This window comes from Neophocaena asiaeorientalis, unplaced genomic scaffold (genome assembly GCF_003031525.2).
Source record: "Neophocaena asiaeorientalis asiaeorientalis breed wild unplaced genomic scaffold, Neophocaena_asiaeorientalis_V1.1 scaffold226, whole genome shotgun sequence".
Lineage (NCBI taxonomy): Eukaryota > Metazoa > Chordata > Mammalia > Artiodactyla > Phocoenidae > Neophocaena > Neophocaena asiaeorientalis.
Genome location: NW_020173037.1, coordinates 3862936 through 3933805, shown reverse-complemented (window position 1 = coordinate 3933805; position 70870 = coordinate 3862936). Strand labels below are relative to the sequence as shown.

The following is a 70870-nucleotide window of genomic DNA, read 5'->3' as shown; positions in this document are numbered from 1 at the left end:
GCCGGGAGTGGCGGAGCCCGGAGCTGACGCCGCCTCCCGGGCTCCAGACGAGAACTACCTGCTCTTAAAGCTGTAGGAATTGCAGATTTGTGGAGTCCCTCAACTACAGAAAGGACTCGAATAAATTAAACCCGTGATCAGAGTGGTTCACCGAATCAGATATAAAGAGAATATGAAACATTTTGCGGATTGAAAAGGTTCTTGAAAACCCCATAGGTATTGGATCCTCTTTTTTTTTTTTTTTTTTTTTTGGATAAGAAAACTTTGATTTGTCTCACTTAACTTTCGCAAATGTAAGAGACAAGGAGTGTAATTCTTAAATTGTACTGTGACTCACATGTTTTAAGCCCAGAGAGAAGTGAGGCAACACGTGTTACACTGCCTCGAGGAGCACCAGTGTGGTCTTCTATATCTGGAGGCAAACCCTAACACCCTCCCGCTTACTTGTAGACAGCAGGCTCAGTTAGAACTAGTATGTGTGTCATTCTTAATTAGAAGCATTATGAAGTGGAAGTGCACACATTTCTCTGCATGTAGAAATAGCCGCCCCGGACGTCTTGCGCTACAGCTCACCCAGTGTTTCAGCACCAACCTAATCAAAGTGGAATTTGCCCACCCCTGTCCTTTATTCTTACAGACTGGTGCCCTGGACCCAGGCAGGCAGGAGGGGTGTTGGGCCACAGAGCCCATGACCATTACCTGGTATGTACAAACCCACGGACTTCTAGCGCAAGGCATGGCCAAGTGGTGAATGAGGGTCAGTGCAGGGCCTCGGGAGCCAGTTAGATTGCCAAGCAAAAGGTGTATTTTAAATCTAGCTTTAAAATTGGACCCTCTTACTCAATATTCTGTAGTGGCCTATATGGGAAAAGAATCTAAAAAAGAGTGGATATATGTATAACTGATTCACTTCTCCATACGCCTGAAACTGACACAACATTGTAAATCGACTCTACTCCAAAAAATATGTATATATATATTGGACCGTCTTGAAGTAGGACCATCCTTTTCTGGGAAAACACCCCAGTTCTTTTTCCCCAAAGTCCAAATCTAAGATTGCATCTCCAGGGCACTACAGCTGATCATACTTTGTGCCAAACCACTGGGGAGAGGAATGATCTCTTAGGTAACTGGGTCCTAAGAGATAAGGTGTATTCCAGGTCAAGAGCAATGCCTTACACTGACATGAAAAGGCTGCAGAGGATCTGAGTTTCTGGAGGCCTGGAGCTGCCTGAAGTTTCCCTTTGAGCAGGGTTGTTTCTTATTCAATTGTATCCTCTGCATCTAGCACAGTGCCTGCACAGACTATTTGCTCAATAGATATTAGTTGAATGGATGCATGGATGTATAGCGAGAACATTCCACAACAGAAAGAACGCTGCATTCTGTACTAATGTTCCCATGGAAACAGGAATTATGAGACTTACCCTGTTAGGTTCTAAAAAAGAAAAAACTAGTAATACTCTCCTTATTAGTATATTTATTCAAAACCGTTTAGACTTTTTTTTTTTTTAAGTTTCTGTCTGAACCATCTCCTGAAGGTGGTGGAAGTTAGTGGGAAGCGTACATGAGTAGGAGGTCAGAGGAGACGGATTCACATCCAGGCCTTGCTACTTATTGGTCCCATGATCTGGGCAAATTGCTTAATAAACAGGATTAATATGAGGATTGGATGAGATAATGCATATTACTGCACTTTGTCTACAATAGTGTTCTTAAAGAGTGTCTAATCCCCTAAGTCTGTTACTCACATCTCGGGATGCAGATTTTAAGATTACCTGCTCTGTCATGACCACTGCATCTGTCAAGGCAGACGGACGTATTGGCTAAAAGCTCAGAGTTTAGACTCAGACAGAGGTGTGCTTGGGCATAGTTTTCAACCCCCATGGCCCTCATGTTCATCATTTGGAAAAGAGGAATGATAACAGTCTCTAGCATCCAGTGTTCTTGCCCGGAATAAATAAAATGATGCGTGTAAACTTTTGGACACCGCGTCCTGCACACTCGATACACAACTTTCCGTTCATATTGTTCATGTTTCTTCCACCCCTTCATGTTTTCTGGGTTAACTTTAAAACTTTATGTTTAGCTAGTCAACTCTCCCTAAAATAAGATTTCCTCAGAGCACAGTTGTTGGACCCCCTGCCACAGAATCAGATGGTTTTTAATACAGATCCCTGGCCTGTCAGTACTGTGATGGCCTTTCCTTCAGTGATCTTGTCTTCCATCCTATCGAAGAGATCCTTTCCCACTGTCGTCACTTAAACCATGTCGTCACTCAACAGCTTCATAATCTCAAGTTCAAGCATCCCGCTCTCGGACTGATCTCTCATAAGTGATCAGCTCAGTCCCTCAAGTTCCCTTGGACTCGATTCTGCCAGGCTTTTACGTCCCTTAACCCCTTCACACCCTGACCTTTCTCCTGGCCCAGCTTAAATCCCGTGGTCAAGCCCCATCAGCACTCCCTGGAACACATCCTCATTTCTGTTGTCCCTTTTACTTGACCAAACACCAACGCTGCTTCATCCCTTCTCTCCACCGACTTCAGGCCTAAGCCTGTGCAACTGGCTGTGTCTGGAGAAAGGGCAGCCATGCTGACTGGCTCCCTTGGATGCGTGACCACAGACCCGAAGGGGAGCCTGGGCCTGCTCAGCGGTCCCACCACGTCCTCCCAGTCCAGTTGCTGTCCTACTCTTTTACATTATTATTTCTTTTCTTCTTTTCCCTTCTCAAACTTTTAACACCTCCTTCTGCTTCCTTGCTTTCAGCTGATGACTCGGCTTCCCATCTCACTGAGAAAAATGAAGCAACCACAAGAGAACAGAGCCCACACACGAAGCTCTCAGCACCTCCCCTGCCCACCGACCAGCATCTGTACACAGGTGCCCCTCTTCGACAAGGGGACCCCTCCACTTGATTACCGGCTCCCATCCCCTCACTGCTCAGGAGCACAATTCAACACCGATTTCCATGACCATCAATTTCCCCTCTCTGCTGGATTACCCTCAGCCCGTACAAATGAAAACACCAACCATGGGCTTCCCTGGTGGCGCAGTGGTTGAGAGTCCGCCTGCCGATGCAGGGGACACGGGTTCGTGCCCCGGTCCGGGAAGATCCCACGTGCCGCGGAGCGGCTGGGCCCGTGAGCCGTGGCCGCTGAGCCTGCGCGTCCGGAGCCTGTGCTCCGCAACGGGAGAGGCCACGACAGTGAGAGGCCCGCGTACCGCAAAAAAGAAAACAAAAAACTAAAACTGAACCAAAAAAACTTCCTTTTGATTCCAATTCCCTTTCTAGCTACCACTGCTTTTCTCTGAAACCTTTTACAACTAACTTCTAGAGTTGCCTAACCTGGCTTTCTTCAATTCCCGTTCACCTGTCCTCTTGAACACACTTGACTAAACCAACAAGCACTCCACTAAAACTGCTCTCACCAAGTCCGAGGCCATCTCTTTCCACTTTACTAAACATCTCCGCCCTCATCTTATGTGAACCCTTCAGCAGCATTTGGCCTAGTTGATCACTCCCTGCTCATTGAAATATGTCCTTCACTTGGCTTTCACTATACCACACACTCCTGTTTTTTTCCCTCTCTCAAAGCCTGCTTCTTGGCTAATTCTGGGCCTTTGCTAATTCTTTCTCATTTCCTCTGTCTTTAAATAGGCTCAGTTCTCAAATCTTCCTCTATGTACCCTTGCTCTCTTGATAATTTCATGAAATCTTATGTTTTAAAATGCCGCCCATATGCTGACGGCTCCCATATTTATTTCTCCAGCCTGGATATGTCCCCTTAACTTGTGGAATACACCCAACTGCTTTCTCAACATCTGTACTTGGATGCCTAAGAGACATCTCAAATTTAAGTAGTCTGAACCTGAACTTCAGCTCTTCCCCCCAAATCTGTTCCTCTTTTCTCTTTTCAGTTAATGACAGCTCTGTCCTTTTAGTTTCTCAAGACAAAATGACGGAGTCATCCTTGACCACGGCTTTCTCTTAGACTCCATATCTAATCTGCCAATGAATACTTTTGGCTCTACCTTCAGAATCTATTTCTATTTGATCAGTTCTTACCATCTTCTCTGATGCCACTCTGATTTGATTCCCAATTATCTGCCACCTGGAGTTTTTGCCTCCTTACTGGTCTTCCTGTTTTCACCCTTCCACTTCTACAGTCAACACAGCGGTCAGAAAGCTCCTTTCAAAAAGCAAGCCAGGGCTTCCCTGGTGGCGCAGTGGTTGAGAGTCCGCCTGCAGATGCAGGGGACACGGGTTCGTGCCCCAGTCCGGGAAGATCCCACATGCTGCGGAGCGGCTGGGCCCGTGAGCCATGGCCGCTGAGCCTGCGCGTCCGGAGCCTGTGCTCCGCAACGGGAGAGGCCACGGCAGTGAGAGGCCTGCGTACCGCAAAAAAAAAAAAAAAAGAAAGCCAGATTACACTGCTCATCTACTCACGTCAGAATTGGCTACGTATTTGGGGAGCCCAGTGCAAAATGATGTTGCAGGACCCCAGCTGCGGGCAGGGGAGTCAGTCTCCCTTCCCACGGGCTTCTGCCCCCGCCCAGAGCAGACAAGCAGTTCCCAAGAGATCGCAGCCCTCTTACTCCGTGGATCCTGGGGGTGGGGGGCCCCGATGAACGCACCTGGTGCTGCTGCCTAAGGATGGGGGGGCATGGCCTCGCCTCACCCTGAAATGCCACGGGGCACACCCCTGACCCCTACACTCCCCACTTCTAAGCCCGGGTGTCTGGGGATGGAGGACAACAGTGATAATGGGACAGGGGTGAGGGCACGGAGGGGAGGCCAGGCAGGGCTGGAGCACGAGGAGGTGTTGGGTGGAGAGTTGAGAAGCGTCCTAGGGAGGCGGGACCACTTGTGAGCTGAGGCTCCAAGGCCCTGGCACACCCGTCAGACTTCACTCATGAAACGCAGAGTTGGTCTGGTTTTTTTTTTAGATTAATTTTCACTGGAGTAGAGTTGATTTACAATGTTTTGTTAGTTTCTGTGTACCGCAAAGTGAATCAGTTATACATATACTGTATCCACTCCTTTTTAGATGCCTTTCCCATACGGGTCATTACAGAGTACTGAGTAGAGTTCCCTGTGCTCTACAGCAGGTCCTTATTAGTTCTCTAGTTTATAAAGAGTAGTGTGTTTTTTCTCCCAAACTGTAAAGACTCTTGAAGCATTTAAAATACAAGAGAAACACGACTCGTTTTCCATTTTAGAGTGACCACTCTGGTAGCAGAGTGGAGAAGTAAGAGACCTTGTGCAAGACCCTTGGTGGTCTGTGGTGGTCCACCAGCTCTCCGCGTCCACTCTGTGCCCGGATGCCATGCCTGACACATTAGCAGGCATTTGATAAATATTCTGGAACAGGTTTTCCAGACAAACAGTCTATGCCTCTTCTGATGACATTAGAACTACAACCGTGGCTCTCAAAAGGCCAGAGCTGCAAAACCATAGAGACTTCTGAAATGCTAAAAGAATCAACAAAAAAATGGGCTTTTAAACAAAATTTAGAGCAAAGCTAAGGAATGTAAATATTAGAAGGCAGTTGGAGAAAGAGCAGAGGAGTGCTGAGGGATACAATTACCAAAAATGGTGAGAGGGATTTAGAGGCATGGCAACCCGAGCTGCGTAAAGGGAGTAGAATGGGATGCAGTTTAGTCTGGAATGAAGTGTCTCCAAAGCTGGGAACACGAGCTTAGATTTGATGAAGAGAGAAAGAGGGGGCCCTGGGTTTCTTTCTGTATCTTATAATAGCCTCTGACTGGGACATGTGTTTTGTTTCTGAAGTATGTTAGTAGTCATTTAGGTCTTAAAATGCATTTTCCCATAAGCACAAAATGGTCAATGGTGATTAAGTCCCCAAGCCAATAAAAACCGATTTAACCCTGACAGAGCTGAAATGTACATTTGCAATAAAAAAGCAGAAAATACATCATTTCCATACTAGCACTTAGACAAAATTTTCAAAATACTATATATTGAATAAGAATGAGTTTTATTTGTCTTAGATGCTGGTGCTTGAGAGGAAAATAGGAGACTTTGAAAGTAGAGGAGCCCCTTCAGAGGAAGGAGCTAAACTCCTCCCCTCACCCTTCTCCCTGAATATAACTGGCACTTGGTGACTTGCTGTCACATAATAGAGAGCAGGAAGAGAAGGGGAGTAATTTCGTAGTGGAGAAGTCTGGCAACATCCTGTTGGCCAGGTGATCTCGGTCAATGTCAGCTGAGATAAGTCATGGCCACAGCAGAGACTCCCGAGAAATTGAGAGGACACTTCTCTGCCGTCTTCTTCCCCCAAACCTACAAGGTTTCCTATATGGAAAACATCAGGCAAACCCCAATTGAGAGGCATTCTACAAAATACCTGACCACTTCTCTCCTAAACCATCAAGGTCATCAAAAACGAGAAAAGTGAAAATCTGCACAGCCAAGAGGAGCCTAAGGAGACGTGATGACTAAATGTGACGTAGAAAACTATTACATATAGAATGGACAAACAGCAAGGTCCTGCTGCAGAGCACAGGGAGTTATATTCAATATCCTGTGATAAACCATAATGGGAGACAATATTGAAAAGAATACGTGTATAACTGAGTCACTTTGCTATACACCAGAAACTGATACAACATTGTAAATCAACTGTACTTCAATTAAAAAAATAAAATTATGTTTCCCATAAAAATAAATAATGTGATGTGGAATCCTGGATAGGATCCTGGAATAGACATTAGGGATATACCAGTGTAATTAGAATAAAATCCAGAGTTTGGTTAATAGTAATGAATCAATGATGGTTTTTTAGTTGCAACAAATGTAAACACACTAATGTAAGATGTTGATAAGAAGGAAAAACAGTGTCTCACCTCTGTACATATAGGAACTCTCAGTGCCATCTTTGTAAGTTTTCTGTAAATTTGAAACTATTCTAAAATTAAGTTTATTGAAAAAAATCGGTACTTTGAAAAGGTTACGAAAATGGGTAAAGTTAAAGGCAAGAATGGTCAATAAAAAGAGAAAACAAAAAAGTACCAATATCAGGTGTGAAAGAGGGAACATCACTTCAAATTCTAGACATTAAAAGGATAATAAGACATGTAACTACCATATGGCCTAGCAATTGTAGTCCTGGGCATTTATCCCAGAGAAGTGAAAATTTATGTTCACACAAAAAGGAATCTTCCTGGAAGCTTTATTCATAATAGCCCCAAAATGGAAACAATCCAGACATCTTTCAATGGGTAAATGGCTAAACAAATCAGGGCATATCCACATCATGGAATACCACTCAGCAGTTAAAAGACACAAACTGGTAATATGGGCAACAACTTGGGTAAATCTCCAGAGAATTACGTTGAGTGAAAAAAGCCAGTCCCAAGAGAATGCAGGCTGCGGGATTCCCTTTATATAACATTCTCAAATGACAAAATTTAGAAATGAAGGACAGAAGAGTGGTTGCCAGGGGTTAAGGATGGAGGCGATGGCTATAAAAAGAGCCTCTGGTGATGGAACTGTTCTGTATCTTGACCGAGGTGGTGGCTACATGAACCTACACAGGTGATAAACCACCCAGAACTGAACACATGCACACGGATAGTAAGGGGTGATACGAACAACTTTAGGCCAATACATTTAACAACTTAGAAGAACAAATGAGAGCTTTATAAAGATATTGAAGGAGGCCCTCCCACTTTCAAGCACATTAGAAGCTGATGGCAAGGGTTCTTTATGCTAAATTTATCTCAAGACTTAGTCTTCCTTCTCTTTGATGCAGATACGCCACTAGCATTTTTAACTTCAGGGTTTGGGGGTTGTAGAGGGTAATAAAGACAATTCGAGTGAGACAAGGGAGAGGAAATAAGGAAGAAGGGAGGCAGACGTTTTGTGAGAGATCAGTTGGAATTTGGAAGAGGATTGCAAGGAGAAATAGAAAGAACAAAAATGTCCTAATAACGAGATGAATTTGCAAGATTGCACAAAATGGGGGAGTTCCCCGGTGGCCTAGTGGTTAGGATTCCGGGCTTTCACTGCTGTGGCCTGGGTTCAATCCCTGGTCAGGGAACTGAGGTCCCACAAGCTGCACGGTGTGTCCCTTCCCCACCAAAAAAAAAAAAGATTGCACGAAATGAGGCAAAAAGGAGTGAGTCACTACACCATGGCACAGCCAGTCCAGGATGAGCTTGGGTGCAGAGGATGAGCCAGACACGACGTAACCTCAGGCAAACGCTTCACCTCTCTGCTCCTGGATGGATGCTCCTTTGCAAGATGAGAGAATGGTACCAGTCAGGAGTCCATTATTCCAGGTGTGCACATGTGCCCGGAGGGCAGACGAAGGATGGACCATGGCAGGAGACAATGGTGGGGAATAGAGCCAAGCACAGGTTGCCAGGTGACTGACCCCACCTGAGGAGGGGAAGCCCGATGGGAAGGCTGGGAGGCTGGGGCCGAAGGAGCAGTGGTGAGCACCACGCCACCTCTGTGGGCAGGATCCACCATAAGCCATGCCTTTAGAGACACTTTTTCCCCCCGTATTGTAGTGGCTTGAATAGTGTCCCCTTAAAATTCACACCCACTTGGAACCTCAGAATATGATCTTATTTGGAAATAGGGTCTTTGTAGATGCAGTTAAGATTGGGATTAAATCATCCTGGAGGAGGGTGGGCCCTCAATCCAATGCGAGTATCCCTATAAGAGACAGAAAAGGAGGCACAGAGACGCAGAGGAAAAGGTAATGTGAAGGCAAAAGCAGAGGTTCGAGTAACGTGCCCACAAGCCAACAATCACCAGGAGCCACCAGAAGCTGGAAGAGGCAAGAAAAGGAGCTCCACTAAGTCTTCTTGGGGGGCAGAGCCCTGCCAACACCTTGATTTCAGACTTCTGTCCTCCAGAACTATAAGAGAGTTAGTTTTCTATTATTTTAATCCACCCAGTTTGTGGTAAATTGTTACAGAAGCTCTAGAAAAGCAACACGTACATCTACCAAAAATACACAAGGAGGAGGTCATAACGATGTAATTATATGACTACCTGCCCATTTGAGCTCTTGTGGATTTGTTTCCATTCCACCATTTTGGTGATGTGTCAGAAACTGGAATCCTCTTTTTACCTCTTGTATTTATTGCCCCACACCATTGTCTCTCTGATGAACTTTTGACCAGACATGCTTTGACATGTTTGCAAAGGAAAGGGAAAGCCAAGCTGGAAAAAGAAGGAAGAAATACAGTAAAGATCAAAAGAAAACTATTACTTTAATAGAAGGAGGGAGTGGGTGTGTGTATGCATAGGTATGCTGCACTCTGATATCACTGTACCCAAATCGTAGGTCATACAAACAAATTGGAAATAAATTGACTTCCTGTTACACAGGTTTATAGATGAAAGATACACTTTCAGAGCCAACCATATTAGTAATATAGTATCTTTATTTTATCTAGTAATAAACCTTTCCAATCTGTTTTCCAGGTCTTTTAATGTTAGGAAAATTTTTATATGAAGTAATTCCTACTTATGTTTTATAGAAATGGTAAGAAGTCACATTCTGTTCTTTTAAAATTTATTTATTTAATTTATTTATTTTTGGCTGCACTGGGTCTTCGTCGCTGAACACACACAGGCTTTCTCTAGTTGCGGCGAGCAGAGGCTACTCTTCGTTGTGGTGCACGGGCTTCTCATTGTGGTGGCTTCTCTTGTTGCAGAGCACGGGCTCTAGGCACGCGGGCTCCAGTAGTTGTGGCACGTGGGCTCAGTAGTTGTGGCTCGCGGGCTCAGTAGTTGTGGCGCACTGGCTTAGTTGCTCCGCGGCACGTGGGATCTTCCCGGACCAGGGCTCGAACTCGTGTCTCCTGCGTCGGCAGGCAGTCTCTCAATCACTGCACCACCAGGGAAGCCCAATTTCGTTTCTTTTTATGGCTGAGTAATATTCCATTGTATATATGTGCCACATCTTCTTTATCCATTCATCTGTCGATGGACACTTAGGTTGCTTCCATGTCCTGGCTATTGTAAACAGTGCTGCAATGATCACTGTGGTACATGACTCCAAAAATGTAATTTTGATGAAGAAGTGACATCAATGGTTTTTTAAAAGGATACTGATTTTGAAATACGCCAGTAGGTTGACTCTAACTCTCATTTATGATTAAACAAAAACACAGATCAGCTGAATGCAAATTCAACAAGATAATCTCCTTAAAACTCTTTTTCCTGCTTTTTGAGTCTGTCACTGCCCTGCGTTGCTCTGAATATACAGAAGCTTAAGTTTCCTAATTAACAGGCAGGTGAGACTGGAGTCTCTGTATCAGGAGACAGGGAAGCTGGGTGTTTACATGCCGTATATGCCAGGATCCTCTTTTCTGTGGCATTTGAGGCTCCTGGTCAACAGAGAAAGAAACGGATACCGGTTTTGGGTCACGGAACCATAGGAGAATATTGCGATGTGATTCTTCTAGCCAGCATCACAGGGACGAGGTGTTGACAGTCTTCAACCTCACTCAAGTCAGTGGTTTGGCCAAAGCTTATATGCCAGAAAGACCTTCTCCCCTCACAGTATTTCCAAATCCTTTCCTCAGTTTCCTTTCTTTGCCCTCCCTGCAGTGGTCTCCCATCACCACACCCCAGAACCAGCAGCTAGGGCACTGTTAGGAGAAATCACAAGTGTAGCTTTTACTGCCGAGTCTGCTTTGGAGTTTCATCCCATATTCTCCTGAGTTTTTATCACCACATGCCCAGAGCACGGTGACGTTGCCAGTGGATCTGGGTTTATTTCACACTTTGGAACCAAGAGAAGTTCCCTTAGACGTCTCACCCCTCGGTCCCCATACTCAGCATCAAAAAGTCATACAAAACCCAAACGTGTAAAAGCAAAGGCTTGTGACTTACAACAAAGGGGGATACAGGTTATCAACCATTGGTCCTACTTCATAAAGAAGGAAATACAGGACAATGAAAGGCTAGCTGGTGCCCAGTGATAAAGAGCAGAGGGAATAAGTAGTAACCAAAGCATCTGTCAGCGCCACATCCCAAAGCCAAGCCAGATCGAAGCTCTCTCTTTACTAGTCCCCTCTCTGCCTCTTGTTAGCTGGTTAACTTGGACATGCCCTCTCGCCCTGTGGGTCTTCGTTTATGTGACCATAATGAAGGTGCACTCCATGTTCTGTGGACCCCATGCTTCCTATTCACGCGGCACCCACTCCAGGGGATTAGGTGCAGTAGCTCTGCCTTCTAGGGTCTATTATTTCCAGAGACGGGCATCTTTCTTTACTGACCAGATCACAAGGACCAAGGTTGGTGTGAATTCAAGAAACCTTGGTAGAACACTGTCTAAGTGTCTCAATTGGTGATCTGTGTATCGGTCTGCAGGAAGTGAGCACGGCGGTGCCTTAAGTGAGCCTCCACTTTGGGGTCCAATTGGCGGTGACTTCATATGCTGGCCTGGAGTTCATGGTGTTTACCCTTGGGAATGCTGCTTCTCTGAACAACATTCTCTGAGCTTCAGTTTCCTCACCTGAAAAGAAACTGGAGATATTGTATATTATTCGTGTGATGGCTGTGAAGCTGCTGTAAGAATTAGAGAAGATATCAACAATTTTGGACAGTACTTTGATACATATATTTCTAGACAATAAACCCAGCACCTCGTAGAGAAGATGTGAACCATACCTTCAAAAAGTCCAGTGTGGCAAACCGACACAAATACTAGTAATATTGTATGAAAAGCATTACAGCAACACGTACACAATAGAATAAGGATTCAACGTTGTGTATAATTAACCCTCTGGAGTCAGGATGGTTTTGCAGAGAAGATGATGTTTGATGAGGATCCTTAAAGAATTAGTAGGAATTCATCAGGCAAACAGAGCGGGGAATGTATTCCATGCAGAGTAAGAAGCACTTGAGAATAAAGAGGCATGTTTCCTGAACTATATGTGATAATATTTCACAAGGAGGCACATGGGTACCTAGGGACCGGAGAATTTTCAAAACGGTGAGTCCAAATGGAATATACCTAAGATGGCTGGTGAAAAATGGATCCACAGAAATCTGAATTGCTGCAGTATACATGTTTCTGGTATTATGAGTAGATTCTATCCCACAGCACTTGACCCCCGCTACCCTTAATCCTCCTCTGGATTGGATCCCTGGGCTTCCATCGTTCACAGTGGGCAGAGGCAGGAGATCCCACAGTGCCCAGAGACCCTGTGCTCACCTCCCCTCTCCTCCTCCTGAAGCCTTCTGCACTGGGAGCTCCCTTTGAAGTTTGAGAGAGGACTGGGTACTGTTCCAGCTGCTGCCCATCTCCTTTTTCCTAATTACGTTTCCAAGTTCCTTGAGGAAGAACATTACAGCAATCCGAGGTGAGTCACGCATGCCTCAGAAAATGCGAAGGTGGGAAGGCGGTGGAAACAGAAACTCCCCATTGTTTGTCTAATAAAACTGGAAGTAATTGAAAAACCCAGTGGCTTTACATTTCAGCTTAACTTCTTCATAAATTAGATGTAGATTTAAATTGTTTTTAATGATTCTGATAAAAAGGATATGACTAAACAGAAAAATTAAAATGGGCAATGCTGGAGTAATTCTCTTTTCTCTCACACTGTACTTTCCAAACAAAAACCAAATCAAACCAAATAAACAAAACCACCCAGCCACACTCAGCCAGGATTATAATAGGTATTTAATGTTTCTGCTGCTTCCAAAATGCTCTAGCGTATGTTACAGATGAATTGTGGAAATATAATAAACCACCTGTCAGGATGAATGAAGGCTGTGATAATCTTTTAATAAACAATCTCAGGAGAATTTGAATTCAGTTGAATTAAATTGAATCACGACACTTTTTAAAAGGTGATAATAAGCAGACATTTGTTAGTAAAACACCCACCGAAATATACAGGTATTATCTTGGACAATGGGAAAATGCCAAGGACTTACATAGATATATCAGAAATGTACAGAGGATTAATGTGAATAATTAAATTAAATAGCATAAAAAGCCCGGCAAAATAATTTCTCTACTCAAATGCAGTTTTTATTTTCTAAATTTACGAAGGTTAGATCTCATTCTCTGATTCATATGGAAACAAGAACAAAGAGAATTGTGGTCTCCCCTAAAATGACTCTCAGAAAGCAGATTCCAATGAGAAATGTGGTTCAGGTAAACTTGCTAGGGACACGTGATGGAGGCCGTGTGGAATGCCCAACCTTTACAACCTCCCAAGAACTTGAAAGCCTTGGGGATGATGACTGAACAAATGTCACATCATGTATTCAACTCAAGTATGTTTCTGAATAGCCAAGTTATAAACCACACCACGTGCTTCATTCACAGAGGGTCCGGTTCTTGTTGAGCCCTGGTGTCATTGAGTCCAAGGGCATGAAGGTCAGTCCGACTTTGTTCTTCAGATGGTAGGATTAGGTTTCCTGCTTTTCAGAACTTGGGGAAGTCAACTGACTTCTCTGAATCAAGAAAAGGGGGAGTCTACCACTTTTTCCTAGGTGACAAGTATAGGTACAAGAGATACTTTATGGTGAGGAAGAGAGTCTGGCCAGGATGGAGTTGAAAGAAGTTGAGACTTGTCACTGCTGTGGTATTAGGATCAAAGAAACAGAGATAAGCTCTAGACTCCTCAATCTTGTGTTGCACTTGAACCCTGAAAATAACCCTGTTGATAAAATTAGCTGAAGCCCTAGAGCTACCTGGTTGTACCAAAGTGTTCTTGCCAAGTCATCCTTGGGGATAGTTATAGCTCCAGGTGTGTTGAAAAATAGGTATAAAGACCTGTAAGAGATGAGGGATGTGGAAAAAAGGACCATGATCTTAACTCAGGAACAATGGATCAATGACCGCGGCAGCTGGCTGCTAATCAGGGTCCCCTGGGGTACCAGAGAGAATTTCTCACTCTTGGCCACCAATGAGAGGGCATGTCGGCTCTTAAAATAGGATTTAGCTACGGTCACGCTTTTCAAATAAGTAAATTATTCAGGTGAAACCAACGAGTGAAATGAACTTGTAAGGATTTAAAAACAAAAAACGTAGATGCACGGCTTAGCTTGTACTGAAAGCCCACTAAGGAATAACTAAATGTGCCCACACCATACAACCAATTATTGACATAATTTTACCTTCAGAAACCTTGAGTAGTGTTCATTTTTTATCATATCAGTAACAACTGTAAGACATCCAAAGTGGATGTATTCAAGTGTGTATTGTTGGAGAAAACTCAACTGAACAAAACTCCCTGTTTTACGGCATCCTACCCATCACCTAAATGTTATAGACAGTAGTGGCACTAACTTTCTTACAGAGAAATGATGGCCAAAGGAGACAAGGTCAAAGTTACCAGAATTAACTCAGTAAATACTTGTTGGTATAAAAATACTTTTTAATTCTTCTATAGATCTGTTTACCCTAAGGAATTTTAAATTATCCTACTTGTTTCCTGACTTAGATGAACTTTTTGGACTGATTTATTTCCTAATAATGTTTTGTCGTTAAACATATACACACGTATGTGAGTACCTATCTACCTACCTACCTACCCATGTTAAATATCTATATGAAGCGTTAGAAAGTTGAGAAAACAAAAAGAGAAATATCCCTTTTCTTTGTTAAAATACCTCATTCTTCAGTTTGTGGTTTCTGTTCTCTTTTCAAATACGTCCTTTCTAGTTATTTGCTCAGTTGATTTCCCCAACACTTCACTCATATAAGCAACTTGGAAGTTACCCTCCATTTTGAAAGGCTGGAACTATAATCCCCAAGGACGATCTCTAAAATTAGAGAGTAAAGTTGCTCCCCTCACTACTGGATCGTACTTGAGTGAGCTTTAAGGTGAAAACACATTTCCCACGTTGTCGATCCATAATGGATGGCACCCTGATCAAATAGACAGGTGTGTAAAAGAAGCAACACAGCCACTAAGGGAAAGTATTCTTTATTAGTAACAGAAAACAAATAGATTAGGCAGGTCTTATTTACACATGAAAATCAAGTATGACATGGAAGAGAATTAATATGACCCACAATTAATGAAAGGTACGGTAATTACGCAGAGCACATAGCGGGTGACAACAGAGAGGTTTAATATAATGAATACCGATACTAAGTAACCAGATTATACTCTGGGGATTGGAGTTAAAATCCATTCCCGGCCCTACTGCAGCAGTACAAAAGGAGATTCTATTTCTGAAGAACTATTACTATGTCATTATTTGTCTGCTCGGCTCCTCTCAGGAATCACTTGAATTATTACTTATTAGGACACAGGGAAACAAAGATCAACTTTCAGGAAGACCCTGTGGTTTTTCTGTTAAGAGGAAGCTTTCAGCCTATGGGAGGTGGTCAGTCAATAATCACTCCTGGATCTGATGTTTCAGAACAAAATGTTTTCATCTCAAATTTGAAATTAGTGTTATCACAACATATAGACTTTATATTAAGCAAATGACTGCTGTGAAAACAGGACAGGTCAGGACAAGCATTTGGTCTACAGGGAAAAATCCAGAGAGCTTAGGCAGTAGCAGAGTCTGCGTCTGATATTTGGAAGTTCAGGTATATTTTTCTAGTTAATTTTCTCCAACCCCTACACTTTTTATTTCTGATCATAGCAAGAGGCAGATGCCAAATCTTATGAGAAAGGCTGTTCACAGGGTATTTCTAGCCTGTCTGAAAATAGGAAGTGCTAGAAATTTCATAGGAAAGTCACTTCTTGTTAGCTTTCTGATTCAATTTTTACAGACCAAACTGACTTGGATAATTAAAGCCTGGAAAAAACAATAAAATCATAATTATTACCAAAGGTAGTGACAATCTACATGAGGAGGCAATGGAGTGTAATGAAGGAGCACTGCACCCTGCATCAGGAAACCAGGAATTCTTTTTCTAACTCTGAAATTGACCATGAGACCTTGGACAAATCACCTAACTTCCTTTAGGCTCAATTTTGTAATCTTTAAGATGAGGAGGTCAGACTCTGTCAGTAGCTCCTGTATTTAACTGTGTAATAGTTTCTTCAAAATAAATATATTGTGGACATCAAATAATAAAAACAGATAAAAATGGAGGTGCTCTTTTAGAAGAGAGGGCAGTGGTCACATAGTATGTGTTCAATAAACACTTGTTGACTGATTCTCAGACCCCTTCAAGAGGCAGATGAACTCCACAAAGCACTTGGCTCAATTACTTCTGAAATTTCGAATAAAGAGTTAAGGCCTTTCTGACATAAAAAGTTCCAAAGAGAAAGAGTGAGGGCCCTAGGAAGACTGCCACCAATAGGAATGGTCGTGTGGCTCTTTCTTAGATTATCTGGAAGGTTGCGTTCATTAGCGTGCTTTGGTTGCAGGAAAAAGAAGGCATGATGCAAACTAGTTTGAGCGAAAGTGGTAATATACTGATTCGTGTAAATACCGATAGTAGATCTAGCTTCAGGAGAGGCTCAGTCCAGGGGTTTCCAGGTCGTTCAGCTGTGGCTTCCTCTGTGTGTGGTCATCATCTCTAGGCCTACTTACTCCCCTCCCGGAGGCATCCTGTGACTACAGCAGTTCAGACCTCCAATCTGTAATACACTATTCAGGGAAAGAAACGATCTGCCTTCTGGTAGCACCGAAAGAAAAGAGAGGCGACTTCTTCCCCAGAGGCCCCTCAGTAAGCGTCTCAGTCTCACTGGCCCAAATTGCAACAGGTGTTCATTAATAACAAATCCCAGAGGGATGGGACTCAGAGACCCAGAGTCTGAGCTAAGTCAGAGCTCACTTTTCAGTGGGGCACGAGGGCAATCCCACTCAAAGCACACAACTGGGAATTTATGGAAAGGGAAGGAGGAAAGGCTTTCCAATAAATGTCCATGCCGGCTCTTACTGTTATTAATTTAATGCATTGCTACAATTCTCCAATAAACTTAGTAAAATATTCTTCAGAGAAAAAAACTGTGTCCACATGTGATCTTTACTCTCTCGTGTCATCTCGTGAAAAGCCATGTGGGCAATCAGCCACCATGTGGAAGGATAGGTCTTAGTTCAAAGGGCGACACATGAGCTAGCTGGAGCATATCGAAAATACACAGAGATTACATGATCGCCACTCAAGTCACTGGTTCTTTACCAACACATGGTTCTAGCAAAGTACTTAGTATCACTGTGAATGGATTATGCATGAAAGAGTTTTAAACTCTACAAAGTCATTAATGTATTGTTTTGACATTCTTCATAAATAATTGTGGCACCCTTGTAATTTCACCAGAAGAAATCTGGGAAATCAAATTAACATTTATTTGAAGAAAAAGAAGTACATGGAGAATAAATGCTGGAAAAAATAAAAGCAGATTCACTGGTAGAGTTTTGTAACAAGGAGTCTGTGGTTATCGCCTTTCGCCAACCGCCTGCGTGTAGGAAGAAGGGAAACACGTCTGCATTAGTAACACAAGCCCAACGTAAGACCAAGAGGTGGTTAGCAAATACGCTCGCTGATTGAAAGGACTGACCCCACTTCATCTGGAGCCCAGCCCACCTGCCCATGCCCTGCACATGAACCAAATGGCTGTCTCGAGTTCCATCCCGCACGTTGGCAAAAAGAATTGATTGCCGTCGAAGGCTTCTCCCGAAACACACGTGTGCGGTAGATACCTATTGAAAGCCGACTTTTTGCTTCCCGTTTTATTTAGGTGCCATGAGAAAATAGAAGGGAAAGATTTGGGAAGAACTTTATTTTTTTTTACAAGTATTATTTGTTTGGTATAATATTCTGCTGCAGGAATAAATATCTGGCTCTTTTAAGATATCACTTGGGCTCGTTATGTAGGTGAATGGCAGGTACTGACAGGGGGATATGGCAACAGCTGTTAAAAATCCAGCAACAATAAATACCTTCCTTTGAAACTGTGGCTCAGAAATAGTGAGACCAGGAGCTGAGGCTGCTTGATGGCAGAGTGCCAGACACACGCAGAAGCATCCCGCCAAAGAGAGGGAAAGTGGCTCTTAGCTGGAGAACTTCAGGGTCCCTCGAGGAGCCGCACGTGCTCATGAGTGCTGGGGACACCTTGATGATAACTAGAGTCTGAGTGGTGTCCTGGTGGAGCTCTATAACAATCTCGCTCCACCTCTCGGGAGGGAGATTTAATAAGCAGTGTTATGCCATTCCAACCCAGGAGGAATTTTAGAGCCTTTCTAAGGCTTGTTAAGAGACTTCAGCTATTTTAAGTGACTAAAATCCTGCAGATTTCAGTGAGACAGATTTATGAGGAGCAGCCTGCTGACCCATGAGCCCCTGCGTCCTCATCTCGCTCCTTGACTCACCAGTGAGACAATTCAGACAAATAATTAAATCTCCCTGAGCCTCAGTTTCCTCATTTGTACAGTAAAGCTATTAATATACTCCCTACAGGGTCTTTGTAGTTTTTAAACGAAAATACGTAGAAAGTGTCTGATGCCATATCTGGTGGAAGGGTGTTTGGAAAACCCTGGCTCCCTTCCCTTCCCTCCTGTATTTCATTGAAACACAGGTTCTTTTCTGATTTTGAGCTAGTCGTCCCAGGATGAGTTGACTGAGAACTAAAGCTGAAGATAAAAGCAAAGCAAAGAGCCCAGGTGAGAGATTTACTGTTTCATTTTTTGTGGATGGATTATTTGGATATTTCAGGACAAGAGAAAATCCCTGCTTTAGGTCTCCTGCAAACGAGATGCTCCGTGAGCTACAGGCTCTCTTCCTGGTTCATAAATCTCATGGATGACTCAGGAGGGGCGATCAGTGAGGACCTGAAGGGCACATGGAGGCAAGGAGAACAGCTGAGGAGGAACACATCAGGTTTGAACACGCAGAAGGTGCTACGGGAGACACCTCCTTGTTTCACTGTGCTTCACTTTCTTGTGCTTTGTTTTTTACAGATCGAAGGTTTGTGGCAACCCTGCACCGAGCAAGTCTACCAACCTAGAAGGAGCACGTAGCCGTGTCTGTGATGCCTAACTCCCCCATCTCCACCCAAAGACCTAGAAAGACAAAATGAACAAGGAAAATTCCTGCTGGACAGATAGTGTCTCTGAACTAACAGCCAGAGAGGGGAGTAGAGGCTGGAGACAAACACTTGAGTGGAGCTGTCAGCAGAGCAGGGATGGGTACCTGTCATTAGGTTATGTGTCCCCCTATGTCATACGGGAACAGAGTGTCAGAATCTAGTTGGAAAAATAGAGGATTGAAGCAAACACATAGAGAGAAGCAGACAACAGGAAGCAGGAGATGAGATAGAGGTGGTCCCTAAAGCCAGCTTGGCATCTGTTCTTCACGCATCCATTTATTTATCCAATTATTCCACAAATATTTACTAAGAGCCCACCGTGGGCCAGTCTAAGGGGAAAAGAGATAACAAATGAACACAAAGGCACATACAAGCTGAGGTGCTGTTAAGTGCCCGGAGGAAAGATAATGGAGGGCAAGGAGGATGAAAACAGGGAACAGGACACTTGTCACTTTACATCAGGTCTTCAAGGAGGACCTCTCTGACGGGTGACACGGAGCTAAGGCCTGTTGCAGAAGCAGCAGTTATGCTAATATCTGAGATGGAGCATTCCTGCACGGATGCTCCGAGGCAGGAGGGCTCCTAGCCCACCGGCGTCACAGTCAGGGGCCAGGGGGCCAGGGGGCCAACGAGGCAGGGATGAAGGGAGTAGGGGACATGGGAGGGCCAGAGTCAGAGAGTGCAGAGGGAGGTGACGGGCCCTGTAGGGTCTGTTGGTAACGCCTTCCTATAGCTTCAGAGGTTTTTTGTTTTTTTATGTTTTTCCCCTGGGTTCTTAGAAGATCTGTCTCCTTCAAAAGAAGAGGACATTCCTGTTTTACTTGAGAAGGTTGTAATAGACTTGAGATCCTTGAAACAAAAGAAACTTTTATGGAAACATCTATATCTTCTAGCATTTTTCAGTTTCTATGGTCTATGATTAGGTCTCGGTCTGTCAGTGAGCCGGTACCCCGGGGGTGTGGTGGTCGTAAGTACCGCCCAGTCGTGTTTGTTTGTTTGTCTCCCTTTGGATGAGACAGGAAGGCTGGATGGAACTGCAGCTGGGTATTTCCCACCCCCCAGGTTGGTTAAGCGCTGATACAACCCCAGCAGCTCAGGCTGCCTTAGGTTTCTGTCCCCGAGCTCCTGTTCCCGAAGCCAGGATTCTCTGCATCTGCCTGTCTCTCCAGTTCTGGGAGCAGCGGTTTGCCCTGCGATCCCAGCTCTCTGGTGGATCTAAGGAAAGTACTTGATTTCCAGTCCGTTCAGCTTTTTTTTGTTGTGTGGACGGGAAAGCCATGAAATGGACAAAGAAAAGAAAAATTAAAAATCAAATTGTAAAATTGTAAAAATCAAATTTGATTAGTAATCAAAAAAAAAAAAAGAAAAATTTAAAAAAAGAAGCCCAGACTTGAGGGCTTCACAGGTGTATTCCATCAAACCTTGAAAGAAGAATTAACACAAATACAACTCACATTGTTGCAAAAAATAAGGAGAACGATTCCTAACTTATTCTTCGAGGTCAGTATTACCTTGATAACAAAACCAGATGTTTATTTTAAAGTTTCTATTTCCTTTAAAATTGTGTAACCCAATACCTCTCCTCCCATTTCGGAGTAGAATTGCCCTACGGAGACTGTATATATCAGCCTTGACTGCTTTTCAAGGAAGGAATGACTGAAGTCTAAGAACATTTCTTTTTTTGATAATTTATATTCTTTGACTTTTGCCTGTGTATGTAGGGAAAAGAATGGCATAATCAAAAGATTTTTTAAAATATAAAGAAATAAAAATAAAGAGTCCAGATGATAGATGTGTAATTTCTTTTTGTTTAATAAATTTATTTATTTTATTTATTTATTTTTGGCTGCATTGGGTCTTCTTTGCCGCGCGCGGGCTTTCTCTAGTTGGGGTGAGCAGGGGCTACTCTTCGTTGCAGTGCGCGGGCTTCTCATTGCGGTGGCTTCTCTTGTTGCAGAGCATGGGCTCTAGGTGCGCAGGCTTCAGTAGTTGTGGCACGTGGGCTCAGTAGTTGTGGCTCACGGGCTCTAGAGCGCAGGCTCAGTAGTTGTGCCGCATGGGCTTAGTTGCTCCGCAGCATGTGGGATCTTCCCGGGGCTTGAACCCGTGTCCCCTGTGTTGGCAGGCGGAGTCTTAACCACTGCACCACCAGAGAAGTCCCTAGATGTATAATTTCATCTCATGGATGCATCTTCTGACATTTTGCAAAACTCAAGTGTGTATGACACGTCTCACCTACATGTGTTTGCTGCTCTCTTCAAGAGATATTCAAGATTCTTTCCTAAAAGAAGGTGGGAATATCAGAGAAAACTGAAGGAAGCTGAAAATTGGGTTTAGAGCAATCATTTAAAATCAAATCCCTGTGTCAAGATTGGATAAAGAGTATTTTATAGGGTGATAGTTTGAGTAATAGGATATATAAGTAAAAATTCAGAGACTTTGTAAGGGAAGGGGGCTAAACTAAATAACAATAAGATAAATAAGCAAAATAAGTTTACATTTAAACAGAAATTCCTAAAGATATCACTTTGTAAAGGTTAAAAATTTTTAAAGATTCAGAGAGAGAATAACTCAATTTATTCTTAAAATGGGCATTATTGTTTCTTTTTCTCCTTTCCTAGACTCTCTAACTAATCATTGCTGTCTTTGTTTTCTTTTATCAAAAAGTGCAATAAGTTTAAAAGATACCTTTGGCTTCCCACTAGTTCTAAAAAGGCAGACTTTAATATTCCTCACCCCAACCTTCCTCTTTTCCTTCTTTCACTCAGCTCTCTTCCTTCTTCTTAGCTTTGCTCTCCTTTTTTCTCTCAAACAGGCCACAGCTTGTCTGCTATTATCACCTTTGGAGACAATTCCTGGTAAAAATGTTCAAAACCTTGGTGACCTAATGAGAATTGTCAGGGTCTCCTCAGGCCACTGTTATTCCCCTTTATGCCATCTGATTAACGAGGCCATCTTCAGGCACACGCTGGGCTCCCAGAAAAATAGGTCTGTACAATGTGGTATAATTAAGAGAGAACAGAATCTGGAGTGAGAAGACCTATGTTGAATCCTGTCTCTGTGACTCACCAGTTATGTAGCCTGATAAAATCACAGTCCCACCGAGCTTCATCTTTCTCACCTGAAAACTGGATATTAGTGACATCCAACTCAGTGGCGGCTTTGAAGACTAAATGAGAGAATACACAGCTATTGTATGAGAGAGCTTTGCGCACAGACGTAACAGCGTATACATCATGGTAACATCGGACTCCTAATTCAAGAGGGTTCTACCATCCCAAATTGCTACTGTTTATCCCCAGCTTGAGAAGCAGAGAGACGAAATAATAAAAGAATATTCTTAATAATGGCAACCATTCCTTATTAAGAACTTACTTGTTACCACATGTTATGCCTTTTGCTTAACATATATTATTTCAATAAATCCTCACAAGAACCCAATGAGGTAGCTTAACTGAAACATGTAAAAAAAAGACCTATGAGGTAGAAACTGAGGCTCAGAAAAGTTAGGGTCACAAAGTCACTGAAACGTCAAGCCGGGATTTGAACATGTGTCGTCTCTGAGACCAAAGCCTGTGCTCTAATAACTATGTCACCTGTTTCCGGACAGCCATTCCGTTCTCTCCCGCAGGCACCTCAGAGATCTATTTCTGTCCTTTGGCAGGAAAGCAGAGCTCACCCTCACCCGTGGCAGAGGGGAGGGTGGGAGGCTCATATTAGGGACGATGGTTCAAGAGCATCCCTGGTGCTGAAGTAGTGGTGGTGGCGCTTCCTCAGCGTGGGGTTAGACAGCAGCAAATCGTGCCTGTGTGAGTCCTGGGAGCTGCTTTCAGCCTATCCCTGCTGAAGTAGCTGAAGCCACGGGGGAGCTGCCGTTTTTGGTCTGCCTGACCGATTCTCCCTTCTTTCTTCTGATTACAATCCCCTCCGTTTCCAGAACTCCTTCTCATTCCTCAGGGCTCTGACCCAGTGTCCCAGTCTCAACCTCCACCTGAAGGGCGGGCATGTGACCAGGGCTGCACCTGTGACAGTAACCCATCCCTTTGGCGACAGTTATTAATCCATGCTTGGGGACCTGACATCAGAATCCACTCCCTGGAATGTCATTTGGCCTGGGAACAGAAGAAGTCTCTTTATACAAATAAAGCTAAGTGGAGACATTGGAAAGTTGTGAATCTGAGGTTCTGTCTTGCCTTCTAGCTGCCCCAAACAGAGTAAGCACATCTGCAGTAAGAGAGAATCAGAAGAAATTATGGGAAAGAGGAGAGAGAGCAAGACAGAGAGAAATGCTGACAGTGTTGTTTGCTTCTAGATTCAGCCTTGCCTGAGGCCAAGATCCACTTCTGAGCTTCCTAAGAGCCCAAACAAATTTCCTTTTTGCCGGTTGAGCTCATCTGAGTCAAGACGCTATCTTTTGTAATCAAAAGATTCTTGATCCAGATAATTTAACATAGTGAAAAGAGGTAGAAAGCCTAGAGACAGAGATGGAGGTATATCAGTAGATTAAGAATATACAGACTACGGGCTTCCCTGGTGGGGCAGAGGTTGAGAGTCCGCTTGCCGACGCAGGGGACACGGGTTCGTGCCCCGGTCCGCGAAGATCACACATGCCGCGGAGCGGCTGGGCCCGTGAGCCATGGCCGCTGAGTCTGCGCGTCCGGAGCCTGTGCTCCGCAACGGGAGAGGCCGCGACAGTGAGAGGCCCGCGTACCGCAAAAAAAGAAAAAAAAATACAAATTATAAGACGGTTCCACCCCAAGACAAAACACAAGGTGTGTACAGACCTATTGCAAAAAAGGAACTGTCTTTTCTTCCTGAACATTTCTGTATTTTCTACCTTAAGAAAGAAAATAATCATAAGCTACAGGGGGAGAATACTCAAGTGACAAAATATTTTAATATGCTAAACATTCCGCTAGAGATAAAGACTCGCTGTTTTTATTCTTACTGTGAGCCTGAGGCTTGTAGAGAAATGCTGCCTGAGAGGTATTTATTGCTATCACCATACCCCACACTGAAAGCTAACATATAAAGCTTTCAGATCATTTAGGAAAGTTAGTTAGTGGATGCGGTAGGGATTATGAGGACAATTCCCAAAACTCTGAAGGTGAGTTTTGATCTCATTTAAAGTACAGCGCAAACAGCAGCTTAGTGAATCAGTTCAAATTAACAAGACCAATTTCTACATCTGAATTTTGCTTCTTCTCCCACTGTGAAACACTGTTAAAGAATGTTGCTAGAGCCTAACGATGTTCATCCCGACGCTGTAGCCAGATAACACAGCCAGTCATGGGAGATTTCAAATTTTTCCCAAGAAAAAGATTTCTGAGCGGATCAGACTTAAAGAACAGACCTTCATCACCTCTGGGCTTCGGACTACATTTACTCACCTAGTGTACTTCAGATTCTGTTAAGTGCACAACTCCAGATTTCCATTCCGAACACTTCGAAGCAGCTGTATTCTCTGTTCAAGGGCTACTTTGCAGGAGGAAGGTCCATGGGCTTGGTGAAAAGATAACTAGCTTTGTGGTCTTAACCTCTTGGAGCTGCAGTTACTTCGTTGATAAAATTATGACCATTTAAAGTCTTTTATAAGACCCACTAAACTGTGATTTTCTACTAACACAAGTACCAATACTAATCCCCCAAAATAGTGTTGTGTATTCCTCTCACTTGTACAGAATCAGCTCATTCTACATTAACATTTAAGCATAGTTCTGTTATTTAATAAACATGAATGGTTGTTTTCTTGGCCTAAGTGGTCCTGACAGTCTAGTTGATTTGTGTTCATAAAATATAAGAAATATACTTTTCTACTACCATTCCAAGGAGAAATGCTGACATGTAATTCATTGCTTTGACTTACGACAAAACACATGAAGAAAACAGTAGACTCAAGCATATTTAAGTGCATTTATAAATGTTCACTGAAATTTGACGGAAATGCATGGCTTTCTGCATGCCCATGTTCTAGGAAAGACTACTGTAGACATAGAAAGTGGTTCCCAAAGTTAGCCAGCTTCTAATCTCTTAAGAGTAGCTTCTAATCTTTTATGGGTAGAAGAGGACGCCTAAACAATCTACATGTTTTTTCCATGACCTTTAAGCTGCTGAAGAAAGATAAGGATTCCAAACCCTGATGCTCACAGCCAGGAAAGGCCAGATGGATCATAGAAACATGACCGAAGGAATTCATCAGTCAAATCTCCATCGTTGGCAAGATCCTGGCCGGTTAAAATACTCTGAAGCTTGGATTTCATAGGTTTTGCAGACTGTCATAAGCTATATACAGCACTGTTTACATGAACGAGAGCTTTTCATAGCTTTACTTATATATATTTGTGTAATTTGTACATAGCAACGCTATAATGTAGACACTACTATAACTCTCATTGTACAGATAGTTTAACTGAAGGAGAGAGAGACAGTGACTGGCTTCCACAGGACATGAGCTCACAAGGGACACCAATGATGAGCTTGGCTCACAAGTCTCCAGCATCACACCGGTGACCCTAACACCCCAGTGCCTGCCACCAGGAGGAGGAGAGGAGCTGGGATTGACTTTGGAGGATCTTGTGTGTTTTACACCAGTTAGACCACGTGCGGCTTATAAGTTGCATGTAGATTTTAGTATGGTGTCCGCTGAACGTTGTTTAGCGGGAAATACTAGCAAGTCCTTGTCTGCTCCTAGGACATCCCTGAAAGATGAGGAAATGTTGAAGCTGTACGTGGAGGTTGCAGCAGGGGACATTAAAGCAGTCTGGCTAAAAGAGAGTGGACACAAAGGAACAAAGTTTTCTAGCAACACAGGAGGACCCTGGCAGGTAGGAGCCATGGTCTTTAAAGTCAGTGAATGTAGGCCAGAGGCATAGAAGTCTAGAGCCTGGAGGATTATGCAAGAAATTGTGTCCAGGTGGCCAGTCACACAATGAAGGAGAGTAGGCCCGTGGGAAATGGATGTTATGCATCCATCTGCATAAAACCAGAGGTTCCCTTCACCAGTTAAGACCCTAGTAGTCATCACACTCTGCTCAGGGGCAAAATGTCCAACGGGCAGATCCCAGCACTCTGATCAAGAAGGCGCCGTAGGGCTTCCCTGGTGGCGCAGTGGTTGAGAGTCCGCCTGCCGATGCAGGGGACACGGGTTCGTGCCCCGGTCCGGGAAGATCCCACATGCCGCGGAGCGGCTGGGCCCGTGAGCCGTGGCCGCTGAGCCTGCGCGTCCGGAGCCTGTGCTCCGCAACGGGAGAGGACACAACAGTGAGAGGCCCGCGGATCAAAAAAAAAAAAAAAAAGAAGAAGAAGAAGAAGAAGGCGCCGTGTCCCTGGTGGGGCTGGGCTGGGGAGAAAGGAGTGTCAGGCTGCGGGTCTAAGCGGCAGTGGGTTGCTGGGTCACAGCCATGCAGCGGGGGAGGCTTGGGTTTACCTCACCGTTCAAGTGCATCGTTCTGGGCGTGTTAACCAGTGCTACCTGGGAGCCAATACCATTAACAAACCTCTAGATGGGAGCAAAAAAAAAAAAAAAAAAAGAAATGAAACCTTGGAATGCCAGCAAACTGGCTGTACTGAAACCTTCCTTGCAACTTCTCTGCTGCTCCAGAGGTGAGGCTAATGTGCGACTGTGGATTCCATAAATAATGGATGCAATAAAGTGAACCGAAATGGGGAACAAAAGATGTGAATATGTGCTCTTCAACCATCTCAAGCTAGGGAAGGTGGGCAGAGAGCAGCTGGACATGGGAGCTACCGGAGGTGGCCTGACTTCTCTCCTTCTCTTCTCTTTCTTCTTTATGAACAAGTCAGAATCAAAAATAGCGACACGCTCAGCAAACAGCATCTACAGCTGCTAAGTAAGAAAGAACAGGCTTCATTCAAATGCGCTGCAGAAGGGACAGCTGGTCACACTGGTCTTTTCAGCTGTCCTCCGCACACATTTAGCAACACAGGCAGTGGCAGTCTCTTTGAATATAAAAGACACTGGTAGATATCTGGGGTGACTCCAATTCAGTTAAATTTTCCTTGAGGAGAACTTACCAAGTCCTTTCCCATTATGCCCCAATTCAATTCTCTCTAGCTGTCCCAGATTCTTTGTTTTAATATGGAATGTCTCAGCCTTTAAAATAGAAAGAGACAGGGCTATTAAAACATCGAGAAGTCAGAACATTAAAAATTGAGATCTTGGCTGGTTCAGGTTTGTGACTGCACCAAAGAAATGGATGGAGGATGCTTTCCGTGTTCGCTTGGAGTTAATAGTCTCATCTTTAAATATGAACAATGTACTTTCCAAGTTATCAACGGCTAATTCTTCACTTTGAAGAGGGACGAGGTCACCACCCAGTTATAATTTGACAAAAGGACTCAGCAAACTGTCATGTAGTGTCACCGAAGCTGTGTGACACTACACTACAGCACTAGAGACTGCAGAGGACACCAAGTGATGCGGTTCATAACACAGGGCAGAATGGACGGAGTACACACACACACACACACACACACACGCACACACGCACATAAATGTGAGGAGGGGTTAGAAGGAGGGAGAGTTTGCATCAAGGAGAAGGAAACAAGAAGTGATTTGGAGATGGACCTTCAAGAATTAGTAGGATTTTTTTTTTATTGAAGTATAGTTGATTTACAATATCATGTTAGTTTCAGATGTACGGTACGGTGATTCAGTTTTGCATATATATATAATATATATATGTATATATTCTTCAGATTCTCTTCCCTTATAGGTTATTACAGAATATTGAGTATATTTCCCTGTGCTATACAGTAAGTCCTTGTTGGTTGTCTATTTTATATATAGTAGTTGTGTATACGTTAATCCCAACCTCCTAATTAGCAGAATTTTGACAGACGAAGATTTTACATTTTTTTTTGGCAGTGAGGGGGAGGGCAGGAGTGAACTTGAGAAACTGTAAAGTCATCTAGTTCAGATATAAAAGAAGAAGCCAAAAAGGGAGGCTGAGCCCTGTGTGAAGGGATTTGACTTTCGGTTTGAAGGGTTTGGGGCAGGCGGGTGGCATGGCTGGAATTGCAGTTTAAGAAGGTATTCAACGCATCCAGATATTTCACTGTTATTGTTGCCCAGTAGTAGAAAAGCATAAAGTAAGATAAGCACTTGGGATTTTGTCATGTTGCCAAGGCTCCTCCCTCTTTTCACTTTGAAAATGTAAGATGATTTCTCAGAATCCGTTAGGAAAGAGATGGCAATAAATTGCAGATTAAAATCTTTATTCTAGAGCATTATAAATAAACAGACAAGAAAAAGAAGCATGGCTGTTCCAGTGATGGTAACTAATATAAGACATTCTGACGAAAGCAGGGCAGGTGACTGTTGTCTTTATTGTCAGAATGGGAAGCTCAAGTTTCTCCTTCCGGTATAAGACGCTGGCATTGTCCCATCACCTGTGCTCTCCCACGGCCTCCATCGGACCCCCTCATGTCCCCTGTGTTCCTTCCTTCCTTCCAGAGCTGGTCCATTGGGGTTTTGACATTTCAAAATATATTTAGGGGTGTAAGGAGCCCTTCACTAGCCTTTGTCTCTCTTTCCTCCTTCTTCAGAAATCTATTTTGGGAGATACAGTCTGCAAATGTGGTTGTCAAAGTAAACATTTCTTGCTAGAAGAGAAAATCTTGAAGGATTTTGGAACTGACTAGAAATATAAGGTGGGAGGGAGAAAAGAAGACCCTCACAGATCCCAGTGACTATCAGAGAATAGCACAGGGAGTAAGGACAGATCAGTTCTGGTACAACTAGAACAGGTATTAAAAGATGGGAGAGTCTAACCCCGAGAGACATGGTGAACACTCGCCAACCACCACGATAGCCTAACTCAACGCCAGAGCCTCACACTTTTTATCCAGGCTGTTCCTTTACCTACACTCAAGCAGGCAATTCAGCAGCCAATGCCCTGAGTCTTCAAGCGGGAAAAATGTAACTGACATAAACATCAAGTATTACGAAGGTTTCCTTTATATCAGAAAATGAAGAGAATGATGTGTCTGAGTAACGCTTATTAAGTTAATATGACAGCCTTATCAAAACACCTTTCCTCCTTCAAAGGGTCTGAATGGTCCTCAGACTGGGGAGTAGCAGAGGTTGAGATGAGTTTTCTTTTCCAGATAGTCTTGTAGACATCAGCATCATTACCTGTATCTTTAGCATCACCTGTATACACCTTAACTGGATAGCCGGTTATACTGCATCCAGGCCTTTTGCCTCCTGGGAATTAAGATGATTTCAGCAGCAGAGTCAGTTCTGGTTTCTCACTGCCTTCCGTCCTTCCTTTCTATAAATAATGGAAGCTACTGAGGGTTTTTTTTTTTCTTGAATTTCAAGCTTATCAGTGTTCATAATGAACCTTCTGCCAAGATAATCAATATAAAAATAAGATTTGTTAACACTTTAAATAACTGTGAGGCACCAGAAAAACAGGTTAAACTCACTCAGTAAACTTGGAAATCTGCCTTCTGAAAGTCCCTTGTTTTTTCTGGGATGACTGCGCACTCCCCACCACGGGAAAGGAGAGCTCAAACCTAGTCTTCTGGACTCAGTAGGACCCACGAATCCTCTTTCCCCTGTGCTCACCCTCACACAACGAAAGAGCAGTCTCTCAGCACATGGGGTGAAGGGGAAGCTCCTTCCTCCCAGCTGTAAACTCTATACCTCCTTTCTGCCTTTTCAGGAGACACTCTCCTTCCTTTCCAAGCAAGTGGCTTGTGTTTTTATAAAGCTGGGGTCAGTTGTGCCAGAGGAAAGCCATCTCCTGAAGGAGTGATGGAAGATTCTTGTTCTTTTCAGGGGTGTTTTGATTTTTAAAAAAAATGCCCAGTGAAAGTAATGATTGCTCCAAAACTATAAATCTTTTATTGTAGAGTCCCAGGCCCCTGGGTATTGGGGTTGAGTGGGGTGGTGAAAAAGTGGGGTTTCCCATTAGCTCATCAGCCATATCACCTAGGTCTACTATAAAGGCCAGCCCTACCAGGAGCCACAAACTGCCAACCCCCTGTCATTTTGCCCAGGGGATTATCTAGGAATGGGGCGAAGCAAGGGACTGGTGTCATGGGCAATTTTCCGTTCAGCTCTGACTCTCACTGGCCCTGTGACCTCAAGGTGGCAATTGTGTGTCTCTCAGCCTAGATTTCCTAATCTATAAAATGAAGATAATAATCATAATTTTTAAGGTAATGACGACAACACAAAAACATACTATTAGTTACACATTCGAATGCAAATGGAAGCCCTAATTCCCGGACCTCTCCCACCACAACCCTTCCCCTCAATTCCACCCCAATAGGGATAAAGACCTATGAAGTCATAGTTTGGGATAAAATGTTTAAAAGTCTTGTTTCTACTTGAAACATTGTTTGGTGGCTCTTAGACCTTTTGTATTCCTATTTTTAAAAATTAAAAATTCTCTTCCAAGTTTGTAAAAGGGCTTAGCATGCCTGTCATTAGGAAAGGAGAGATCTCCCTTATTATGACCCCTGCCCACCTTAGAACAAGAAGGAAAAAGGAAACAAGGAGCAGGCTTCTCAGGTCTGTTCTTAACCTAGTGCAAGATTGTAAGTAGGTGTCCTCTCACGTGCCAGAGACAAGGATTCTGAGGCCTTCACTGGGTCCTGATGGACTCTCGGTGTCTTGTGGGTGTCTTGTCGGGATGCAGGCTATGAGATTACCCTCCCTGGCCTGGCTCATACCACGCAGGTCCATGAGGATGAGTCCAGATAGAAACTCGAGGCTAAAGCTGGAGCTATCTAATAATATAAAACACACTTTTGCCTTTATTGTCTTATTGCATTAGTTTTTCCCAGGAGTTTATTGGGCTGTGGCTGGGTCAGCCCGCCCCATCAAGGATGTGGGATCCTGCCCAAGCCCCTTTCCCTCACAGTGAGCAATCTGGCTTTGCTCTGAAAACCTCGGCTCACCGTGTTCCCAGGAGGTAGGGTCCCTCAGGAGACCCAGGCGACTTCCCGACCCACTGACGCACCTTTATTCAGGAGATGATCGCTTTGGTGAGAAGGCTGGTTCACAGTTGGGACAAAGCAGCCTGTTTAGGGACCTCAGGCTGGTGGACCATGGGAGCAGTGCATCCCATCTGGTTAGAGGACGGTCTCCCTGGGGCCACGCACGCCTGCAAGTCTCGGGTGGGACACGGTGAAGGAAAGCACGTTCCCTCCTCTTCCGTCCTCCCTCCCTCCTTTCCCAGGAAATGCAGATCCATGGGCACAGCTTGGAGAACTTTCTGTTCCAAATGCAGACAGGCAGAAAGATTGTCCTGGACCAGAGGTCTCTCTCAGTTCAGGATTAGGGTATCAGGAGTGCAGAAGCCAAAGAGAAAGGTTAAAGAAGTGTTCTTTAAATATTTTTTAAGACGCTAAAGAGGATAAAAAGGTCTTGGGGGAGACCCTAGGGCTAGCGTTGCCTGCATTTAAAGTTTCTCAAGTTTAGTCAGAAAAACAGTGTTTCTGAGGACTCTCTCCTCACAGAAGGCAGCCTGCCTAGTCGTGGGAATATTTCTGCAGTTAACCTATTTGGGGGAAACGTCTCCCAAATGCACTTAAAATGAACTAATTTACAAAACAGAAACAGACTCACAGACATAGAAAACAAATTTATGGTCACCAAAGGGGATGGGGGTGGGGATGAATTAGGAGTATGGGATTAAGAGATACACACCACTAGATATAAAATAGATAAACAACAGGGATTTCCTGAACAACTCAGGGGACTATATTCAGTATCTCGTAATCACCTATAATGGAAAAGAATATATACACAACCCAATCCCTTTGCAGTACACCTGAAACTAAGACAATATTGTCAAACAACTATACTTCAATAAAAAAAATCTTTAATTAAAAAAAGAATACCATAAATTTTACTAAAGAATATGATGGGTAAAATTTACAAAAGAACTTCTCCCGGGCAAAAAAATAGAATAGAATAGAATAGAGTAAAATAATAAGATAAAATTCACTGATGATCGAATCTTGATAACTGATATAGACAGAGACTAAAATGCATCTCTCCTTTTCTCTCTTCCCTCTTCTCTATCTTGTCCTTGCTCCTCCGGCACTGTCTCTATGTCCACCTCCTCTGGCACTGTCTCTGTGTCCAGCGGACAAAGGCAGCAGCTCTGGAAGGTGACACAGGTGGGGTCCTGGGAAGAGCCCCTTTGCTGGGGAGACACTACTATACGAGGTTCTTTGATGCACATGGGGGGTCGGCTACTGCAGAGGTCCGTTAGACTCTGGGCTTTGGCACTTTTAACATCTTGTAGAAATGACGTGGTGGCCGAAATCCACTGCGAGAACTGGTCTGATTCCAGTGGGAGCTGATGCAAACTCCAGCTACCGAGCCAGAGATCCCCAGATCACCCCAGGCCTCAGAGGGGACCCAGCAGGCAGGGCTGGGCAAAAGGACAGTCTGAGAGGGGACAAGCTTTGTATGTGTCTTGTAACATTCATTTCTCTACAGTCCTCAGAGGGAGTCAAAGAATTAACCAGTATGACTAAAAATTGATCAGATGATGGAAATTTAAATTTATATTGACATTATTCTATGTATGGACAGTGTTAAAGTCCAGCACACATGGCTTAATTTCATCCCCTGGCCTTGGATGACATGGAAAAGCAGAACTGGACCTCCAGGCGGGAGATGGCTTGCCGTTCCAGTTCTTTCTACCACAAACCATGCTCTCGCTCGGGCTTCACCCTCCATCCCGAACAGAGCAGGGTATTTCTGCCTGTCACTGGGGAACACTTCCTGGTCTGGGGGTGATGCCATCTCTCCTTCATGAATAACATAAAACCGTCCCTTTGGGTCCCAAATAGCAGAATTGAGCTCCATGATGGTAATTGGCTTTCTATCCCATTGTTTGAGAAGAAAACCTCATCTCCTGCCGTTTTCCTGGGGACTGAGAAGGATCTGCAGGGTTTACAATCACTGGGACTTCTGTCCAGTGTCCTGACACCGTAACGTTATCTGTGAAGGCAGTCACGGGGGTCATTGAAGACAACTCACGTTTAGGCGTCTAGAGGTGAGTATCTTTAAAAGCCTTATTCCTCTCTATACCCATTTTGTAGGTAGCCCACGTAGTGTGGGAATTAGCCTGGGGAGCTTTCTGGAAATGTCCGACCCTTCATGTGACTGTTTTTCTCGCAGATGGGGGAGATGGGGAAGTTTGCGTATTTGCTGAAAGTCCTCCCAAGCTCCCTACACACCAGATTGTCTGGTGAGCTTTAAGGATCAAACTTATTTATTCACTTCAGAAGCATAAATGAGCTCTCTCCTACGTGTCTCCTTCAGGGGTAGTGTTTTAGTAACTAACTCACAGGCAACACAAGGGAAGGAGCATTTACTTAAGTAGTTTGTCCAAGTTCCTTCTCTGTGTGCTGGCTTTAGGCAGGCAGTGTTCTCAGGCCATCTCAGCATAACGCAAGGGTCTGCCTGTCCATATTCTATTTCACACTCCCAAAACACGAACTGATAAATATTCGCCTTTATTATTATTCCTCTCTATACGATGAGAAATATTCTTCTCTATCCCCATTTGATAGAAGTGTCAATTGAGATTGGACAACTTCCCCAAGGTCACAAGACTGCTACGTGATAGAGATGAAATAGAGATGAAACTGAAAATACAGAGCCAGGTCACCTAAACCCTACACACGCTGTCTTGCAGCCCCCCAGTAGGTAACTTCCCAAGGATGCACCTGTTCCTCAGTGATGGAGCCGTGATTTGAACTAAGGTCTTTCTGACTCTCCAGCCCCACTCTTTGTGCTTTGCCTCCCCTTCTTTCAAGGTCCGGGGAGAAGATAACAGGAAGCTCTCAGGGTGCTAAGAGGCAGGCACTTATGCAAAGACTGCTAACACCTTCCCCAGGAAGGAGAAGTTAAGATAGTTAGCATTTGTTTCACATTTTACATTAACAGAACATTTTCAAATGTTCAGTGCTTTCAATGCTCTCAATAACCCTGAGAAGCAAGAATTCTTATTTCTGTTTCCATCTGAGGAAGCCACAGCCCAGGACTCAGGCCATTTGCCCAAAGTCACTGCATTCAACTCTAATCTACCTCATCTGGCTTCAAACTCTTTCATTTTTCCACCATATAGTTTTCCATACACATTTTACCCTTTAGGAGGTTGGGTTCTTTCTTTCCTTTGAAATGAATCAGAATCAACGTACCTTTTGCGAATGTGAAATTTGCATGATTATAAGCATTTTTGAACGTTAGCCTGGCCATTTGGGCCTTTCTTGCCAAAGCTGAACTTCGAACCTGGGTTACCTCATTTCACCCAACATTATATACAAGTGGATGTGTACAGGTGTATAAGATGCAGTATCTGCGTAATAATGCTTAGTTTCCTTCCCCCTGGAGACTACGCTTCTCACACCGTTTCGCAGATGTACAAAGAAATCCACTTGGGTCTGTGCTTCCCACCTCAGGGATGCACAGCCGGGAGGGTTCATTCTATTACACTTCTGGATCTTTCTGGCGTAAGCAGGAGTGGAATCCCACGAGGAGACTTGCTTCCTTACCCGGGCAATGATTTTCCCACCTGCATAAAGCCTGCCATTTCTCCAGAGATCTGTGCTGGATACTTTTCCTTCAACAATTCCTGCTTACTTAAAGGATACATTTGATATGCTACTATACAAGGTAATGTGATGCAGTGCTCCCAGTTCAACAGCCTCCAGGACAAAAGTCACGAGAATAACAACAACAAAAGCTTCCAGGATGGTGATCAAGTCATTGGAAAAAGAACTGGGAAAACGTTATCAATTCAAAGACAAGGAAAAATGAAATGCATTCCTAGAGAGAATGAAAAGTAGACTACCTCCTGCCTTTTTCAGGATCTGTTTCTGATTAGAGAGAAAGTTTCTGTGTCTCTACTACTTCTGAAGATGAAATTTTTAAGGTGAAGTCAATTCCCCAAGTTAGGAAAATGGCTAGAAATCAGTGTCTCCTGACACTTAAATATTGTTAAGTGATAAGAAAACAAAAATAGGCTATTGCTCTAACTATATCTCAGGAATCTACTTCTAAAAGATGGCATCATCTTTTTATTTTAAAGTAACACACCCAAATGAAAGTTGAAACAATTTTCACAAAGAAGTAGCATGAGTTTCAAATTTTTACTACAACGTTAATGATTGTAATATAGTAGCAGTTACAAATTACATGTTTTATTTCAGAGATCTATAACATGGCTTCATATACACTTTCAGTATATGTCTATGAATATATGTATATTATATTTATAATATATTACAGCCTGTAAGTATATAGACAACTTTTTTCTCTCAGTAGAATGTTTTGATTCTTGAAGCTTTAGAGAACAAATCATTTACGAGGAGATAAATTCTGAGAGATCAATGTCAGTTAAAAGTTTGCAAAACAGTTCAATAACTCCATAAAGCGTGGACTTTTTATGTATTAATTCAGTTATTGAGTATTTATTGAACCTAAACTTTGCACCACATACTATATTTGGTGCTGAGGATACAGAGATAGTATTAATAGAATGAACCGTACTTGCTGTTTTTGTAAGTTAAAAACAGTTAATGGCAATTTAGATAGCAATTTAACATGATTTAACTTAAGTAAAACATAATCCTTGTTCTTATGGGGAGCGGTCTGGTAAGGAAAACAGCCTTATAAACAGGTGCACGTGCAGAGTGAATAATTAGAGTGGAATTTTAATGGTAGGTTCTGTATTTTTAAAAGTAGGAGCTGAATGGGTGTCCTGCAACAGATGGGTGAGGTTGCAATAGATTAGGACATTGAATAAGGGATGGAGGGGCGGAGACAGGAAAGGCAATGTATCATTTTTTAAAGATTGGCTGTGAAGCTGAGAGCATCAGCTGTCTCTGGGAACGGTTGTGGTTCAGGATGTATTTGTTGCTTTGTTTTTCTTTTAAAGCGAGAGAGGAAGTTTCTGGGCTGAGCCGGAGGGAGCCCAGGAAGAAGGTTGTGGAGAGTGAGCCTGAAGAGGTGTGATGGGACAGTCTCTGGCGCTGAGAGATTAATTGCGTTGTGCGACTCTGTGTGCCCCGCACATGACTTAGCAGGTGGGAGGTACACAACTAAAGGTTTCTTGAACTGAAGGAAAAACAACGCTAGATTCTTCTATCTAATTTTGATGGCACCTTGTTCTTCTCTAGGGAAAATAGCTCATGAGAGTCAATTCTGGGGAAAAATCTTGAAATTTTATTTCTAAATGCTTAGGTAACTCGTGTTATGAGGAAAGAAAGAAGGAAAGAATAGGAAACCGATATTTTAGAAAGACTTTGAACAGAGCCCAGAGAATAGTAACAGAACAGGTTGGGGTAGAAGCAGGAGAGAGAGCAGACTTTCATGCAGAAAGAACGAGCCTTGCATAAGGAGGATTCATGGGTGAAGACCTGGATGAGAAAGAGGTATTAAAGATGAAAAATAACATAAAAATGAGAGAGGCTCTTTGAAGCTCAGAGCATAATATTATAGAAAAGGCAGTAAGAAAACTGTTAGTCCCTGATGCCTGAAAGAATGTCGCTATTAATTACTGGGTGGAACACAAAGGTCGTCCCTTTGTCTGACAGAAAGCTGATCCATGAGATGTGCGAATGGAGATGAAGTAATGGTTCCAGTGTGCTGTGCTCTGCGATGAAGGCGAAATGTAGGAGGTTCGTAGCCGGGGTGAGTGGTAGGATCAAATTAATAGGAGAGACAGAGACGGAGACGGAGACAGAGACAGAGGCAGAGGCAGAGGCAGAGACAGAGACAGAAAGGGATCGGAGTGGTTCAAGGATACAAATAAATGAGAAAATTCTGAATGTGTCTTTACTTAATCTGTGGTTTGTTTCCAAATATTTCAGGCCAACAACTATTTCAGAGCTTGTCCCCCCAAGGAGCACTCCCCTTAAAGGACAAAGCTTGCACTTTGTCTCCATTTGCAAAGAACCACCAGCACTGCTCTGCTTGTAGAGGTCGGGGACCCAGCGTGGCTCTGTTTCAAGTCCAGTCTCCAACCTGACCCCTTTCTTCAGCATCCTGTCTGTTAAGACATCGCCATGGATCTCAACTTGAAAACCACTCTGTAATTTATTTAGCCTTTTAAAAATGATCTATGGCTTTGGAAATTCTATTTACTAGGTGTCCAAGTAAGCCTCCTAATCCCAGTTTTTTGTTTTTTGTTTTTTATATTGGAGTATAGTTGACTAACAATGTTGTTTTAGTTTCAGGTGTACAGCAAAGTGATTCCATCATACATTTACAGGTATCATTTTTCAAATTAATTTTCCCATTTAGGTTGTTACATAATACTGAGGGGAGTTCCCTGTGCTGTACAGTAGGTCCCTGTTGGTTATCCATTTTAAATATAGCAGCGTGATGTACATATATACAATGGAATATTACTCAGCCATTAAAAAGAATGAAATAATGCCATTTGCAGCAACATGGATGGACCTAGAGATTATCATACTGAACGAAGTAAGTCAGACAGAGAAAGACAAATATCATATGAAACCACTTATATGCAGAATCAAAAAAAAAGGATACAAATGAACTTATTTACAAAACAGAAACAGACTCACAGACTTAGAGAATGAACTTCTGGTTACCGGTGGGGAAGGGTGGAAGGGGTAGTTAGGGAGTTGGGAGTGACATGTACACACTGCCAATCCCAGTTTTTTCCGTCCCCCCGCACACACACCTCCCCACTGCCGGCTCCCAGGAGACTTGCACTAGAGGTAGGTGTGCCCGCATCACCAATAAGTGTGCACAGGGCTCTGGGTGATGCCAGGTGTGTGTCTGAATTACATGTTTGTTACCACTTCACGGGGGGGCCCCGTGGTGCCGCACCCACTCCCACTCTGCCTCCAGTGTTCCCTTACCTGGTCACCAACTGGAGGACAACTCGCTTTACTGGAAGTTGAAGACCACAGACTGGTAACTCCCTGTCTCCATACCCCCGAGGTCAAAGAGAGAGAGAGAGAGCTGGTTCGGGAAACCTCAGTTATTCCTAAGGTAGACACGGACCTCCTCTCAGCCGGGGTCTGGTCCGGATCCTAATAATGGCCATGACCAGCCGAGGGAGTTTAGCAGAGCAACTTCACCTTTGTGAGTCTCAATTCCACCAAATGTACAGAGGAGACAATAATCCCTATGGATAGCTTTGGCATCTTAGCCATGTTACAGGTAAAATTCCCAACACTGTTTCTGGCTCAGGGAACCCACTCAATAAATGATACATAATTATTAATATTATTTTTGATGTGGCCTATATTTTCTCAATTTTTCTAGAATGTCAGTGTTCCCAAAAGACCATCTCGGTGTACGATGAAATGGCTTATGACATGCGATACCTCAGAGTTAGGGTAACATGTAGACCAGAGTTGCCTGCTGAAGAACGCACCCAGGGCGGGTTGATGCTTCTATAGCACCAACACCTCTCTGTCATGACGTTCTACTTAAACAATCAATAGACAAATGGGAAGACCTTAATGATTTAGCATATTATTAGCTTAATGCAGTGTCTACTTGAAAGGAGACTTTGAACTGCTGTTGGAAATTTGAAGCAAGTGATTTTTTCTAAAGGCCACTTGGTTTTTTTGGCAACTCTCCACTGACAGCATGTTACTTCTGCTTTCTTTGTCAAGCACAGAAAAACAGGAAGCACAAAATCAATTTGGACTGGGAGTGGGGTGGGGGGAGAGAGCTGTTTCTAGGAGTAGAGTCTGATCCACCTTATGCGACAGGAGATCACTTTGAACTTGGCCTGGATCCCTGCTGGCTGCCTCTTTGAGTGTTGCTGGACACACAGAGAAATTCTTCTGTACCTTTGGGGTTTCTGGCTCTCTCCCTAGGACCTGTTTTTGTTTTTTTTTTTTTTTAATGCCTGTGGGGTGTACAGGACAGTGGAGTACATGAGGATCAGAAAGCCTGAGGCAAGGTCCAGCTATGCAGTGAATTAGCTATGTGACCTTGATAAGTCCTCTGGCCTCTGTTCTCTGTTTCTTCACCTATGTGAGTGATACACAAGGAAGAAGAGTCTCACATGCAAATTTCCAGCAGGGGATGTATCCTGGGAAAATGGAGGTGACCCAGAGAGCCTGGTTTGGGCTGTGGCCGGCGGGATATCTTGTGCTCAGTCAAAAGATATTCGAACTCCAATAAAAAAGAGTCATGTTCCAAGACTGAACACTTGTTGGCCATCGTTTCAAGCCCTCTGGGCCGGGTGATGTGTCAGGTCTTCTTCAGGTTTATGATTTGGGCTACACCCTCCACCGGCACCGGAAAGTAGCACTAAAGGATATTGAAGAATGTGAAACAGAGAGACTTGCCAAGTACCATTTAGCTATGCATCATAAGAAAAGCTTGAAGTGTGGAAAAAATAAGCTTCCTTTAGTTATACTAATCCTAAAACAAAAACTAAATTAATTTCAGTTTAATTACTATTAAACCTGGGATTAACGCATGGCTTTTCAGGAATTTTTTAACATAAAATAATGGAGTGCTTTGAGAAAGATGTCTATTAGATGGTATTAGCTCCAGAATCATTTATCGTCTTCTGAGCAGCTAGAGATATACCAGACAGAGCTCCCCTTAATGGCCATTCAGCAGGGACTCAATCCATCTCTCTCCATTAAAAGAAAGAGGAAGTGTTTTATTTATAGAAGACTAAAAGTATCCATTGTTGCTTTCTTCTGAATTTTAAAATGATGAAGAAACAGAGGTTCCCAAACTCTTCAGCCCGAGTAGGACTCTATTGGTCATTCCTAAGTCAAGGGTATCAGAACCTAGAAGGTTTCTCAGTAAAAAGATCACACGAACTTAAAGGGCTCCTTGATTCTGTGACACAGGGTGTCAAATATACAGCGACTTCCTTAGAACATCAGAGCCAGGTTAGGATTTTTTTAAAAACTTGTTGTTTTGAAATATTTATAGATTTGTAAGAAATTGCAAAGCTAGCACAGAGAGGACCTGTGTACCTTCACTCAGTGCCCCCCACCACTGGTTACCTCCTGCTTAGAGTATGATATCAAAAGTAAGAAGCTGACATTGGTGTGAAGTGTGGGGATGATCCTGTCCCGTTATTGCATGTGTAGATTCATGTCATCACCACCACAATCAAGACATGCAGCTAATCTACCCACAAAGTTCTCCCGTGTGGCACCCTCTGTGGTCACACTCATTTCCCTCCTCCCCAGCATCCCAAGCCCCGGCATTAATTTGTTCTCCAACTCCATAGTTTTGTCATTGTGAGAACGTTATACAAATGGAATCATACAGGAAATAACACAGTGGCTTTTTTATACTGGATTTTACTCACTTGCATAATGTCCTTGAGACGTCTCCAAGTTGTTCCATTTCTTTTTATTTGTGTGCATTCTTTTTTTTCATGGCCCACGGGCTCAGCCGCTCCGTGGCATGCGGGATCCTCCCAGACCGGGACATGAACCCGTGTCCCCTGCATCGGCAGGTGGACTCTCGACCACTGCGCCACCAGGGAAGCCCTGTGTGCATTCTTTTGTATTGCAAGTTGGTATTCCATGGAATGGGTTTGTTTAACTCTTCACCTAGTGTAGGACATTTTTGTTGTTTCCAGTTTGGAGCTATTTCAAATAAAGCTGCTATGAACAAGAATATATGCGTTTTTGGGCTTCCCTGGTGGTGCAGTTAAAAAAAGAAAAAAAAAAATATATATATATATATAGGGTTTTGTGCGGACATAGTTTTAATTTCTCATAAATAAATGTTCAGAAGGGCAATTACTGGGTCATATGGGAAGTGCATGTCTAGTTTTGTCTTTTTTTTTTTAGCAAACTGTCAAACTGATTTCCAACACGACTGGACCATTTTACATTCCCACCAGCAGTGTAAGAGAGATCCAGTTTCTCTGTGTCCTCACCAGCATTTGGTATTGTCACTGTTTTTTAATTTTAATTATTCTAACAACTGTGCAGTGATATTTCATTGTAGTCATAATGGCTAGTGATGTTGAACACCTTTTATGTCCTTACTTGCTCTCCATATATATCGCCTTCAATAAAATGTCTCTTCATGGGATTTGCATTTTCTATTTGGATTTTTTGTTTGTTTTTTTCTGTTGAGTTTGAGAGTTCTCTATAGAGTCTAGATATTAGTCCTTTAACAGATATACGGTTTGCAAGTATCTTTTCAGTCTGTAGCTTATCTTTTCATTGTCTTTTTTTTTTCACATCTCCTTTCGTTTTATTGAAAAAAATTTTAGAAAATGACAGTTAATAAAGGGCACAAGCAAATCAACAGGGATATACTAGTGGAAAACAGACAAGATAAAACTAAAAATGCCATTGGCTTCTTTAATTGGTTAAGAGCACAAAATGTAGCAGGCAGAAAGTCTCTTTTAAACAAATTAAAAAGCTATGTTTTTTCCCCCAATTCTCCCCAAGTCGGATATATACACACCCACAAAAATGGTGTGTGAAGGAAAACTGTCATACACAGGAAGTTGCATCCTGAATTAAGGGAAACAGCTGTTGAAATGGGAATTAACACAATAAAGTCAGCAACAGGTTAACAGTTTTAAAAATTGAGTCTTCAAATGCTGCATGGCACAAAGCTATACCATATAAAGTACTGCTAGGTATGGAGGAGAAAGTCTGTACAGCTTTTAGCAAAACTGCTTTTCCAGAAAAGCAAATCAAAACAATGCAATCATCAGACCAAAGAGGCTATAGCTAGATAACGGAGCTACAACTTATCATAACTGAGCTAGAAAATTATATTTATCCAGAATGGACTAAAATTTCAAGACAAAATGGACATTTTTTACATTTCTTACTTTATCCATATTAAGTTCTCCGTTGCTTTCTCCCTCACCCTTTAATTCAGCATGATCCAGCCAAAAGATGGCTGCTTTTGGAAGTGGCTGTTTTATTTTGCTTACAGTGGCATGACTGTCACGAAGCCTGGATATTTCAGGCTCATACGCATCCATGACCAGTGTCCCGCTGTGGTCAAAAAACTTGGCGATGGACTTGGTGAACTTGGCTTCCCGTTGCTGCTTTGTTCTTCCACTGATGAAGGTCAGCTTCAGAGTGTATTTGTCATTGAACCTTTTGAGACTGGACAACAGTTGCCAAATGTCATCAGGATCCATCCCTGGGGGATCTTTCCTTTGGGCCACGAGAAAGATGCTCTTCTCCTTATATGAGGAATAAACGGTCAGGATCCCCATCATCACAAAATAGGATATAACGCACAAAGCCAAAACAGGTTTGGACTCTGGAAAGGGGTGCATATAATCCCAGATCAAAGCCACTGTGGCGAAGAAACAGGAGATGGTACAGATGGTGAGGCAACGGTCAGTGAGACCACAATTCTCCACATACCTGTACTTTTCCAGAAGTACCTTTTTGGCAGAGTCATCCAAAGAATTTTTCACAGCGGATCCATCCCATTTGTCAATTTTTACAGGCTTATCATCAATCTTCCACTTATCCAGCAAGCTGCTGCGGCTACTGCCTGTCCCACAGCTGGACACCGCCAGCCCTACTACTGCCACCACCGGTTCTCCCGCACTGAGCAGCTGTCACTGCCATCTTGCTTGCCTCTGCGTCTCCCTCCCCTCCTACTTGTCCCCTTTTCATCGCCTTAACAGGATCTCCTGCAAAGCAAAAATTTTAAACTTTGATTTACCTTTTATTTTCTTTTATGGATCAGGTTTTTCACATGTGAGAACTCTTAGTGCAACTCTAGACCATGAGGTTTTTTCCTTATGGGTGTCTAATTGCTCCAACGCCATTGGTTGAAAAGGCTTTCCTTCCTTCACTGCATCACTTTGGCACCCTTACTAAAAATCAGTTGGGTGTCTTTGTGTGGGGCTATTCCCTCATCCTCTAATCTCTTCCACTGACTCTCGTGTTTATCCTTCACTGAAACCATTCAGTCTTGATTACTGTAACTACATAATAAGCTTAAAACTGGGGAGACTGATTCTTCCCACCTTCTCCTTCTTTTTCAAAATTGTTTTAACTACTATAGTTCCTTTGCCTTTCCATATATTATTTTGGAATAATATTTTCTATATCTACAAAAAAATCTTGCTCTGAATTTGATAGGAATTGCACTAAACCAGGATATCAGCTTAGGGAGAATTGATTTCTTTATTATGTAGAGTCTTCCAGTGTATGAACAGATATTTCTCCCCATTTATTTATATCTTCTTTGTTGTTGTTTTTTTCATCAGTGTTTTGTAGTTTTCAGCAAGTAAGTCTTATACATGTTTTGTTAGGTTTACACATATGTATGTTCCCACTGTTTTAGGAGGTATTGCAAATGGTATTATATTTTTAATTTCAACCTGCACATGTTCATTGCTAGCATATAGAATACAATTGTTTTTCATCTGTTGATCTTGTATGCTGTGACCTTGCTAAATTCAATTATTAGTTCGAAAAAATTTTTGTAGATTCCTTGGGGTTTTCTGCATATAAAATCATGCCATGCATGAATAAGGAGGGGTTTACCCACTTCCTTTCCAATTTGTACATCTATATTTCTTTTTCTTGCCTTATGAAGTAATTAGAATTTCTGTTACATTTGATAACAGTGAGGAGAACAGTCTTGCTTTTTCCTGACCTTAGGAAGAAAGCATTCAAATTTTTGCCATTAAATATCATGTTAGTTGCAGGTTCTTTGTAGCTGTTCTTTGTCAAGCTGAAGAACTTACCATCTGTTCCTAGTTTTCTGAGATTTCAATCATGAATTAGTGTTGAATTTTGTCAAATGATTTTCCTGCATCATTTGATAGGATTACATGATTTTTGTGTTAATATTGGTGGACTGCTTTATTGCCTTCTAAATATTGAATCAGCCTAGCATTCCTGGAATAAATCACATTTGACCAAGGGATAAAATTCTTTCTGTATATTGCTGAATTATATTTACTAATGCTTTATTAGGGATTTTTTGTCTATATTCATGAGTGCTATTGGTCTATGGTGCTTTTTGTTTTGTTTTGTTTTGTTTTGTACTGTCTTTGGTTTTGGTATCAGGATAACACTAGCTTCATAAAATGAATTCGCAAGTGTTTCCTCTTTTATTTTCTAGAAGATATTGTGTAGCATTGGAGCTTATTTTCCTTTAAATGTTTCATAGACTTCTCTAGTGAAAACATCTGGTCTGGAGATATCTTTTTTGGAAGGTTTTTAATTACAAATACAATTTCCTTAATAGTGGCAGAGCTATTCAAATTATCTAGTTCACATTGGGTAAGTTGTAGTAGTTCTTGCTTTGGAGGAATAGGTCCATTTCATCTAAGTTGTCAAATTTGTGTATGTATGGCTGTGTACAGTGTTCTCTTATTACATTTTTGAAGTCTATAGTGATGCTCCATGCTTCACTCCTGGCGTTATTAATTTGTGTCTTCTATCTTTTTGTTCTTTATCACTCTTATTTGATAATTTTATTGACTTCTCAAATAAACAGGGTTTTGTTTCATTGATTTTCTATATATTTTTTTCTATTTTCAACTTCCTCGATTTGTGCTTTTTATTATTTCTTTCCTTCTGCTTGCTTGGGTTCATTTTGATTTTCTATTTCTAGGTTCTTTAGGTAAAAGCTTAGATGATTGATTCAGGACTTTTCCTCATTGCTAATGTAGGCATTCAATGCTATCAAGTTCCCTCTCAGCATCTGGTTTACCTGTGCTCCACGAAATTTGCTGCTATTCTGTGCTTTTATTTTTGTTCACTTAAATGTAATTTTAGTTTACCCCTCAGACTTCCTGGTTGAGCCATGGCTGAGTTAGAAGTGTGTTGCTTGGATTCTAAAAGTTTGAAGATTTTCCTTCTACTTTCTGCTTTTGATTTCTAGTTTGATTCCATCATGGTCAGATATCATCCTGTCCATGGGATCGGGCATCTTACTACAGCCCAGAGAATGTCTCCTCTGGGACACAGCGGTGGTGGAGAAGCAGCCACACTTCATTCTGTGGGGTTTGGCCAGAGGAGACTGGTTATTGCCTAAAAGATTTTTTGTCTTTCTAGACTTCTCCTTTTTTGGTCATTTGGCTAGAGAGAGAGCAGGACTTTTATTGGGACTTTTTTTTTTTTTGTCTGCGCCCACTGGCATTGCCAGGCTGTAGCTTCTCCAGCATTCTGTCTGGGGCACATGAGGCAAAAAGAAAAGCCAAGAGGGTCCACCTCCACATTGTTCTTTGGGTCCTGGTCGTCCCAGTCAGCCTGACTTCTTCTCTCACCTGTCAGAGTCTTCTTATACTTGTTATACATGTTATGTCCAGGGTTTGTTGTTGTATTTAGTGGCAGGAATATAGAAATGTATTTCTACTCCATCTATCTGGCAGCAGACATCCCCTCAAATCAGAGGTACTTAGCCAAAACTTTCCACATTCTTGAACTGATTCTTCTTGAACCTTTAGACATATTTTCCATGTGCTTTCTGACCAAATTATATCAGGATATAATAAGTGTAAGAGAAAATTGTTTTCATTATGAAAACTGTGATAACCAAAAAAAAAAAAATTCAGGAAATATATTTTACTTTTTTCAATCAAGCATTTCTATAGGCGGCAGAACCCCCAATAGAAAGTGTTCTTTCCATTGCTTATATCGCTCCTACTTTAAATCAGAAAGACAGGCGTGTAGGAGAAATGAGCTGTTTTAGAAAATTTATGTTTCTTTTGGGGGCCAAACTTATACCAGACAGTAACTTAAAGACCCAAAAGAAATTGCTGTAATAAATAAATATGTGTATTTTGACTGGATAATATAGTCTAAATATATCACCATTTTTGAGCAGCATAAGGAAAATGTAAAGAGACTTTCCTGCAAAGGGCAGTTCTCACATAACAACAGCTAACATGTGACCAGATTGAAACTGACTGACACTATATCCGTGACAGGGGTGTAAGTCTCACTTGATTGCCAGTATTGGTGTCTTAGTGGCAAGGCGTCTACACTTCTGCTTTCCTGGATTTCTAATTGAAAAGGAGATTGAAATCCAAATGAATGTTTTGGCCAAACCGTATCTACGTAATAATGAGCGTAGGTATTCATTTGTGGTTAGGGAGTTGAGTATCATTTAGATTAGGATTAAACTGAGACGTCTACCATGTGATTTTGTACTTAACTCTTCCCTCCTAGACACTGCTCTGCACAACAAGCTGGTTCTAGAACACATACTTTGAGAAGCTCTAGAACGAGATCCTCACAAGTTTTCCTTTTTAATTATTCGTGCTTCTTTTGCATAATTATTGTTCCCACTGGTTTGGATGTATCTGAATTAATCAGATACTTCTAATACCAGACTAATTACTTAAATCATAACAAGATACCGTTGTACACAATACGAGACAATAAAATACAAATTTTTCTTCTATGATTTGGTGGTAAAGTCAGTAAAAGCCCTTTTTTGTTCTGGGAGGTCTCAAAATAATTCAGACCAAATCTGCAGTATCTGTCCTCCTTAAGAATTACTTGTTAAACTTATTCAAGGTTTTTAATAGCACATGGTCTGTAACTTAATTTGCTATAAGCAGGTGGCAATGATTCACTTCCTTTCAAAAAAGTAATAAAATTAAGGCTAGATAATTAAAAATTTGACAATAAAGCACATATTAACGCTAGCAGACCACCTTAGCACCTGTGGAAATAACACAGAGTAAGTATCAAAATATCTTCTTTTGTTTTCTTATAAATAAATCATAAGGTCTGTAAGAGGTAAAGCATTTTGCTGTTTGCAACTAGATCGCCCTGGGACCTTTTGAGAGCAGTGTGAAATAGATCTATTAAATTCCCAGACTTCAACTTCCAGTTGCATTTCCTAATTAAACAAGATGAGGTGCAAGCACGGTCTGTCGTGCAGATGCTGTTGGGTCTTGTGAGGAGTTTTCCGTGCACACATCATCCGACCGAGCCTCACGTTCCCTCTCAGTGACCATAGCTCTGAGAATCTAAGTCTTGTTATTGCTGGAGTGTACACGTATCATTATCTTTTTTCACATTCTTCCAATAAGTAAACTCCAGAATTGGAAATAAAGTCAAGTTCTGCTGGTTCCAGCTCTGCCTGTTATGCTGAGTCTATGTTGGCCATAAACTTGAAACAGTTACGATGCTCTCTGACGGCAAAAGCAACAAAGACGCTGGGCTATGTCACTCCTCTCCCAAAACTGTTTTAGAAAATTATTAACACATTGATAATTATTATAAGAGTACTTTTATTTTAATAAAAGGAAAAACTAACCACTTGTGGGTTTTAGTGTGGTTGGTGAGTAGTCTGTTCTGCCCCTGAGCAGGTCTGAGCCACAGATAGCAGTTCCCTTGCATTCGTGGGTGTCTCCCTCACAGCACCTTTTTCAAATGCCAAAGCCCTGCCTGCTTTCTACATCCGATGTTTGCAAAAGAACAGAGACAACTGCTTCCACCCAGAACACATCCACCAGCAGGAGGTTCCGGCATGGTTAGCAAGGATGGAACCCTCACCTGTACCCTGGGAGAAGCACAACAAAATTTTCATTCTAAGAAAAAGAGCTGACTTTGCGTGAAGCTGAGTCATAAGCTCCAACCCCCTCTCTTTGTGAAATAAACTTGAGAGCTTGTAGGCCTTTCCAAGAGGGGCATCCTTGACCAACTCTGCCCAGAGTGAGAGCTGCTATGAGGCAAGGTTCTAAACGCCAGGACCTCTCATCAGAAAGGAAGAGGTGCTTTCAAAATCGAGAAAACCACAACTCAATACATAAGTTGTTTTCACTTCTGGAGTGTACGGGCAGATGACATGCCACCTAAAATGAAGACACAAACACCCTTAGCATGAAGTTCTTCCAATCAAAAGTTCAATCTAAACTGTTCACTGGTTCAGAGGAACCAGAACAAATTACTGACAGGAGAAAAGAGGGCGAGAAAAATGAACAGATATGTATTGAATGTCACTGTACATATTTTTATCATTTAATCCTCATAACATTCCTGTGAGGTTGATATTCTTTTCTCCATTTTGCCATTGGGCATAAAGAGACTCAGAGAAGTTAAATAATTGTCCCACATTTACAAATGTGATAAGTGACACATAAAATAGAAAAACAATACTAAGGGCTTCTAATCATTAAACATCCATTACTATGCTAGACACTGTCCTTTTACTGCTTACATAACCCTGTAAGTTGTGTTATTTCTCATTGGAAAGGTAAGTAAGTTAAGCCTCATGGTGGTTAAGAGACTTGCCCAGTGTCCCATGGCTACCAAGTCAGGACTCTAAGAGATGCTGTGCCTGGCCCCAACTCATTATTATCCCACCAGGTCCCACTGCTTTCTGTCTGTGTGGCTTCAAGTCACACGACTGTCATAACAGCACAGCGCCTCCCAACAGCAAAATATCAAGTGCAGAAATTTTGAGCTCTGTGAACCAGCTCAATTTGAAAGCCACACATCATCTATTAAAAAAGAACTTGAACAGTTTGCTAGTTAAAATATAAGGGGGAGAAATGGGAGTCTGGGTAAGACGTGTGCCATTCTGGAAAGAGGATGGAGATGCAGGTTTGGAGCAGCTTAGCCTGAGCGCCGGTCTAGCCTAGTCTTGACAGGCCAAATGTTTCCATCTACAAGATTATAAAAGTTGATTTAGTAATAAAACTAAGACCTCCCAAATTTTTAAAGGCTGTTTATAATAACTAGTGAAGTAAAGTCACTGTTGGGCCCATTTATTACTGATTTCACTCTACAATATTAAGTGTGTAACAACCCTAGCATTCTGTAATAAATTGACCACTCTCTTGAGAAAAAAAAAAAAAGCTGAGGTTTCTTCTAAACTTTAGAGCAACTTGCAAAAATTCACGTTGAAAATGTTTTTTAAAGTGTGTCAGGATCCATGAAACCAAATGAAGTACATACGCCTGGTGGCTAATGAAAAGGAAAGCTAGGACGATTTGACTACGTTCTGAAGGCATCAGGCAGGAAGCTCAGAGATACTTTGTCAATTTGAAACATTTTTACTGGGATGATTTGACACTTCATTTAAAGAATTTCAAAATAAGTGGGGTCAGTGAGAAGCTTCTATCCCAAGGGGCTTGTCTGTGGTTGCCCAGATGTTGCTGTCCCCTGAGCCAAGGGGTCTCTTCATATTAATTTAAAACACTCAAATGGAGAACATTTTAAAAAGTGACAGAAAAAAAATGTAGCAAATTAGTTAACCAGTACAATCAAGTGTTCCTCTGGGGAACAAAGAGAAGATTATATGCAGGTGCTGGGACTAAGTAGACCAGTGAGAGATTAAACAACATACAGAGAGAGTAGTAAGATGTCAAGAAGTGATGGGGAGGGGGGTCCTAGGAGCAGTAGTTTGGAGTGAGAGATAATGAATAACAACTAGGAAACTAGGACAAGAAATTCTCAGCAATATTTGAGAAATGACTGCATTTTGTATAACCACACTATATGGGAGCCATAAAGAATTTTATTTGGATATTAAAAGGAAGGTGCGATCCCGGAAGATTATAAAACAAGATAACGAGTTCACACAGAGAAAGAATGGCCGAGGATTCAAACATTGGTACTGACTGTTCATTTAGCCAACAGACTCGAGAAAGTTATTCCACTGGCAGGGTGATCATGACTGTGGAGATAGATGCATCAAACTACCATAGTCTGATGTCATTAAATATTGAAATCTCTTATTGATTTTCCCTTGATCTGGCTCCATGCTCGCCCAGCAAACTTCTGATTATATCTGGCTTTCCGCATAGGTCTAAGCAAGAGACATTGCCCTTCAGCTTTTATGACAGTTCATTTCTCATTGTGAATTAATAAATCGATCTTCTGATTTTATCCATCGACCTCATGCATGTGTTTATTTTAAAGATGAAACCACTCCCCATTTGCTGCCTGAATCAGTTTTCAAAGCTAACAAGCTTAAGAACTAGCTTCTGTTCTGTGCAAAGCTACTAAGGAAGTGTTGTCATCTTTTGGGGTCCTGTCTGAGTGGGGTTCTTTCTCAAATGAGCCTCCTCTTTCCCCCTTGAGTATTTCCTTCGTCCATCCACCCTACCTACAAGGGTCTGTGTTAAAAACATTTGTTATAAAAATAAGTATAAACATGTTCCTTTATTCTGAGAGTCTACAGCCTACTTAGGAAGAAAAAACATCTTCACAAATACCTTCGTTCATTCAAAGTATGTATTGATTGAATTGTACTATGTGCTAGATCATATAGAAAATAAGTACTAGAATATGTAAAATCATTTTAAAAATAAAGTAAAGTGAGTGCATTTAAGATTCAAAAAAATGGTCAACTCCTGTTAGAGAAATCAGGAAAAATGACATGGAGATAGTATGCATTGCATCAGACTTGAAGGATGAGAGCAATTTCAATAGGAAGAGATTTTAGGAGAACAGAGGGAGCGAGAGAGTCGAAAGGAGCAGCCTGTGTTCCAACACTGCAGGTAAAACTATACCACTTGTTATAAGTTGAATTGTCCCCTTCTTTATCCTCTACACCCCTCCCACCCCTGACAAACTCACCTGCTGAGGTCTTAACCCCAGCATCTTAGAATGTGACCTCATTTGGAATTAGTGTCGATGCAGATATAATTACTTAAGATGAATTCATTAGGGTGGGCCCCCGTCAACATCGTGTATCCTTATAAAAAGGGGAATTTGGACACAGAGATGCGGGGAGAATGCCCTGTGAACATGAAGACAGCCACTCGCAAGCCAAGGACAGAGGACTGGAACAGTCCTTCCCTCTTAGAAGAAACCGACCCTGCCGACACCTTGATCTGGGACATCTAACATCTTGAACTGTGAGACAGTACACTTTTGTTGTTTAAGCCACCCAGTTTGTGGTACTTTTTAATGGCAGCCCCAGCAAACTAACGATTGGTGTAATAGAGGTCCAGTTTTGAAAGTCATAGGAAGTAAGACTAAACCAGTGTTTGGGAGTTTTGTTTTGTTTTTTGAGTCATAAACCAAGTCAGTATTTTATCTTGAAAAGAGTAGAAAGGACAGGAGAATGATTATTACCAATCCCCTACCATTTAACTAGTTAACAAGTACTTTTAAGCAACTTTACCTCGTTTATTTCTCACAAGAAGCCCTGCTGGAAAGTGTTATTAACACTGCAGTAAATTGGATACCAGCTCTCAGAAGTAATCTACCCAGTGGAGGTCAATAAATGTCCCCTGAGTGGATGAACAAGTGATGGGCCTCTGCCCTTGGTTGGGCTCAACCACTGCAAAGTCTTAGCGCGGTGTTTTCGCCTTAGTAGGCATCCCATAATACTTCTCGAGCTGGTTGCCAAATGTCCTGACTCTCTGCAGTTGCTATTAAATGTGAGAAAAAGTACAATTTCTCACTATTTTAAGGGTCAGTATCTCAAAGAGAAGATCCATTTCCTCCTTTTTAACAGCAAGTTTATATGAAACAAAACACATTATACTTTAACCTGGAAAATATATTTCCAAACTGTAGCCCCATATGTGTCCTGCTTACGTGTTCCATCCTCTTTTTAAAGAGAATTAATTCTTTGGTGTTTAATTCGTATTCCTCACTAAGACATGGAGAATATGGCAGCACGGCTGGTCTAAGGAAATGTGCGTCTTTGGTCCCATTACCCGTATTCCTATGCCTTCTGTATTCTTTCCCCCCCTCAAACGTTTGTGACCAGATTAGCTAGAAATTAGATCAAGGGTCAAAAGAGACCCTTTCTTTTGCCAGAAAAAACGTATTTCTAAGATTTTTTTAATTCCTCTTAATAAAGCTAGAGAGAGTGATGGAGTGGAGCTTTCAGATCATTGTAAATTCCACTGTAATCAAACAAGAAGAGAAAGTCCTAACATCTAGTGACTTGCTATTCATTTCTGAGAAGCGTTATGGAACTCTGTGTCTCAGTCCACGTAGCTCACCCATATAATGCGCATTTTGAGTAGTGCTGGGAAGACAGTTGTCCAAGGCAGGTCAACCCTCAAGTATTCCTAAATAAAGAACCACCTTGAAGCCAATCTGCGCTCATTCCCAAATGTGGGCCTGTCTGCACCTGTGGAAGACCGATAGCGGTACCATCACATGAGAAACAAGAAAACCTCCTGGAAAGGAAAGACAGAATTCACCTCGAAGGAAGAGAAAGTTGAGGTGCCTGATGCTGAGGGTCCTCGAGGGTGAAGGATGCATTTAGGGTGGGTATCTGTCTTCCGGGTGCTCAGTTTGTCCCCAGGTGCCGGCCATGTGCTCTGACCAAGGCCTGGGGAAGAAGAATGACGTCCAAGAATGAAGGAAGAGCTTTTCCGTAGTCACCCTAGCTTTGGGGTAGCTGTCACTGTGACAACCCAACGACGAGGCCTGGGGCCATCTGGGTGCCCGTGAGCACAAGATAAAGGTCCAGAGGAAGGAGCAGCAGTCACGGGAGGGGGCTACAAAGCCAGAGAAGGGCCTCCATCTAGCAGCGCCTCTTGTCACCCAGCAGGAGCTGCGACACTTGAGCTGCAGCTTGGATGGTCACTGAGGGTAGAAGTGCCTTTTTGGGCTTTAGTCCAGCTGCTGAGAGCTCTCTAGAAAGAAGGAAATGGTAACAGGCCGTTTTCTTTGCTGGTAGACATGCACGCTTACTTTTAGGTCTCAGGGGAGACCACATCCTGGGGGCTCCTGGGCCTGTTTGAGGGGGGCTCGAAGACGTGAGGGCTTCTGAAGAGGGCGCAGGGGACCTAGACGAGCTGGTTTGGCACAGGCCTGGCGCTTGCCGCTCTCCTGCTGCAACAACACTGGACCTGTATTTGCTCCTGGAACGTGGCTTTTGCCCTGCTGTCCTGTCTGGAAAGACATCCTCTGCATCCTCAGGGGTCCGTCTTCCCATTACTCAAGTCTCAGCTCAAGTGGCAGTCTTTCCTCCACCCACAATCCCAGCCCCTCATGTGAAAACTGCCTTCTGGTAGTTTTCACATCACTTGCGCATATGGCATTGTTATTTGCTGTCGTATATTATCATCCATCTCTCTCCCAGTGAGTTGAAGCTGGAAAGACGCATACCCTGCTTGTCTTTTTCGTTTCTCCATCTCTAGTGCCTGAAACAGTATCGGGCCAAAGGCAAGCTCCCAATAAGAACGGTTGACTGGGTGATTTCTTCTTTCAGATCAGTATGTGGGAATCACATGGAATACGGGTGCAGGGGAATGAACTTATTTTATCCATATCTTATTATAAAGTGATCATCTAAAACAATCCTGGGACTCAAGGCTAATAGGATGTTTTAAGGCCAAGGCAGCATCACTGGGGATCACAGGAGCCTGGATCCAGGTGAGGGGACTAAAGCACAGAGGCTTGTTTGTATCCACCCTTCAGCCGTTTCTTGGACTTCAGTGATACCAGGTGACAGTGGCACTCATGTGCTTCCCTTGTTTCAGGGACACAAGAGAAGCCAGGCACGTGGCCTTGGCCAAGCCTATCTTTAATCCACTCAAGCAGCACTAAGTAAGCACCTCTCCCAGCCCGCCAGAGTCTCTCCTGCTAACATTTCTTTGTGCAGCTGTTGCCATGGCACCAACCTGCCTGGTTGACATCTAAATATAGTGATAAAAGATTTCATCTGCTCTCAGCTACTAAAACACAAATTTGAGGAGCAAAGAAAAATAAATGTTCCTGTGTCATTAGTTTTTTTCTGAGGGAAAAGAATACATTTTTAATTTATTATTTTTCAGATGTAAGGAAAAGAGTGATTTAGAGTTTTTATGTATATTTAAGAGGTTATTTGTTACATGATCATACTGATATTGTATTAAGGTTTGTTTTGTTTTGTTTTGTTTTGTTTAAGATCATAAGCTGTTTTGGAGTTTGGGGGGTTAAACAAACAATTATGTTTTAGAGTAGCTGTTTTAGTAACTCTCGAGTAGGCATACCATACATGGCAATAACTCAGGAGAAACACCCTGCGATAGCTCAAAACATTTTAGGATGAAGGGAGGAAATACATATTAAGGGGGAGATGGGGGGAGGATTTGTCATCCGAAGTCATAACCCAGAGAGAAAGGACGCTGTGTTGATCCATAGCATGGAACAACCTTCCATGTGTCGCAGGACGATTCAGGCAGAAGCAGCCAGGATGATAATCCTTTCCAATGGCCATATTTATCAAAAGACTCTTGAATACTATATAAGACATGTTCCTTCCCTTTTCCAGAATACTGAATAGCAACTTGAACTTTGAGAGAACTCACAAAACCTGAAGCAGTCCAAAAGAAAATGTAGTGATTAAGTCATAAAAGGACCAGTTTGGCCCCGGTACTTTTTTGTTCATGGAAAGCAGATTAACTTATTTTAAAACCAGTCCCTTTGAACAGCACGCCAACCAAGTTACCCCTCTGTCTGGAGAGAGTCCTTCCCCGAGACTTGGTTTCCACAGGAGCTGGGACTTGGAGTCATAACCCTGAGGGCACCTGGCTGCCCAAGTGGGGGCTGCCTGCCCAGTCGTTTACCCCCAGGCTGGCACAGGGAAGGACCTCTATAATCAAGTGTGGTGTGATAAGCTGGACAGTGATCCCTCTGAGGCTAGTGTCCCGACAGTCAAGTGGGGTTTGACCAAGACTACCTCAGCATCATCCCTGCTCCCCTGCCTGCAGGGGAGAGTTTACTTAGGCTGCAAGCCCTGGGCAACCCAACTCCAAAGTCTTGGAATTGAAAGGTCAGAGGTAGGGAGCAGGGCTGGGAGTAGCGTCCACCCACGGGGCAGGTGTGAAAAGAGCCCTGAGGAGGTGCTGAAAGGCCACCCTGCAGGTGCCCTACACAGCCTCCCATCAAAGCGGCTGCCTCGGCGGGGTGAGAGCCGGTGGGTACAGTACTCACATGGGGCCCACGTTTGTCATCCACTCCAGACTCCGTGGGGTCACCTCCCTTTCAGCACCCTCGTCTGCACCAACGTTTCTCTCTACCATCAAAAAGAGAAATCTGAAAAATTAATTTCCACTAAAATGTTAATCACCTAGTAGATTTCAACATCTAGGAGGATTTACTTTTTTAAAATTTTAATTCCATTAAAAAAAATTTTTTTGGCCGTGCTGAGTGGCATGCAGGATCTCAGTTCCCCGACCAGGGATCGAACCCCTGTCCCCTGCAATGGAAGCGTGGAGTCTTAACCACTAGACCGCCGGGGAAGTCCCATGTACTTTTGAAAAGATAAATAAAGAAACAGGATAATATTTAATCCAAAGACTTAAATTGCTAATTCCCACTCTAGCTGTTTCTCAAAATTTCCACACATTCTAAAGCAGGGATAAGGTTGAGTGAAGTCATACCAACTCCAGCCAGAGGAAAGACATCTCAGAGAAGAGGATAGAGCCATTGAACTTGGTTAAGACTGAAAATAAACTTTTTAGGATGCCTCAAAAATCACCCTCTTTGACTCCATATTTTTTTTCCTGTGATTTATGATTTGCTGCATCATTAATGACATCAACTGTACCTCTTTGACTTTCCTATGAATTTTCTTATGAATCCTTCTGCCAAATCTATTCTTGCTGCCTTTTTCGCACCTGAACTTATTTTCTTGTCAGCGTTCTCACGTGATAACTTCAGCCCTGGCCTGTCCAATATATTCCAGCCTCACATTTTTAAGGCCTTACTTAGTTTTTGACATGTCTGTTTTACCTTCACCTTCAGCTCAAGTGAACATAAAATCTAACCCATAATCCTTGCCCATAAATCTCCCCCACCCCAATACCACCATTTTTATTAATGGTCCTATCGTATCACACCACCATTTTTAATTTACAGGTAAAAATTCTTTTTTTCCTTCAAAATTTATCTGAGCTCGGTCACTTTCTCTCTAGTTTAGTGTCAGCTCTCAGTCCTGGAATGTCATCATAAGCCCCAAGAGGGGACCTGCCTCTCAGTTTCAGTCCAATGAAAGGGTTTAAGCAAGGGAGTAACATGAACAGTTGCATATTCTGTCACATATGTGTATGAAGGCACCCAGCCCAACTTCAACACCCAGTAAGTTTATTATTCAGTCCATGTGAAAGAAGAAACAAGTAACGGCAATTGGATTGAGTTAGCCCCTAAGTGCCGTAGGTAGACACGCTCAGTGGTAACCCTCTGCTATTATAGGGAGCAAAGGCTGGAAAGGTTACAGTGTGCTGTTGGCACTCTTCCCCCCTTTCCATGGGAAGTTTTATCAATTTAAACAGGCTGATCAACTTACATAGATGACCACAGTTACCAAGTGTAGAGTCCAATCCCTATTCCTAAATAAATCTTACTTTGGAGAGAATTTGTTATCAAAGAGTGATTTTTTTAACATGTTTAGGCTCTTTAATGAGATGAAGCAATTTATGTCTCTGTCGGTTGAGAAAAAAAATCCCAAACACATTAAAAGTATATTATCCTTGCTATAAGCTCCTGGAAGACACAGCTTAGCTAAAATTCTATGATATGGTTCATCAGTATCTTGAAGGCTCTCTCTCTCAACCTAGTCAAACATGCAGATCAGCTGTGATGACTTATTTCCTTCATTCAATCAACAAGCAGATACTAAGCACATATTTGATGTGCAATGACCTCTTCTAATCATTCTTGGGGCAAAAATCCTGGGGATGGACAGCATCACTGAAATGTATTCCTTGCCTTATTTACCTGACCTATTTACGGCTCCTGAATTTGATTTTCATTCTTACTGTGTTTGAATATAAAACTGAATGTGAAATTTAATTTCCATTGACCCTACAGCTGGTGTTTGGCTCACAAGGGAGAAGAATCTATCATTTTCTAGATGAGCTTTCAGTTCATGGCAAATCCATTAGAATGTTGATGTTTTCCACTCTCCTTTGCACCTTGTCAATCTTCGGGGCAAAACAGACCTAATATTTTTGTGCTCAGTAGCTGGCTTGCTATGTAACTAATTTAATATTTTGACAGCACTTTATTTCAATGATAAAATATAGTTACTGCTTACTAGCATCTCTGAAGCAAGATCAAGTCTTACAAGAAAAGAGAACTTTTTTTTTGAGAACGGTAACGCAACTTTAAAAATGAAAATCCCATTTCTGTTACTCTTGCAGATGAATCACCTTTCAGTCATAATGGAGCATTTTCTACCTGAAAACTATGAGGAACTTAGGCATAAATGACAAATGCATCTTTTAAATATTTTCTTCAAGTCACTATAGCCCAAAGCCATAACATTTAGTTACTCATGAAGCCATCACTGTATTTAATAAATTATATTATCATTTCCACCAGATAATAATCCCCATGCATTTTTAAATTTTTCGTATTGAAGTGATTTCACCAGTGCCCAAATAATAGTTCACTATAGCATAGTGTCTAAGAGTGAAGCTTCTGAAGACAGTGGGTTGGGGTTAGGGCTAGAGTCTTGTTTAGATTTAGGTTTAGGGTTAGGATTGGATTAGGGTTAGATTTAGTGTCAGAATTCAAACTTTGGTTTGTTTACCTTCTAGCTGTATTTTATCATCAAGAGCAAGGTATTTAACCTAATTATACATGAGTTTCCACATCACATAAAGGGAATATTAATAGTGCTTGGATTATGTCATTGTTGTACAGGTTAAAAGCTTAATACATCCGAAGTACTTAGAAGAGTAGCCGGCACAAAGGAAGAACTCAGTACAATTAGTCTTATTTCTGTCAAATGTAAATCCAGTGACGATGCTAGGACTAGTGAGTACTGCTTTAAGACAAAGGCTTGTTCTGAAGTCTTTGTAATGACTGAGAAGGACGGGCGAGGAGCCTGCTTACCCAGGAGGCCAGAAGCAGGGGATTATGATTTCAGCCCATCAAGTAGCAATGTACAGCCCAGGGGCTCAGACAGCTGGGAAGCCAAGGTCTTCTGGGCTCCCTCGCTCCCTAGGACACAGGTTTCAAACTAAAAACCTGTCTTCAAGTTCCACTCATGTCTTTCATCAGGAACCACCAGCCAGGTGGGCATATCTGATGGAACAGGGGAAGAAAACAACATTTGTGTCCTAGACAGTTTCATCCAATAAGTTGGCAAAAGGTGGTCAGTGTGTTGCTCACCGTGCACCGCAGCTGCCCCTAATTCTAATCAGTCGCTGCACCCGGGAAATGACCTGTGCTCAGGTGTACAAGCTACCCTTCTCGGGAGCAGCATATTACCTCCAAGAGAGAGACTCCTTTTTGAATTTAGAAGTACCAACAGCCCACAGGACAAGGTGGCTACTTAAGGAGAAGCGTCCCTTTGGGACTCTGACAGCCTCCTAAGAAGTCCAAGGTCATTTTCAAATATCCCCCCAGGAATCAGGGAGGAAGACACTTACTTTGGAAGGGGTATGGTCTCATTTAGGCCAATGGAATTCTATTTTGGTCGCTGGAGCAGTGAACTGCTTCCTAAAGAAAAGTGGCAACAATTTTGAAAAACTCATTCACCTTCAGGAGGTGAAGGTAAAGTAAATTGGCGCAGCTCAAGCAGTCAGAACAGCTCCTCATGGAGATGGCATTTATCAGCCTTATTTTTCAAATGAGGCACCAAATTGCACTGATTCTGCGTAGGTGTTCGGGACCTTGTCCGTGTCTCTGACCGACGCTGGGCGCAGATGTGGCTGCGTGAAGTGACAATGACAACAAACGTGACTGACCCCTGGGTGATGCTGGATGCTGTCCTGACGGCTTTATAGGGTTCATCCTCACAAAAGCTCTAGGAGGTTGGTGCTGTTTTCATCTGTGTTTTATAAATTTGAAAAGAAATGTGAGTGACACATAGTGGTTTTCCGTGGGGGGCTAGGATTTGAATCGAGACTAGAGAGAGGAATGGCCTCGAGTAAGTGAACAAACAGGGAGAGAGGAGGAGAGAAATATGAGGAGAAGGCAGACGGGTGGGAGGGCGAGGGGAGGGAGGATGGTTTCAGCCAAGAAGAATAAGCATCTGTGGGGAGATGCTGAGAGCACGGTCCTCCCAAGGCCAGATACCTGGTCACCTTCCCATGTTACAGCCACCAATAAAACGTATATGCTGAGAAGATTATCAGTAGCAGAAAAATGATCTGATTCCTTGAAGAAATAAGTTGCCTAACGTAATACATTTAAATATTCATTCCAAAAAATGACAACAATTCAGAGGAAAGGAGATACAAGCAGAAGTGAGGAAATCTGAAAAAGTACCACCCACTTTTCATCTTGCCAAGTCTCCTCGCAGGGACTGTTGAGGTCATGGTTCAGTCACACTGCCTGACCCCAGGGGCTGTCTGGTGGGGATGGAAGGAGTGGCTTCCATCTCTGAAGCAGAATGCAGCAGTTGTCATAAACACATGGTTAATTAATACACACCTAACTTAACCTGGTTCACTTCCATTTTCAGTGAGAGATTGAGCTACAGCAAATCCAGGACCTTTATGTCATCACCAATTTTACCATATGATTTGATGACACATCAGACTCTTGGTCTACAGCTTTGGGGTTAAAGCTGACCGAAGATTAAAGCACCCATGTGAGTTACGATACTATAAGCGGAAATTATCCATGTTGAAAGGATGCCATGGTCCGTGTTTCCTGCTGCGTGTCTGGCCTTGATGCCTCCGTGAGGGTCCCTGACCGTGTATGAGGGTGAGGGGTATGCCTGCCTAGGTGTGAGTGTGCAACTACCAGAGGGGATACGGGTGGGATTTCCCGTAGGCGGGCATGATGGACCACATGTGGTCAGAGAAGGTAAAGGAAAGAACTAGTGGTCCTTGTGAGAAGAGCAAACATAGTCAATAAAACCTGGGAAGGGAAATTTGGGTCATTTTCAATAAGAAGCAACCTTTGTTCATCACAAAGACAACAGCCTTTGCAAGAGCCTCTGGTGTTTACTTTGCACTTCTGTAAAGAGTAAACCTGGGCGTGACTGAGCTGAGATCACCACTTTGCTGCCCAAAAGACTCTGGTCAGCTTCCCCTCCACGCCCCTGAGGACCCGTGCGCTCTGTACTTCAGGGGCGTGAAGGGGAAGCCTAGCATCACAGAAGTATAGACTTTGCATTTTGTGCTTAAGAAAAAGGACCAAAAGTGGTAACAGTACACTCCTAAGCAAGAGCTCATTGGGTGATAGGCAGGTATTTTATGTAATTTAAAACATCATCACGCAAAAACATTGCTTGACCTTTCGGTGTTTTTTCTCAAAAGCAGGACAAATGTGATTGAGGAATAGCTCACCATAGAACTGCATCTTCTGTTTTTGTGAAGAGCTTCAGGACAGAGGATCCTAGGTGCCCTTGATTTGCCCTGTGTTTGAGATTACCCAAATACACCAGATGGAGAGTAATAGTTTCTATCACAATCAGTGACACTGGTTACATGCTACCCTAGTAGCAAGTCGTTATATGCTACTCAAACATTACATTATTTTCAGATTAAAGCAAGAATCAAATAAAAATACTCTGGTTGACAAGGCATCTAAGGATTTTCTCTACCACTGAGATTTCAGGAATAAGGTCTTATCCCATGGAGAGATCATGCGTGCCATGGCTCAAGAGGAAAAGAGCATCTAGCTCTGGGCTTAACCTGGCTTTGCAACACCGTCTTTTTCTAATAACTTTTCTAATAACTTTCTACTAACTTTTCCCTGGCCCACCTTTTCCTCTTAAGAACAAACTTCATACCCTGTGGAGGGAAGAAAACATAATAGGAAATTTTGCTGAATTAATACTTCTGGCTTTTTACACGTGAATTCTACAGGCCTAACAAAAAGTTCAGAGAAGAGATGCCATGACTGGAAAAGCGGGATAATTTTAAGTGAGCAGTCAAGGAGATGGATACTAAAGCAAGTAGATCTGGATTAAAAATATTTCTCTATAAATATAGATGTATAACATACAGACATTTTTAGAAAAATTATTTTACACACTTGAGAAATTTCTTTCAGTCTTTGAGACACAAACCAAGGATTATGGAATCTTGCATATTTTGTTTTATTTTTGGTTTTATACACTGGTTGTCAATTCCACTATTTCCTGTTTGCTGTCCATATGACATATGATATTCTTCTGGTTAAGAGGACAGAAAATATATTGTCCCTTATCTCAAAGCACTTGTTTTCACTTTTGCCATTAATTAATTGACTGGCATAGATATCAAGTTTAATATAATCACCACCACCTGGCTGCTCACATACCTTGAAAACCAATTCACTGATGGGCCAAGACTACTGAGCTAATGAACCAGTTGGGTCCCTTGATAAGTAAACTGTACCAGAATGACAGTGCCTGGAGGATGGTATTATGACTTAATAAGAAAAAGGCAAACTTGGGCTTCCCTGGTGGCGCAGTGGCTGAGAGTCCGCCTGCCGATGCAGGGGACGCGGGTTCGTGCCCGGGTCCGGGAAGATCCCACGTGCTGTGGAGCGGCTGGGCCCGTGAGCCATGGCCGCTGAGCCTGCGTGTCCGGAGCCTGTGCTCCGCAACGGGAGAGGCCACAACAGTGAGAGGCCCGCGTACCGCAAAAAAAAAAAAAAAAGGCAAACTTAAAACCTAAATCCACACAGTCTTTCTTCAAGGAATGACAGCCCAACTAAGCCTGGATCAGGATTTGTAAAAAGGGAAAAAGGAAAAAAGATATAATTAAGCAAGTGTTTCATCAGAGATGCCACTTTACTTTCCAGCAATATCAGACTATCTTCAATTCCCTGCCTGCATGTAGGATGTTAATTTCCCCCACCTTGACTTTCCTCATCCTGGCCCCCTCCCCCTATCCCTACCCACCACCTCCCTCTGGGATAGTCTTTCCTTTCTTAATCTTCTTAACTTTTACTTTTAAAATTTAGCTCAGTTATTATTTCCTTCTGATAACTTTCCCTGTTCACCTCCGGCTTTACCTCTAAGTCCTATTGATTCCTCCTGGTGTCTCTGTAATTCCCAGCTGCCTCTGAACACTTCTCTCAGAGCTCCTTTTTACTGAATCCTAATAGTCTGGTTCACTCACCAGAGTTATAAATCTCAGTGTATGGTTCATGAATGAGGGCATCACAATTACCTAATTATCTTAGGTCCTAGCCTAGATACAATGAAATATAATCTCTCTCTATATGTGATCTAGCAATATTTACTTTTGAATATTTAGGAAAATAGTTTTTCACATTAAAGTTTGAGAATAATGTGGAGGACAATGTCCTCCATGAGGGCAAGAAAAATGACTTCATCTATATTACCAGAACCTTAGCATAGTGGTTGGCACTCAAAAATGTATGTGGAATAAATGAGTGTAAAGGTGAATGGGTCAGAACAATACAGAAAAGCAACAATACCAACAGCTGGTTCTTTGAAAAGGTAAACAAAATTGACAAAACTTTAGCAAGATTAAATGGGTGGGGCAAACAACAGATACTCATTTCTCACAGCTCTGCAGCCTGGAAGTCCAAGATCAAGATTCCAGCCAACCTGGTTTCTGGTGAGTACTCCCCTTCTGGCTTATAGGAAGTAACTAAGGTCAAATGAGTTCATAAGGGTGGGTCCTTGACCCAATAGGATTAGTGTCTTTATAAGAGATGACATCAGAGAGCTTGCTTCCTCTCTCTCTCATGCACACAGTGAGGAAAGGCCATATGAGCACACAGCAAGAATACAACCATCTAAAAGTCAGGAGGAAAGTTCTCACCTGGAACTGAACCAGCCAGCACCTTGGACTTGGACTTCCAGCCTCCAGAACTATGAGAAAATAAGTTTCTGCTATTTAAGATACCCAGTCAGTGGTGTTTTCCTATAGCAGCCTGAGCAGACTAATACACCAAGCAAAGAAGACAAAACACTCAAATTACAAAAATCAGAAATAAAAAAGAAATGACTTTACAGAAATAAAAAGGGCTGTAAGGGGTTACTGTGAATAACTGTAGGCCAACAAATCGGACAAATTTCTAGAAAGACATCAACTATCAAGAAGACCCAAGAAGAAATAGAAAATCTGAACAGACTTATAAGTAGAGATTAAATTAGCAATAAAAAAAAAATACTACCCACAAAGAAAATTCCAAGTCCAGATGGCTTCACTGATGAGTTCTACCAAACATTTAAAGAAGAATTACCACCTATACTTCACAAACTCTTTAAAAAAATAAGAAAAGAAGAAAAAACTTCCCAACCCACTCTATAAGGCCAGTATTACCCTGATACCAAAACTAGACAAAGATACCTCAAGAAATTAAAACTACAGAACCATTTCCCTTATAAATATAGGTGTAAAATTGTCAAAATATACTAACCAGATCCAGAAATATGTAAGTAAAGCTATATAGCGTGGCCAAATGGGATTTATCACAGGAATGAATGCAAACTTGATTTAACGTTTGAAAATCAATGAACGTAATACATTCTTTTCAATAGAATAAAGGACAAAACCACATGATCATCTCAATATACAAAAAAAAAGGCACAGGACAAAATTCAACACTCTTTCTGGATTAAAACAAAACAAAAACTCAACGAACTTCCTCAATCTGATAAAAGACATCTATGAAAAACCTATAGCAAGCAGCATAACTAATAGGGAGACCAAAAGCTTTCCCCTAAGAGTGGGAACAGAACAAGGATGTCTAATCTCACCAGTTCTAGTCAATAGCATGTTGGGTGTTTAGCTAGGACAACTTGACAAAGAGAAAAATGTCATCCAGGTTGGAAAGGAAGAAGTAAAAATCTCTTTGCATGTGACATGAATTTATATAGAGAATTACAATTTGAACTTAAAGAACGCTTAAAGGAGTAATGTCAGGGAAAATGGCAGAGTAGATAGCTCAAAGGCCCATCTCTTCACAGAAACATCAAAAAATATCCAGAATAGATAAATCCGTAGAAACAGAAAGCTGACTGGTGGTTGCCAGGTACTGTGGGTATATGGGAATAAGGGAGCAGCTGCTTATGGGACAGAGGGTTTAGTTTGTGGTGAATGAAAAGATTTTGGAACTAGAAGAGGTAATGGTTGCACAACAGTGTGAATGTACAAAATGCCACTGAATTGTACACTTTACAGTGATTGATCCTAAGTAAACTTCATCTCAGTAAAAGACTATTAGAACTAATAACTTCAGCAAGGTTGCAGGATCCAATATCAATATAAAATCAATTGTATTTGTATACACTAGTAATGAACAATCCAAAATTAAATTAAGAAAACAATTCATATTACTACAGCATCAAAAATTACAAAACACGTAGGAATAAATTTAACAAAAAAGTGCGGAACATACTTTGAAAGTAGAAAACTTTGTTGAAAAAAATTAAAGAAGATCTAAGTAAATGAAAGGACAACAGTGTTCGTGAATCAGAAAACCTAGTACTGTTAAGATGGCAGTACTCCCCGAATTGATCTAAAAATTCAACACAATCTCTAGCAAAATCCCAGATGGCTTCTTTGCAAAAACTGACAAGCAGATCTTAAAATTCTTATACAAATTCAAGGGACCCAGAGTAGCTAAATCAATCTTGAGGAAGAACAAAGTTAGAGGACTCAAACTTCCTAAATTCAAGACTTACTACAAAGTTACAGTAATCAAAACAGCATGACACTGGAATAAGGATAGACATATAGATCAATGTAATAGAATTAAGAGTCTGGAAATAAACCCTCACATTTACAATCAATTGACAATCAACAGGGCAAGACAATTCAATGAGAAAAGTCTTTGCAACAAATGGTGCTGGGGAAATTGGATATCAACATGCAAAATAATAAAGCTGGACCTTTACTTCATGCCATATATGATTATTAAAAATTAACTGAAATGGATCAAAGACCTAAATGTAAGAACTAAAACTATAAAAGCTCTTAAAAGAAAACAAAGGTATAAATCTCCATGACTTTCAATTAGGCAACTGTTTGTTAGATATGACACCAAAAGCACAAGATACAAAAGCAAAAATTAATAAGTTGGATACCATCAAAACATTTTAAATTGTGCTGTAAATGAAACCATCCAGAATGTGAAATGGTAACCCATAGAATAGGAGGAAATATTTGCAAGTCATATATCTGAGAAGGGACTTATATCTAGAACACACAATAAATCTTACAAGTTAATTTAAAAAAAACAAAAACAAAAAACCTCAACTTAAAAATGGGCAAATGAACTGAATAGGCATTTCTCCAAAGATGTTTAAAAAAAAGAAGATATACAAATGGCCAATATGCACATGAAAATGTGTTCAACCTCCTTAGCCATCAACGTAACTCAAAACTACATTGAGGTACCACTTCACACCCACTAAGATGGGTAAAATTAAAAGGACAGATAATGATGAGTGTTGGTGAGGATGAGGGTAGATTGGGACCCTGGTACACTTGCAGAGAATGTAAAATGGTGCAGCCACTATAACCACTCACAAGGTTATGTGCAGAGTTACTCTTTGACCTGGCAAGTCTTCTCCTAGGTACACACCCAAGAGAATTGAAAACATATGTTCACACAAAAACTTGTACATAACTAATTCATAACAGAATTGTTCATAATAGTCAAAAAGTAGAAACAACCTAAATGTCAATCAACTGATGAATGGATAAGTAAAATGTATAAACCATACAGTGAAAATGAAGTATTAACACAGTACTGCAACTCTAACTGAAGTAGCTACAACACAGATGAACCTTGAAAGCATAGTGCTAAGTAAAAGAACCCAGACACAAAGGTTCATTATGTAGTTACCACAGTGATGCAAGCGAGGTGAGTAACTTTTCTATGCAGCTTAGTGTCCCAGATCCTGAGCTGTACATACTGAAACACAGACAGACTAGTAAACCACTTAACATGCAGCTAAATAAGCCCATGACATTGATCACATATGTGATTGGAAAAAATTCAAAGAACACAGAGATTATGCTTTCAATGATGTGTAGAGTGAAAACAAACATCAAAACAGAGTCACAACTTCTCATACTGGAGACCAGAGATAGAGGTGGCTCTGCCTCTAATATCAAAATGCCTATTAAATTCAAGAAAAAACTATCTACCTCCATTTCAGGGGACTGAATCACTTGTCCCTTTTTTTAAATTTTATTTTTATTGGAGAAGAGTTGATTTACAATGTTGTGTTAGTTTCTTCTGTACAGCAAAGTGAATCAGTTATACATATACATATATCCACTCTTTTGTAGATTCTTTTCCCATATAGGTCATTACAGAGTATTGAGTATAGAGTTCCCTGTGCTATGCAGTAGGTCCTTATTAGTTCTCTATTTTATATATAGGAGTGTGTATATGTCAATCCCAGTCTCCCAATTTATCCCTCCCCTCTTTCCTCCTTGGTAACCATAAGTTTGTTTTCTTCCTCTGTGACTCGATTTCTGTTTTATAAATAAGTCCATTTGTTCCATTTTTTTAGATTCCACAGATAAGCGATATCATATGATATTTGTCTTTCTCTGTCTGACTTACTTCACTCAGTATGACAATCTCTAGGTCCATCCATGTTGGTGCACGTGACATTATTTCATGTTTTTTTATGGCTGAGTAATATTCCATGTCCCATGAAGAAGTTTAAATTTATCAAAAAGCTTTACTGAAAAAAATCAAATTATTAAAAAATATTTTTTCCTTGCTATCCTGTACCAGAGAACTGAAAAGATCCTCAGCAATCAGCTTTGTGAGTCTGTGTCAATAGGTCATGAGTCCTCCGTGTACAGGATCTCCTTCCACGTTTGGACCTTATCAATTATAGCCTTCCCCACTCATTGGTCCTATAATTCCTGGATTCGGGATAGTAAGAATTGGTGGTAGGTAGTATTGGAGAGGTGTCTGCCGGTTTACACAGCATGTTTACACGTCTTGGCTCGCATAATCCCACAGCAACCCTGTGAAACAGCTCTAATTCACAGATGTGGAAACGGCTGCTCTAGGAGCTTGTGTCCTGTCCTGTGCTTGTTTCATTTTCACTGCGACTCTACTGCCCCGTGAGATACACACCAGACTGGGGGTCAGGATCTCCCTTTGCAAGCTCCTTGCACAGCTCCCCGGCCACGTAGGGTTGGACACATATTCCATGCCCCACCTAGATGACCCATTTTTTAATGTCAGAGGAAAATCAAGTCAGCAAGTAAATATTCAAATAGTAAAGACTGAGAAAAATTGTATTTTTGGTGTAAAAGGCAACATTACAACATTAGTGATGTCTGGAAGGTAAGCACCCCTTGTATAAATTAGGGGAGGAGAAAAACAGCTTGGAAAAAAACCCCTACTTTTGTGAGTGTGAAGGACGCTCACGCATCTAAATGCATAATGCACAAACGTACATTATTTTATGCCTGGAATTTCGAGGTTGATATTGAATATTCCTGACATTCCATCTAACTGAAGCCTGTATGACCCTGAGCGTATTCATCACAAAGGGCTTTCCGGACAGTTAGCTAAGAGCTCCTGCCAGGCAGGCCCGGAACCCAACGGGTGTGATTACCATTAAGCTCTTCAGACCTGAACATGCTGTGTAGAGACCCACACCCCTGCACCCCGCGTTTGTCACAAGGAAATCTGCCATACAGCTCAAGTGAACAGCGATGCCAAATTGACACGCCAGCTGTGAAAACCTTCGGGATTGAATTATTATTATTCCAGCCGCTCTTGTTTTAACGTGGCTTGAATCATCGCCGGCTTTGGCTGAAGGTACTGTGCCAGCAGTTAATGACAAAGTTCCAGCCTGAGTCTGAGCCTGTTTCTGAGCTCCCCAGCCGGTGGGCGCAGTCTTGAAAATCGCTTTCAAATTTGCCAACTGGCCTGACATGTGCATCTTTCACAGGAGGAGGGAGGTGTCTTTGGCAGGTGGGCCCGCAAGTGAATGTCTGCTGTGTGTTTCACCATGCTACTGGTTTCCATGCTTAACGACCGATGAAGAGGTTTTCTTTCTATTCTCACAAAGAAAAACAACAAGATATTCTTAGATACAGGCTTGTAATCCTTCCAAGGAGAGTTTTCATCCTTGCTCTTTTTTCTTTATGGGCAAGACAAATGTATCAGTATCTAACCTGCTTACGGTTTTTGCACAGCGATTCTGATGGGATCAGAGGATTATCTTAAGCGTTGCAGACCCCTAAACTATTCATTTCATTTTTAGCACATCAGCGAAAGCGGCAGATATTTTTGTCAAAGGCATTTCCAGAAGCTCAGTTTATGACCTCTTTGGGATTATATGTCAGGAACATATAACAGCCAATTTGGAATTATGGTAATAATCGCTTGTGTGCTCACAAAAGTGAAAAGGGACTGAACTGGGACAGGCAACTACCTCCTGCTCTCCTCCAACTAGAAATAATTTTATAATTCATAGGTCATCTAATAAAAATACACAAGAGGTATGCTTTTCCATCACATATAAAATCTTTAACACTGAGACTTAGCAGCTAAAATATTTTTAAAAAATAAGAACCTGATGTGGTAGCCCATTTCATCAGCATAATTGTAAAAGAGCAAAGTCAAATCATGCTACGAGTTTTATTATTGAAAAGGACCTGCCAAATTCCTGCCCGTGTGTAACACGAGGCTGGGCCCGTCTATACCTCCTGTCCTCTAGGAATATACAAGTAAAGGCAAAACAAAAACCCAAGAAAGGGAATGCACATGATTTAATCCCTTTATTGATGGCAGCGGCAGATTTCTCCATGCAGGACGTCTCTGACGTGAGGCCCACTTCCTTCATGGCCCCGTAACTCCCAGCTCTTTGCACTGTTACCTCATACACTGTGCTCCCTGAGAGGTTTTTGGGAATAACATTGGAGCCCAAAGACTGATCACAGCAAATGACAAAGGTCATCTCAGGAGGCAAGCGTCTGCAGGAACACCACTAGCCTCCACAGTGATTTCCCAACTTTTTTTTTTTTTAAGCACAAACACAAAGAGATACATGCATGGTCTTCGAGATGCACTGCAGTCGCTCCAGGAATTATAAAGATAAACATAACCTCTGTATTCAAGTAGCTTTAGTCATTGTCCAGAAGTACCTGACAAGAAAATAACCGTACTGAGAGGCTGCCTCTGTTTCTTGTCCTGCTCTAGAATGATCTAGAAGAGCGATTTCTGGTGGAAATGGATGGATGTTTGCCACATTTGCAGGTTTATATTTTCCAGTAGCCTCGTTAAAAAAGGAAGAGAAAACAGTGAGATTGATTCTAATTATGCATTTAATTTAACACTTCTAAAATATTATTTGACTTATAATCGGTATAAAAATACTACTTAAGGATTTTACATTTTTTTCACGTTAAGTGTTTGAGATCTGTGGTATACTTTATACTTCCAGCACAACTCAATCTGGACTAGCCGTACAGCAAGTGGTCAATAGTCACATGTGACTAGAGGCCATTATATGCTACAGGGCAGGTCTAGAGGGCGAAATATCCATTTTGGACTTCTGCTGATTCACGTGATGAACTTGATCAGATGTCTTTTAGGCGTTATTCATCCCAGAGTTCCTATTTTTATTTTGGACTACATTTGTTTAAATTTTGCTTCCTCGTGGTTTCTTTCCTTGGTTGTAATGTTATCCAGGGGTGCCTTCACAAGAGGGGACATATGCTAATTGAAACGGGCCCTTTGAAATAAAGGATACCCAAAGATGCTGCCTGCTTGGGGATGTAAAAAAGAAATAAAAAGATCAGTTGAGAATGAGGTATGAAAACAAAAATATAGAGTTCAATTACAAATGTCTGACTAATGCAAACCCTGCAGGATAGAGGCATAGGTCCCTGGCGTGGTTTCTGGGCCATCTGTCAGCAGGACTCTGACTTCCGTTCTGTATTCCTTGCTCCCCACTCCCCACATCCCACAGCTGATCTAGTCATACCGAATTATTTGCAGGTGCCTAACGTGGTCATTCGCATGCCTGTAAGGCAGGTATTTTTAGCTCTTATGCCACAGGTAAAGAATGTCAAGTTCAGTGTGGTTGATTGACCTGCCCAAGCTCGCATGTGTGTCCGGTAGCAAAGCCGGAAAGGAGATCTTCTGGCACCTGTGCTGTGCACGACCCACCCCATAGGAGGCAAGTAGATCCAGGCTCTGCAGACCCTTTGGGATGGGCGTCCTTAGCTCCTCAAACGACAGCTCGAGGATCCAAGCTTGGTGACTGTTCGCCTTCAGCTTTCTGCTCTGTACGAGACAAACGAAATATTTTATTGCAAGCATTTGACTCGTGTGTTGCAGTAGATACTATACACAGTCACCAAATACAAAGAAGCGAGAAATTATGGTTGTTTCCATTTCCAGCCGAAGTAAGTATTTACTTCTGTTATTTCAAAGGCAGATCAGTCTAGGAGCCAGACAAGGTAATTTGAGGGAATATTACAAACGATGCCTTTGAAGCTACTGTGGTGGCTTTGGGTTTTTCTCTGGTTGTTCCCAAAACCTAGTATTTTATGCAGGTGAATAAAGAGTTGTTTTTGTTTAGGAAATTGCTGGTATTAAAGGAGTGAGTCTGTTGGTTAGCAGATATTTTAAAGGGAAAGAACACACCATGACACATAGAACTCATTTCTTCAGGATATGTTGCCTCTAAAATCCAAGCAGGGTCACCAAATATTGTATTTCTTTATATATAGTGTGAAATACAAGGTGCGGCAAAGCAATACATCTCTCACTTTAGAAGAGATATTCCAACTTATCAAAGATCCCTGGAAGCCTAGAATCTCCTCTGGTGTGGCAGGTCCCTGAACTGTTTACTCTTTGGCAACATAACCTCACTAAGGCAGCCAGGATGTGCCCTACTTCCTTGTTACTGGGTCCAGTTATGTTCATTTCATCAACTTAATGGACCTCTATTTTTTTTTTTTTTGCGGGGGTACGCAGGCCTCTCACTGTTGTGGCCTCTCCCGTTGCGGAGCACAGGCTCCAGACGCGCAGGCTCAGCGGCCATGGCTCACGGGTCCGGCCACTCCGCGGCATGTGGGATCTTCCCAGACAGGAGCACGCACCCGTGTCCC

At 42.1% G+C, this 70870-nt stretch overlaps 1 pseudogene; it reads right to left on the bottom strand.

The window, feature by feature from the left end:
* Positions 1 to 32029: 32029 nt before the first annotated feature.
* Positions 32030 to 42590, bottom strand: LOC112398151 (signal peptidase complex subunit 2 pseudogene; annotated as a pseudogene).
* Between the last annotated feature and the right edge of the window lie 28280 nt (positions 42591 to 70870).